Consider the following 72,089-nt stretch of genomic DNA (forward strand, 5'->3'; position numbering starts at 1 on the left):
CAGAAACTAGTTAGTAATCAATGCATGATCCTAGTTCATGTTAAGATGGCTAATGTAACATATACAAAATGCAACTAGAAATAGGCTCGGCTATTCTAAGATGTCATGTGAGATGCAACTTGATACATGTATTCAAACAGGAATTGAAATACAATGCAGTTAGTATGATGCGCCGAGCCCGGTGCATGCAAGACAGATGAATGAATGCAAATATGCGAGCATAAGGATGCTAATTGAAACATGCCCTAAAACTAACCATTGTAAGCTGATAAATAAAAGGGAGAAAGAAATGGGGGTTGGAAGACATGCATCACACACACGCACACTTATTTACAACAGTTGGCCCTCTCGACGGAGGGTCCAAATAAATAATACAGAACCGACTAATTAACTAACTATTCTAGCTAATTAATTATTACACAACCAAAATTGAAACAAATATACATTCTAAGCTAACAAAAGTACTGAAATGGCCTCATGACGAGGGATGCATGCCCGGTCGCCTTGTGCGAAAATCCATCGCGATGCCCCAATTTGCCTCTGTTTGCAACTGGTTTCAGAATACTGCACAAAGCTCTAGAAGGCTGAAACTCCACCATGGGAGCCTGTGGGAGGGCTGCAGACCAGTTGTTAGCATTGGAGACCACCTGCCGACCACTTTCTGTGCTAAAAAACCAGAAAAAGTGGTCGGCCAGCCACTTTATCTGGTCGGCCGACCAGTTTCTGCTGCCAGACTTCAATTTGCTGCAATAGAGAGCAAGAAAGGGCATGGCAATGTATTTGCAAGATATGTGTGCACAACCGCCCTCCCTATCATTTCATAAGCTCAAGGGAGTGTGGTTCTCGACCCTCGGGCTACTAATCACGCATTTCAATGCATGATGGCCGAGAAGCGAAGTTGCACAATTTAATATGGAAATGAATGCACAAGTAAACACATAAAGCCTAAAACTCTGTCATGTATAATCAAGAGCGTCGGCGACCGGGAATTAAGGCACGTTTCATCACTTTAAATATGAAATGTCCCTCGTTTCCCGTGTTTGGACTAACACCTATTCTAAATACAATGCAATACAACATGGCATGCACAATGCGACTCAAGCATACAATCTTGATGCAATACAACTTAGACAAGCAAACCTGCGAGGGACAAGCATGAAAACATGCGATTAACATACTAGCATACACAATGCTATGAACTACATGGCCTACACAACGCTCATGACAACTAGCATACACAATGCACATGGTAACTAGCATACGCAATGCAATGAACATGGCATGCACAAATGCAATGATCAATCATGCAACAACATGGCATACTCAATGCTATGAACTACATGGCATACTCAATGCACAATGGACTTAAACCAAAATGGATAGGCCTCTGCCATGTCCAAATCAGTGGCCATAACACCAAAACAAAGGCACAAAATGCAAGGCATGCATGCACATGCATTGGCCTATCAAGTAGGCCCAAGAGCACAACTCTCAAGAGTGCTCAAGAAGCTATAAACATGGGAGTGTAACAACACTCTAAGCTCTGAAATAAGGTAAAGAATGATGCCAAATCATTTAAATAGCTCAAAGATAGCATGCATGAGTCATCAAAACACAAAGCTAACAAGGCCAATTGCACTACAGCTATACAAAGCATGAAGGATATGGCAAAGGCAACCCAAAACAGTCCTAGAACATGTCAAAATGAGTCTAAAACATGTATGGAAGGAAGCCAAAATGTGCTAGCACAAGGGCATAAGGCACAATGCATACAAGGCAAATAAGGTGGATTACACTGCACCTATTAGGACCAAGCATGGAATGACCTAAGCAACAAAATCAGATTTATATCATGGCATAATAACCCCAAATAAACACTAAAATGATAGCTCACAAGCTTAGGCATGAAGGCATATGCAATGGTTTATGTTAAGGCATAAAGGGGGCCAACCCTCCAACGCATTGAATGAGTGATGAATGCAAGTGTATAGTAACATTATATGGACTGAAATAACATTTCAAATGATGCCAAGTCATGAAAATAATCCAAGCAATGCATACTAATGGACTCAATACACAAAGCTAGTGAGCTAGATTGAACCATGGCTATACAAAACAATGCATGCATGACCAAAACAACATAAATCAAAGCTCAAGCATGGTAAAACATGAACAAAATCTTCTTTGAGTAGAGCCAAAAGCATGCTAGAATGATGGTCCAAAGCATGATACATGTTAGGCTAGTTTAGTGGAATTGTACTACAAGTGCAAGGAGCATGCATGAGGCTATCAAACCAACCCAAAACAGAGTTATGACATGTAAAACCATCACCAAAAACCTACTGAGACAGCCCCAAAACAAGTTAGAAAGACATGCTCAAACATGAGGCACACGAAACTAGTTTGTAAGATTTACACTACAAGTGTATAAGGCATGCATGGAATGACCAAACCAAGTCAAAACATATCTGAGGCATGCTAAAATAACCCCAAATACATGCTAAGAACAAGCCAACATAAGCTTAACAAACATGCTCAAACATGAGGCAAATAAAGCAAGCATTCAAAATACAAGGAGAGGGGATGACCCTCTCCTATTTAGGAATCCAAAACCACCTTTCCACCACTGAAAATCCCCTAGATTTCAGTGATAGAAAGGTCATGCAAAGGCTAGAACAAGAGCCAAAAGGGATGGCTCAAAACAAGGCCTAAGAGGGGGTGGACCACCCCCGATGCAAAAATGACCTTAAACAAACATCACAAGGACTAAAAAAAAGAACTTTTTCTAGTAGAAAGTTAAGCTCAAATTAGCATGCAAATATGGCTAGGAGAGTAACCAAAAACAAAGCTTAAAGAGGAGAAAAGGGGTTACCCTTGAAGCACTGCAACAACAGCAATTCCTCCAGCCCAAAACCAACTCTTATGACCCAAAAAACCACCTCCAAGGATCTCAGCTCAAATATGGTGGTGTGTGGCTAGGAGCTGTAGTGCAAAAGTGAAGGAATAACATTCTTTAAAGCACAAAATATAAAGGGAGAGAAGAATATAAAGAGGGAGATGTATCTATCACTCTCAGCCAATTTCAGAACCTGGAGAAGGGAGGGGGAGGCTCTCTCTTATAGAAAAACCAAAGCCAAAGCTAGAAGCTTATACAGTCTGTGCCCTCCAGCTGGCACAGCTGGCATCCACAACACCTGTAGAATATGCAGGAAGGCCGCCGACCAGTTAAAGTGGTCGGCCGGCTACTTTAACAGGTCGGCCTGCTACTTCTCTGGTCGGCCGACCACTTTTTCAGGAGAAAGTGGTCGGCCAGCCACTTTTCTGGTCGGCCAGCTAGTGTTTCTGGTCGGCAGGAAAATCCTGCCTTCCAGGTCCAACTTCAAATGGTCATAACTCCTTCATCTGGACTCCTTTTTAGGTCATTCTTGTGTCCAAATTGAAGCCCCGGAAGTAAGCTTTCCAATGGTGGAAGCTTGCATCAAAATCCCAACTGTAAAAGAAGTTATTCCTGTTTTGGTGAAGCCGCGCAGTTTTGGTCCTACCCGGATTCATGCCGAACTTCTCCCAAACTAGTTTTCTTCTCTCCTTTCCTCTTTTCTTCAACTGCAAACCCCTAAAAAAAATATTTTGAAAGATTTTTCAAAGATTTCATCTCTCTTTCATTCATTTCCACTTTGTCCTTGCTCGGTTTACCGAAAAGCGCAACATTTAACGAAATGCGAGCGTCGGAACATCGTAAGAACTTTATTTTCAAAACATTTTAAAGAGAGGGTTTCAAGGTCTAAAATATTTTGATCAAGATTGTTTTGGTCCAAAAGGGGTATGAAGTTGGGATTTGACTCTCTCCTTACCGAAGAAATTGAACATTTGCCCTACACACCTTTCAACACCAAGTAAACCATCAGTAGTGCCCAAGTCTTAAGGGCGGTCAAAAATGGGGTGTCTACAGGGTCAGTCCTTTGTAGGACCAAGAAGAAATGACCAAAGATATGTGGCACGGACACCATACACCAGGCTATCGCAACAGCCACAACAACAAAGCTAGAAATGGAGTTTACAAACCAAGCCTGTTACACAAATCCAATGCTTTCACTGTCATCAGATAGGGCACAAGAATTTGGAATGTCCCCAACTTACTGGGATAGGAAATCAAGCAGGGGGTTCTGACGCGAATGCTCAAGCTACTGGTGAACGAAGGCCATGAACGAACAAGTCAAGAGGGGCAACAGGAGGAAATCAAAAGGTCGGACCAACCAACAATGAAAAAGCCACAGCCAGAATTTTTGCTCTCCAAGAGGAAGATGATGAAGACCCGTCAGTAATCAGAGGTAACATTGTACTCTATAGTTCTTGGGTTCACGTTCTCTTCAATTTTGGCACATCACATTCTTTTATAGCAACATCATGTGTTAAATCATTAGGTCTTGAATGTGAACCTTTAGAAACTACTTTACGTGTTGCATCACCTTTGAGAGGAAGTATTAGGGTAGGATTAATCTGTCAAGGATGTGAATTAGAAGTGTGAGGGTTACACTTGAGTTGCGACCTTCGGGTCATGAACATGTCCGATTTTGACATAATCTTGGGTATGGATTGGTTATCCGCCCACCAAGCAGTGATTGATTGCTACTAGAAAAGAGTGACGGCTTACACACCTAGTTGGATGTGCTTCCAATTTAAAAGGGATATAAAGGATCCCTTAAGCATGACAAATTGTAAAATGCGGTGGCATAATCAATTTGCTGGGTGGTTAGCAAGTTTGATCATTAATGAAGAAACCCGATCGGAATTAAATCTTTTGCGTGTAGTTTGTGAATACATTGATGTTTTTCCTGAGGAATTGCTAGGATTATTGCGACATCGTGATGTAGATTTTAGTTTTAAGTTACAAGCAGGTACTACACCCATATCCACGACACCCGACCATATGGCTCCTGTCGAACTTCGAGAATTGAAGGCGCAACTACAAGAATTGCTAGAAAAAGGATTTATCCAACCAAGTACCTCATCGTGGGGAGCACCAGTTCTCTTTGCGAAGAAAAATGACAGAACACTGAGATTGTGCATAGATTATTGGCAACTCAATCGGGTGACGATTAAGAACCGATATCCACTTCTACAGATTGATGACCTATTTGACCAGCTTCGAGGTTCAAAGTGTTATTCAAAGATTGATCTTAGATCTGGCTATCACCAATTACGAGTTGCGGATGATGATATACTAAAGACTGCTTTCCGAACCTGATATGGCCACTACGAATTTGTGGTAATACCCTTTGGATTAACCAATGCACCGGTCGTGTCCATGAGCTTGATGAATAAGATTTTTACTCCATACTTAGACTAGTTTGTGGTGGTGTTTGTCGATGACATTCTAGTCTATTCACCATCTGAAGAAGACCACGAGCAACACTTGAGAGCGGTTCTCCAAGTTTTAAAAGACAACCAGTTGTATGCGAAAGGAAGTAAATGCGAGTTCTGGTTGAAGGAAGTCAAATTTTTGGGACACGTTGTGTCGGAACACGAGGATCGCAGTAGACCCAGCTAAGGTAGAAGCAGTATTAGATTGGAAGTGAACAACCTTAGTATTCGAAGTTCGCAGTTTCTTAGGGTTGGCCAGCTATTACCGACGGTTTATTCAAGACTTTTCCAAACTGGCCAAGCCGATGACTCGTCTAACACAAAAAGGGGTAAAATACGATTGGGATGAAGCATGTAAATGATCCTTTCAAGAACTCAAGAGGAGATTGACTAGTGCCCCAATACTCATCATTTCAGAACGAGATGTAGGATATACAATGTATTGTAACACGTCTAAGGATGAGCTAGGTTGTGTGTTAATGCAAAATGGGAAGGTGGTGGCTTACGACTCCAGGCAACTAAAACCGCATGAAATGAATTATTTAACACACGATCTAGAGTTGGCAGCGATGGTTTTTGCGCTAAAACAATGGCGTTATTATCTGTATGGTGAACAATTTGAGATTTTCACGGACCATAAGAGCTTAAAGTATTTGTTCACACAGAAATACTTGAACATGAGACAAAGACGGTGACTAGAATATCTCGAAGATTATCGTTTTACTCTATCTTATCATCCTAGCAAAGCCAATGTGGTGGCAAATGCCCTGAGTCGCAAGAACCAGGGAATTATTACTAGTCTAGCACTCAAGGAATGGAACATGGTCAGAACATTTAATAAGTTCGGAGTACAGATGAAAGCTCAAAATGAGAAGGTATACCTTGGTGCTCAAATCATTACGCCCAAATTACTGAACGAGGTAATAGAGTCACAGAAGTATGATCAAAAGGTGGCATTTATAAAAGTGCAAATAGCATTCAGCGATCCTATTCCTGATTGGACGATTCACTTAGATAGAAGTTTGAGACATTAGGGTAGAGTGTTTGTACCACAAGATGAGTCACTTAGAGAAAAAGTTCTAAAAGAGTTCCATCATTCGGTGTTCGCAGTACACCCAGGAGGAATGAAAATGTGCCAAGACTTAAAACGCCAATACTGGTGAAACGGAATAAAGAAAGATGTAGCTCAATTCGTAGCCAAATGCCTTACGTGTTAGCAAGTAAAAGCAGAACACCAGCGACTTGGAGGAACGCTTCAGCCTTTGCCTATATCAAAATGGAAATAGGAACATGTAACAATGGACTTCGTCACTGGATTACCCGGGTCACCTAGTGGACACGATGCTACATGGGTCATAGTTGATCGTTTGACGAAAACTGCGCACTTTTTTCCATATAAAATCTCAGACACTTTGACATCAATGAGTCATCTCTAAATTAAAGAAATTGTCTAACTACATGGAATTCCTGTATCAATTGTGTCAGACCGAGACCCGCGTTTCACCTCCCGATTCTAAGAAAGCTTACAAGAAGCGTTAGGGACCGAATTATGTTTTAGTACCACCTTTCATCCTTAAACTGACGAACATTTGGAATGCACCATTCAGACTTTGGTGGACATATTGAGAGCTTATGTGATAGATTTCAAAGGGAGTTGGGAGCGACACCTACCCTTGGTGAAGTTCTCGTATAACAACAGTTTCCAGGCTAGCATTGGCAGGGCTCCATTCAAAGCACTATACGGTCGGCTTGTAGATCACCAGTTTGTTGGACTAAAGTTGGAGAAACGAGCCTATTGGGCCCAGAGATCGTGTAAGAAACTATAGAAAATGTGAAACTTATTTGACAAAGATTAGTGGCAGCTCAAGATCGTCAGAAGAGTTATACAAATAAAATGAGAAGACCTCTAACTTTCGTTGTTGGTGATAATGTTTTCTTAAAAATTCAACCCCACCGAGGGATCATTCGTTTTGGAAAGAAAGGAAAATTATCACCTCGATATATCGGACCCTTCGAGATACTTCAGAAATTGGAGAGGTTGCGTAAAAATTGGCTCTATCCCCGCAATTGGCTGGAGTACGTGATGTTTTCTACGTATCTATGTTGCGGAAGTACATAATGCACCCTTCTTACATCATTAACTAGAAAGAAATCCAACTCAATGAAGACGCTACATTTGAGGAGGGACCAGTAGCAATTATGGATAGACAAGAAAATAACTTGAAAGGAAAGACAATTCAACTTCTTAAGATACTCTAGCGTCACCATGGTATTGAAGAATTCACTTGGGAACATGAAGACGCGATACGGGCAAATTAACTACAACTATTTGAGACGTGAGGTATGATTTAATTTCGAGGACGAAATTTATTTAAAGGGGATAGGTTGTAGAGACCCTAAGTTTTGGTAATAACACGTGAAACCCTAAGCCTTAGATTAATAGCATTTCAGCCCCTAGTTTCATAAAAGTCTGCAAAATGGTCTAATAAAGAATAATTTTCCCGTATATTATCATAATTAAATCCTAGAACATCACTTTATAATTACAAATACCCTAAAACTTGATTTTTATTTATTTTACCTCCTAGTTTCTAAATTAATTCATATATTTTTATTTTTTTTGTTCTTTCATTTATTATTTATTTGAACATGAATATTTACATAGGTATTATAAATATTATTTTGGAGAAAATTGGTTGAGAAAAATATCTAGATATTTACTACTTTCCTTAGTCATTAAGCTAAAGGGTAAAATGGTCTTTTCAACCCAAACTCATTGCCTATAAATTGAGATCATTGCCTCAATTCCTTACTCACGTTTCAGCAGCCAAGGAAAGGATGAGAGAAGGAGAGTGTGACTAGGGGAAAGTAGAGAAAAAGGCCCGGGGGGAGGGAGGAAGAAAATGTGCTTTCTTGAATCAAGGTAAGAACACATCTCTCCCTTGTCTTCTCCAATTCTTTCACCCATCTCATCCTATTGTCTAGTGCACCCTCTTGTGTTGCATATTAATGGTAAATAGGGTTCTTGGTATGTATGAAAGTGTGGGTATGATCTATTGACTTTGTCTTGTTATTTTGTCAAACTATGCATTGCTGCAACTTATCTAATTTAAAAGAAATATCAAATTTATTTATTTCTCAAATCTGAATTTAGTATAGGATATTTGGTGTGTTTAGAGCTTTATGATAATTTTATTAGCCCCTCATTGTGTGTTTTTAGGGCTTGGATATTTTTGTTTTAAAAATCTGGTCTTGAGTCTCTGAAAGCAGTCCACTTCTTGCAATTTTATAAAGTTCCAAAAAAATCATCTCATGTTGGTTCTTCTATCAACATTTAGAATTCTGAGTCCTCTTTCCAACGGAATTTATTTGGGTGAAAATCATCGGGTAGAGTGAGAGGAAAACTAGTTTTTTCAAAAGGTGACAAATCTGAATTAGTTTTCAAACATAGCTTGTAGATGAATTTCTGGATGTGTTGTTCAAATTCTGAAAATTGGAATTGAAAATAGACAGGTTGTTTATTGTTTTTGTGCAATTTCAGCCCCTAATATGACCTGGAAGTATTTTTACCAAAGCATTCTTTTTAACCCTGCAGTTCTGAACAGTGTTGGAAATTGTGTCTTATAGTGTTATTTGTCTTTATGTATTTCAAAGGATGCCCAATGTTGTTTTCTTGCCTTACCATACTTATGTATGATTATCATGGACTATATTTCATTTCTTATGTTTGTCTCATGCTCTTTCATATTATTGAATTTGACTAACTTGCTTATGAAAACATCTAATAAAAGGGAAATAAACAGAAACAATAAACAACCTGCCTATTTTTAATTCCAATTTTTAGAATTTGTACAGCACATCCAGAAATTCATCTACAAGCTTTGTTTGAAAATCTGTCCAGATTTATCACCTTTTGGGAAAACTAGCTTTCCTCTCACTCTACTTGATGATTTTCACCCAAATAAATTTCGTTGGAAAGAGAACTCAGAATTCTAAATGTTGACAAAAGAACTAACATGAGATGATTTTTCTGAAATTTTATAAAATTGCAAGAAGTTGACTGCTTTCAAAGACTCGGGACTAGATTTTTAAAACAAAATATCCAAGCCCTGAAAACACACAATGAGGGGCTAATAAAATTATCATAAGCTCTAAATACACCAAATATTTTATACTAAAAATAAATAAATTTGATATTTCTTTTAAATTAAAGAAGTTGCAGCAATGCATAATTTGACAAAATTGCAAGACAAAGTCACTAGATCGTACCCACGCTTTCATACATACCAAGAACCCTATTTACCATTAATATGCAACATAAGAGAGCATACTAGACAATAGGATGAAATGGGTGAAAGAATTGGAAAAGACAAGGAAGAGATGTGTTCTTACATTGACTCAAGAAAGCACATTTTCTTTCTTTCCCCTCCCCCGCTTTTTCTCTACTTCCCCCTAGTCACACTCTCCTTCTCTCGCCCTCTCATTGGTTGCTGAAACGTAAGTAAGGAATTGAGGCAATCCTCTCAATTTATAGGCAATGAGTTTAGATTGAAAAAACCATTTTACCCTCTAGCTTAATGATTACCGAAAGTAATAAATATTTAGATATTTTCTCAACTAATTTTCTTCAAAATAAGTGACCAAACGAGAATATTAAAAAGTAAAGGCCAAAGGAGAATCATTTCAATAATTTCTTTTCCTTATCTGATGGATGACATACATGTTATGGGTCGAAGTGCTCAAGTGCTCGTATAGGTAATCAACTTGTACATAATTGGTTGGTTAATGTCAATTAGTACAACTTCTATAACTTTCTACACCTTCTTTTTTTTTTTTTTTTTTTTTTTTTTTTTTTTGGTGAATAAGACATAACTTTCTACATTCTGCTAACTTAACCATGAAGATATGATTATCTATACATTTACAATAATAATAAATTAATATTTATTTTTAATAATATTTCAACTAAATTTTTATTAATTTATTTTATATTTATATTTGGTGTTTAGAAATTAAACTTGGGTTTCGAGTGTCTTAAATGTGAATTAACAATATTTACGTGAGGTTTGGAGCGTCTCTCATACCTAACCAAATCCTACATTAAATTTAAATCTAATAAAAAAAATTGATTGAAATGAAATTTAATTCATTTACTAAACTTATATCAAATTAAATTTATCAAATGATGGATAAATTAAATCTTTCTACTAAATTTTCAACAATTATTATTTTATTTAAATTTCACGGAAATGTTAAAAAAAAAATAAAGGATTAGCATCTCCAACCCTTTGCTAATTTTTTTCATCTAATTTGATTATTTATTTGAGTAAATTGTTTGATTTAATATGAATCACTCAAATTTTTAAATTAAAAATTTTCATCAAAATCTTTTTAAAAATTTCTCTTTTATCTCAATTTTTTATTTTCATCAAAGTTGATGAAAGAAAAATCATCTCTAATATCTTTTTAAATTTCTATCAAATTCAAATTTGATAAAAATTTAATGAGTTGTCAGTTTGATAAAAGTAAAATAATTTTTTCGATTTGATAAATATTTGATGAAAGGATTAGAGATACTCTTATATTGTGTTTGGTTGAGGATTTAGGGAGGGATTTGGAAAGAGAAAGTGAAAGGGAAAGGAAAAAGGTGCGTGAAACTAAGTAAAATGTAGGTATATTTTATTCATATTTCACCTACCTTTTTCTATTTCACTTTTCAAATCCTTCAACCAAACACAATATTAGGCTATATTTAGGATATGGATTTAGGTAGAGATTTAAAAAGGAAAAATGTACATGAAATATGGGTAAAATATAATTATATTTCAACCACATTTCACTAATATTTTCTTTTTTTACTTTTTCTTTCTAAATTTTTATCTAAATCTATGCTCCAAATATAGTATTAGATATCAATCTTTCTCACCTGAATTGATTGATGGAGGATTTTGGAATAGATTGTGTATTTTATTTTATTTTTAAATTAATATCAAATCAAACATTTAAGGTAAATTATTAGACAAATTTGATGGGGAAAAATTGCAACCCCGGTACAGAGCCCGAATATAGGAGCTCGAATTTGGCTCGAAATTAAGGGGAAGAAGAAGCAGAAGGGGGAGGAGAAGAAGCAGAAGAAGAACTGGACTGGAGGGGCCAACAAAATAGGGCGGAGGTGGAGGTGGAGGCGGAGGCGGAGGCGGCGGCGGGCGGAGGCAAAGGAAGAGACGGAGGTGGGGCTGCGATGCCGACGAGCGACGAGCTGCGACGATCGGCCGACGAGCTGCAACGATCGGCCGACGAGCTGCGACGACGACGACGACGACTCTGTTTCTCTCTCTCGTCTCTGCTCTTCGCCTGTGTTCAACGAAGAAGAAGAAAAGAAAGAAAGAAAAGGAAGAGAAAGAAAATGAAGAAAAAAAAAAAAGTGAAACACAAAACGACGTCGTTTTGGGTTTCGAGCCAAATTCAAGTCCCTAATTTCGGACCCTCAAACATTATTCGGAAAAATTGTCCTAAAATATGAGGTGAAATGTTAGGCTTCTCTTGTGTTTGGCTCAAAGTGTCAGGTGGATAAAGATCGTCTGTGGTGAAATTACCTCAAATCGTATGGAGATTTGCCAAGTGATCATTGAGAATGCCTACGCTTGACAGAATGGGCTAATGCCATTTTGGTTAAACGGCCCCTATACATATTTTTAATTATTATAATGATATTTGCATATAGACGTATAAAATTGGAAAATTTTATGAAAGATTATAATTTTGAACAAGACTAGAAATTCAAATAAATTACTAAATATTTTATACAATACTCATATCAGTTGGATTAACACCCATGTGAGTATTGATAGAATATTTTGTAATTCATTTGAAATCATTAACATTTATATATATTTTTTTTTGGTGTTACGTCATTTTATAATAAAATCTAAAAATGTCAAATTTATATCATATACTCTAAAATGAAAATTACAAATTAGTGTGATTTATGTATAAATGTAATTATGTTATGAATGATATAAGGTAAATGATATGAATCATTTGTTGTGCAAAAGTTAGGAATGATTTTGATGTAAAAAGTTATGACATGTGATTATAGGGGTGATTTGGGAAATTGATAAAAAAAATTAATTTTTTAACTTTTATTTTTTACTTTTTTGCCCTTTTGTGTATAAAAAATGTAAAAAATGATGTAATCTAAAATGAATTAAAAACTAAAAGTTAACTTTTTACTATCTTTCCAAATTACCACTATGTATATTTTGATATAGTACATATAATATTTAAGTGCACACTGTAATAATTCTCTATAAAATTATTTTTAAGAATATGTTTGATAGACGGAACATAACTACTAAGTTCATAATAAATATCACTAACAAATAATAATTTTTTCATTAAAATGATTTATAACATTTATGACCACAAATGATTTTTTTTCATTTATTTATAAGATAATCATAATGTTCATAGGCTTCGTTTTGAAAGTGGGTTGGATTTTTAACTTTTTGATTATATTTGGGTTAGGCTTTTTGGCCTTTTTAATTTTTGTAAAAGAAAAAGTGAAATGATTATAATTTAGATGCAATATTTTATTTTATTAATTTTTTAACCTATTTTGTCTTTTTGTGCCTATTTTTACTTTTAACCTCTAAAATCAACATGCACGTAATATAAACCACAAATTTTAGTTTCGAGTACATACCATAAATTTGTCATTTGTAATTTTTATGGTAAAGTGACATAAAACATACTAGAAATATTCAAGAAAAATACTTAAGATAACTAATTTATCATTTGACAAATATCAAAATTTTAATTTGTCAAATATTTTATCATGCGAATCTAACATCAATGTCACATCAATAGGGATCCTTTAGAGGTAATAAATGAGAGGGAGGTAGAATTGTTAAATTTTTATAGTTAAAAATTATAAATTTTTTTACAATATGTTTATTCTTAATAATTTTATATGTATATATGCATAATATTAAGAGAAAATTAGTCTAAGATCCCTTTCCTATTTTTAGTAATGGAAGAAATTCACAATATTATATTTTGATGTCTAAGGTCCTAAACCCATACCGATACCCACACCTGTATATTAGATCAGAGAAATTTGACTCTCTCTCTTTCCGATCTTCATTCTATCCAAATCAAACCCTCTTTCTTTGTGCACATTCCTCTCTCTCTCTGCTCCTTTCTCCTCTCTCGGTCTTCATCTCCGACGCCGCTGGCTTCACCTTTGCTTTTGTCTCTACCATGCCGTTGCCGAAATGCCGCGATCTAAAGATTGAACTCAAGAATGTATCTTCTTCAAATCCGAATATTGAAATTTTAAATGTCACTGAGGACTTGGCCTAACAAGTTTTTATGGTTCTGAAGCTTATGGATCTCTTTGCTCTACATATGACATATGCGTCCGGCTGGGGTTCTGGGACTGCAAATCATGTAGAAAAAAAAAAAGCAACTTTCTCAATATATACATAGCATGCAGGTACAAAGCTTTCTCATGCCAACAGCTTTCTGTTTCTTTATTTACTTTGATGATTGTCATATTATCTACAAAAAATGAGACATCCAATATCCCAAATTTATATTGTAGATTTTTTAATTGAAAGGTGAACAGACATAAAAGTAATATCAATTATGTTGTTCAAATCATGTCGAGTATGTGAGGAAATCAAATTGAATTTTTTCTAGACTATGTGATTTTTCTCTAGATTGTGTGAATTTTCTCTGGGCTTGTGAATTTTCTGTGGATGTGTGAATTTTCTCTGGATCATTACTCTTTTTTTCTTAAAATCTACAAATGACATATGTATCCAGCTAGGGTTTTGGGACTACAAATTATGCAAAAATAAAAAGTAACTTTCTCAATATATACATAGCATGTAGGTACAAAGTTTTCTCATGCCAATAGCTTTCTGCTTCTTTATTTACTTTGATGAATGTCATATTATCTACAAAAAATGAGACATCCAAGATCTCAAATTTATATTGCACATTTTTTAATTGAAAGGTGAACAGATATGAAAGTAATATCAATTATGTTATTCAAATCATGTCGAGTATGTGAGGAAATCAGATTGAATTTTCTCTAGGCTGTGTAATTTTTCTTTGGACTACGTAAATTTTCTCTGGATGTATGAATTTTCTCTAGATTGTGAATTTTCTCTAGACTTGTGAATTTTCTCTAGATCATTACTCTTTTTTTTTCCCCCAAAATCTAGAACGCTGCACAATACTTTTGATTCTACAATCAGTAAGACAATCAGAAGTATTTTAATCGCCATATAACTGCAGTCTGAACAAAATTCTATGACACAATAAATTTGTGTATTTAAAAAAACAAAACAAACTAAAAATAATTTGTTTTATTGCTTGTAGTGCTTAAAGAAATTCTTGCTCAAGCTCACCCAATGACTTCGTTTCTTTCTTGTTTGTCAACCACCTCATCTTGTTGGACTTGACCTGCAAGGAACACTGGGATTAGCAAACAAAATTTGATGGCAACCCTCCATGAAAAGATATTTATAAGAGAACATATAAAATGTACGATGATATAGAGTTTCCTGTATTGTGTGAATTTTTTCTGAACTACCTGAATTTTCTCTTAATATCTAAATTTTCTCTAGATGATGTGAAGTATCTTCTATACTATTATAAAGTGAACACCTCTTATGGTGTCCTGAAGCTTTACTCTCCTCATGCCATGTGACAGTATTTTTTATTTTTTAAAAAAAAGTTAAACAAAGAGATGGGCAAGGCTTGAACCCATGACCATGGGTTTAAGTACGAGGACTCATACCACTTAAGCTAAGTACACATTATAATATTAATTTCATTATTTTTTTTTATTCCTACTTATTTAAATTGCACACACATCGTGTGTGCCACCCACTAGTACTATTATAAAGTGAACACAAACTCTTATGGTGTCATGAAGCTTTACTCTCCTCATGCCATGTGGCGGTATTTTTTATTTTTTTAAAAAAAACACTAGTACTATTATAAAGTGAACACAAACTCTTATGGTGTCATGAAGCTTTACTCTCCTCATGCCATGTGGCCGTATTTTTTTCCTCATGCCATGTGGCGGTATTTTTTATTTTTTTAAAAAAAACACTAGTACTATTATAAAGTGAACACAAACTCTTATGGTGTCATGAAGCTTTACTCTCCTCATGCCATGTGGCCGTATTTTTTATTCTTTAAAAAAAAAGTTAAACAAAGAGATGATGAAGCTTTACTCTCCTCATGCCATGTGGCCGTATTTTTTATTCTTTAAAAAAAAAGTTAAACAAAGAGATGGGCAAGGCTTGAACCCATGACCATGGATTTAAGTACGAAGACTAATACCACTTAAACTAAGTACACATTATAATATTAATTTCATTATAATTTTTTTTTATTCCTACTTATTTAAATTGCACACACATCCACCCACTAATTTATCTAAAAGGCGTGGGTCCCACTAAAATTTTCATCCGCGCGCACAAACAAAGCGAGATAGTTCATCTCTCAGCCACGATACTATCTATCAGTTGAATAGTGAGGTAGTTAGAGATAGAGATAGAGATAGTGGTGGTGTTCGTTCGTTAGGTTCTGAAACGAAACGAATGGCTTGTACTCTTCTCTCTCCTCTCAACCTCCCAACATCTTCTTCTTCTTCTTCATCAATCAACCACTGTGCCATCAAGACCAAGACGACCACCACCACCATCACCGCCACCGCCACCGCCACCGCCGCCGCAGCCAATAGTAGATGTTGGAGGAGGACGAGTAGGAGAACGGCCACCACCGTCATTGCCAAAGCTTCTGAAAAAGACGGAGGCGAGGGCGACGATTCTCTGGCATTCAACCCTTTCGGCTTCGTCACGAACAATCCTTCGAGTAAAAGCGCAATTCAGCTTCCCGAGAGTCCCGCCGAGGACGGCAATGTCGGCCAAATGCTCTATGTCAGGCCTTTTCCAACCCCTACTTGTAGTTTTTCCTCAAAATTCAGTAAAAGAAGTGATGTTGATGTGAAACACTCCAATAAGAAAAATTAGATTTGAGTAAAATTGTGGAAGAGTCAAGTTTGAGTTGAAGTTATGGGTTGAATAAATGAGAATAATGAAAAGTTTAGGTGAAAGTCACTAATCGTGTGTTTGAATCATGGATTTGGAAAGGAAATGAACAAGTTTCGAGTGGATATGAATTCACAAGTAAAGGAATTGGGTCTCAAAATCTGAGTAAAACTCAATTTGGTGTAAGTTTGAGACTGTTTGGATCATGGATTTGGCTGCGAATATGGAAAGGGAAAGGGCGATTCTCCATTTCAAATCCCCTCACCTTTTCCTTTCCTTTTCTGAATCTCTATCCAAATCCATGATTTAAACACAGCTTGAGTGGAGTGGAGGAGATTTGAATGACTTTTTAATCAAGTTTAAGACAATATAGATTTGAGTAAGGGTTGAAGATGCCCTAAGCTAAGACAGTTCCACATAATTTACTGAACTTGTATTGTTCCTATTCCAACATCATTTTTTGTTTTCCTGGAATTGCAGATTGTTTGCTTGACATTTTAAAGTTCTTTCCTTTACGTTTTCAGGACCTTTTAGATTTTTAAGTTGAAAAATAAAAAAATTGTGCACTTAGTCCTTGTTTTACTAGCAGGATTAATAGTGAGGGGATTAACAATCCATGGGATTTGTCCACGTTGTTTTGCAATGGATATAAAAATAAATAATCTCAATTATATGTTTACTTTGCATTATTAGTTGTAGGACCTACCAATTTTGTTAGATAAAATATCCAGCGAAATCTAATCCGGATAACAAAAATTACAACCAATCAATGGAATATGACTCCTATGATTAATATCCCAATCCTATGCTATAATATGCCTAATCAAACAGGACTCTATGCTTTGTAATGGTATTAACATTATGTTGTTTTTGTACTTTTACGTCATGTTTGATTCACAATACTAATAGTGAGGTATTAATAATCCTATCAAATTAGTGTGGTATTAACTATCCTACCCCTACCCCATTACTAATAATCCTATAAATTTGTTGGATTAATTATCCATTGGATTAATAGTCCTAAACCAAAATGTCAAAACAAACATAGGATGATTGGGCCCACGGATTAATAATCCTAATCCCATGCTTTAATCCTTCCAATCAAACATGCCCTTAATGTTATAAATTTACTTGTTTATGATTGAAAATTGACATTGTGGTATTGAGATTTAATACCCAATTACTTCTTAGGTCATTAAATATGGCCAATGAAATGCATTAACAATTTTCAAATTTATAACAATTTTGGTTTTTTTTTATTGTACTATTGTGAAGTTTATTGAGTTGAACTTGTATCATAGAATCAAAGTAGATTTACCAAGGAATCACGAAATGCTATGGTTCTTGTGTATAATTTTTTGATTTATTCAAAAGTACTCTTGGACATTACAACTTCTGAGCTTCATATGAACAAAATCAGAAGTATAATATCTATCATTAGTTGTAGGACAATCAGAAGTATTTTAATCACCATATAACCGCAGTCTGAACAAAATTCTAAGACACAATAAATTTGTGTATTTAAAAAAACAAAACAAACTAAAAATAATTTTTTTTATTGCTTGTAGTGCTTAAAGAAATTCTTGTTCAAGGTCACCCAATGACTTCTTTTCTTTCTTGTCTGTCAACCACCTCATCTTGTTGGACTTGACCTGCAAGGAGCACTGGGATTAGCAAACAAAATTTGATGGCAACCCTCCATGAAAAGATATTTGTAAGAGAACATATAAAATGCACAATGATACAGAGTTTCCTGTATTGTGTGAATTTTTTCTGAACTATCTGAATTTTCTCTGGATATCTAAATTTTCTCTAGTTAATGTGAAGTATTTATCTAAAAAGGCGTGGGTCCCACAAAAATTTTCATCCGCGCGCACAAACAAAGCGAGATAGTTGATCTCTCAGCCACGATAATATCTATCAGTTGAATAGTGAGGTAGTTAGAGATAGTGGTGGTGTTCGTTCGTTAGGTTCTGAAACGAAAAGAATGGCTTGTACTCTTCTCTCTCCTCTCAATATGCAGATATAGCTCATTCCTTGTTAATATAAGTCACATGTCCATAGGCTGCATTTTGTAACGCATCAATCCACACTTGTTCTTAGTTTTTTTTTTTTTTTTTAAATTTATTTTGAAAATAAGTAAATAAAACAAACCTTCAGTGAATAAGGTTTTTATGTGAACATTTGATTAAAATGTAGTCACTATAAAGGTAAAATAATAATTTTTTTCTAGTTTGAGGAGTGCGAATACTTCAAGTTAACTCAAGCCATTCAAGGTTGTAGGCTTGTAGCAGTGAACTTTATCTACAGTTAAGCATCGTAACTGATAGTGGAGAAATAAATTTGAAAGCTTGAAATTTTGTCGATAACATCATCTAAATTATATTAACATTGGAGGTAGATTATTTTTGGTGTAAATATACTTTCCTCGTTAAAGATGTCAATCTAATGGTACTCTGAACTGAGATAATTTAGTGGTACTGACTTCAAAAGGTGTTTACTATCTGTGGCACTGGCTGCATATATATTTAGTTTAGTGTGAAATTAGAGAATGGCTTGATACTCCTGTTATCAAATTGTTGTACCATTTTGACATGCAAACTTTTAAATTCTAGAGGATAGAAGACAAAGGAAAGGAGTTTGGCTCTACCATCAAATCTGGGCAGTATAGATGGTTTGTGAGAGAAACAGGTAAACTTTTCACTGCTGGAACATTTATCTATTTCCTTCTCAGTTTTTTGACATTCAGATTCTGGGCCTGCAGGAGCACCTGAGAGCCGCCGTGGAACCATTGTTTTCCTTCATGGGGCTCCAACACAATCTTTTAGCTATCGAGTTGTCATGTCTCAGGTTTGTTGCTGATTTTGGTTATATAGATTCATGTTGAGATATATTGAGAATTACAGAAATCACACTACCATGGTGCTCCAGGTCCAGGAACACTGACATTTTTCCATTTGTTTTTTAATTTTACCTTCCTGTTTTGATAACAAGCTATTTGGCCTTGTACTTATTGGCTACATATAAGGTAGAGATAACAAATCCACTCAAATCATGAGAGAAAATAATGTTGGCAGCTGTTTGAGTTGGCGGTAATGGATCCAATAGTGTGAATGGGCCAAGAATATGAACTAAATGTTTATTAAAGATTCCTAGGCATTGTTTATTTTTGCATATGGTGATTTGAGCACATTAATCTGCTCTTTACTAATTATTCTGTCGTTGCACATTGGCTTCGTTTGGGAAGTTGCTATTTTAGTAGGCTATTTTAGTTTTTGGCTATTTTAGTAGGCTAAAATTTGTGTATTTGGGAAGATGATTAGATTTTTTTGTGGTTGGATGTGATGTTTGTGAGAGAAAAAGTGAAATGATTATAGGTTTGATGTGATATTTTGTCTTATTAGCTATTTTAGCCTATTTTGTCTTTTTGTGAATTTTAGCCTAAACTAGGCTATTTTTTTTCTTGCCAAACACCCCCATTGAATTCAATTTTTGTTCTTTGCCTAGATGGCAGATTCTGGATTCCACTGCCTTGCACCTGATTGGATAGGGTTTGGTTTCAGTGACAAGCCACAGGCAGGATACGGTTTTGACTACACTGGTCAGCCTCAATCTCAATATTAAATTGTATCTCAATGTTTTTGTGGTTCTGTTGAGCGTGATTTCTAATATTTTAACAATTTTTGGTGACAGAAAAGGAGTTCCATGATGAATTTGAAAAATTACTAGATGTCCTGGGGGTCAAATCTCCATTTTACCTAGTAGTTCAGGTTTGATCAAATTTGATAAAACTGAAAATTTATCAGTGATTTTTATCATGTTACATTTATGAGGCATTGCATTTGGTTATTATAGTTGCAAAGATTCATAAAAGTTCAATGAAGCTGTAACTGAATCATTTTTTGCCAGTCATAGTTATAAGTAAATCATTTGTATGGTCAACTATCATTCTAAATCTACAAATCTAATTTGTAACTTAACATAGTCTTTATGCAGGGATTTCTTGTAGGTTCTTATGGATTAACTTGGGCCTTGAAAAATCCTAGCAGAATATTGAAGCTAGCAATTTTGAACAGTCCAATAACAGATTCATCTCCAGTTCCTGGATTGTTTCAAAAGCTCAGGTTCATTTTTTGTGACAGCCATCAATAGGCCAACTACTTTTGGCAATGCTTTATCTTATCTTCCACCTGTTGTATATATTAGGTTCAAATGAACCATTAGGAATGAGTTTACCCTTGATTGAGTGGATGAATCTGTGTTTGGCATCTTGTAGTGCTTCCATGATGCACAATGTCCTCAAGATCCAATTTTTGAAGTTTAGAACGGTTTATCTGAAATTTAACAATTTTCCTACACATTTCGCTTATCAAGCGATGAATTATTTAGTGTTTTTAGGTAGTGTACTTGGCATTAGCAAAATGCTACCTTATGCGTATCTTATTGGAGTGTCTTATAAAAGAGTTTATGGACATTTATTTATATGTGATTTGTTTGTCTAATTGGTTTTATTTATCAACTGAGAATTGTATGCCTCCCTTCTTGTTTCTCCCAATTTATCATTACCTTAGCCATTTCAAACCCTTTCTTCCATACGTTAAATGAGGTCATTACTATATTATTTAAATATTCATTCGATGTGTCCATATGAAAAAAGTAGAAATTATTTGGCATAGTACCATTTGAATACTTGCTTTGAAGGATCAAGGGTGCATCTTTTATGCTTTATTTTCCTCCAAAGTAAGTAATTTTCTTGATAGCATTTGATTTCAAGACGTGTGGACTGATGGACCTTCCTTATTGGCTACAAAATTTCTTGTTTTTTTTTTAGTTTTATTGGTTAAGAAATGATTTGTTACGGCTCTTTAATATTGACTTGTTGAGTTAAATGGTGCGCATGGCATTACACTATTTCATTACTCCTCTAAATTTTTCATGAATATTATATCTATATTTGATTGAATTTGTCTTTTCTTTCAGATTTCCTCTCTTGGGTGAATTTACTTGCCAGAATGCAATAGAGGCTGAGCGCTTTATTGAAGCAGGTAGCCCGTATGTATCGAAAAGTGTATTTCGTACTTTGAGAAATCACAAGTTGTTAATTCCGTTTCTGATTAATGTGCATTGTGCAACAACATCTGCCCCCTTTGTCACTTTTATTGTTCTGCCAATCTTTTCTTGTCTTTAATCCCAACTAACAATAAAAGAAGAAAATATCCTCTGTAATTTGGTGTTAACTCAAGCCAGGTTTTGGTATCAAGAATATTATCCTACTACCAGTAAGATTCACTAGCATTTGGCATCCTAAAATGCTAAATATCATGATAAATTTCAAGTGTATGTTACTGGATTCATTGAATTGCTGTGCTCAAATTAAGTGCATTTGTTGTTCTCCTAATTATGTCACGCCTTTAGTATTATTTCTTAGGTTTTGCGTTATATAAAGAGAAATCACACTAAAACCCTTCAGGAGAAATATTTAAGAAATGCAGGAGGCATGGAGACATAATATGTGTCACAAACATTATAATGCAAAAAGAATTTGGTATACATTTGCAAACTATGCTAAATTGCTTATTATGTAAGAAAGCTTAAGTATGAAATCAACAACAATGCCCCTTGACAGCTTTGAAGAACTTTACTAAGTTATTTATTTTGCATCAATCTAGATGCATGTGTTTGTTTGTTTATTTATTTTTTTATCTAAGGACATGATTACTCTCCTGTGACAGTTACGTCCTGAAGCTGGAAAAGGCTGATGTGTATCGGTTACCGTATTTGTCAAGCAGTGGACCAGGATTTGGTTTGTACTCTACCTGCTTTTAACACTTTCATGATACATGACATGTGGTTTTCTCCATAAATATCTATAAATACAGTCATTTAGCACATATAATAGGAAAAAACAGATACTGAAGAATTTTTCTTTTGATTAGTTCATCTTCGAGTTCAAACTCTATCCACCCAATTATATGCCATGTTGAGCAGGGAATTTATTTGTATACAACTTCTGTTTTCACATATACCATTCAGCAAAATCTAATTATGATTTTTATTTGACGAAGATTGTATAAACAATGTTGCGTGTTACAGAATTATCTACTATTTTGCATCATGTGGGCAATGATGTTCAAAAATTTGTTCCATATATAGATAAAAGATTCCTTAATGAGATAACTACCTTCCTCCAGTTAATACTCTAGTTGCTCATGCATATAGAATGAAGACAAACCACTTAAAAATTTTATTTTGCATACTTTGGTGTTTCAGCTTTGCTTGAAGCTGCAAAAAGAGCCAACTTCAAAGGAATCTCAAGCCAAATAGCAGCTGGTTTTGCATCTGGAAGGTATACCATTATGATTAATCAAGATATGGGCACCGGTGGTTCTGAATAGTCTTACATATGCCTATGCATAAATAAATAAATATATTTATTTGTATCTGCACACACATGTAGCACACAACTATTATGTTTGCTTATATTTTCACTGTGTTAGGTTGAAGCAAGATAGGTGCAATATGGGAATTTTAGCCTGATAGAAAATCATTAATAACAATATATTATACGCTAAAATTTTAGAATTTATATAAAAAAACCACTTGCCCAAAGAAAAGTTTCGTAGTTGTGGTAGCTTTAGTAGTGCTCAAGTTGGATGAAACTGAAGAGAAAGTAGGATTGGTTGCTCACATATTTTTGTTCTTGTCTTCTAATTACTACTTTTGGTCAATGTTGCGTTGGAATTTGGAAACTCAAATTCACATCTCCATTTTGATAGTGCATTATAGAGCCAAGTCAGGCTCGTGATGTAGATGAACTAGGTGTAAAATGCAGGTCAACAATGTGCTGATACTAAGGTTGATAGTGTAATTGCATTACCAGTTAATACGTTCAAATTGATGACAAAAATGCTCATGTCCATCCCTTGCATGATCTGCTTCCCGTTGTTGGTTGAGGATGCGTTTCTTAATTGTTCTTTTATGATTTAATGGGTGTGAAAAGAACTCAGATGGTTTGGCAACGTTCAACTTGAAGTCATAACACGTACGTTAGTAGTGCTATATACACAATTTATACAGAATTTTTGGTCCAGAATGATGTGGCAGGTTTGCATTCTATCACTTCAAAAACGAAAGCCTATTATTGTGACTTATATTTTCAAGATTGTCATTGCCACACCATTCTACTATACCATTTTGTATAGATTTTCTGTTTGTGAGTCACTTTCCATGTTATTATATGGGAAATTATACAAATGTTATACCATTGTTTGGGGGCCTACTAGAGTTGCATCTTTGGGAAGTAAGCAATGGTTTGTTACTTTTTTATGATTATTCTCAGGGTGTAGCCTTTTGAAATATTAATGGCATCTGCTAACCCTACATTTCTTCTTCTGCTTCTGCTCTTGGATCCTGAAAAAATGGCTTCTTCTATTAGCTGGGATAAGCCAATATTAGTTGCCTGGGGAACAGAAGACAAGTATCTGCCTTCTTCAGTGGCAGAAGAGTTTCAGAAAGGAAACCCTCCTAATGTCAAGCTTAAGCTGATAGAAGGTGCTGGCCATATGCCGCAGGAAGACTGGTAAGTAACTTACTCTGATATGGGCATTGGAATGAATTTCATTTTTAATTTCTGACCAGTACACTGTTATTAACAGGCCCGAGAAAGTTGTGGATGCTTTGAGAGCATTTCTCTTGTAAATCACTATTGTCGTACATGTAAAGTTGTTGAGCATGTGCAAGCATTGTTCTTTTAGTTGAAGAGCTGTTTGTGTGAAGGTAAAGAATGCTAACTTCATAGAAATGCAAAGCTTTTTGATAAATATGATCATTCTTTTGTGAGTTCCATTGACAACCAAATGGCTAACCGAAACAAGCACATGTGTGAAACCAAGAACCTTCATTTGTTGATAGCTAATTTTCTCCTGGCGTAGAACAAGAGGCTTGCACCGTGTGTAAAGGTCTCTGAGGTATGCCCACTGTAGGGCTTTTAAGCACATGGTTATTCCAAGCTTAAAGGTGGAAGCTTGAGGGAATTCAAGTCAATGCAATCATCAAGGATGAAGATATATGAATTCAAATAATTCGAGAGGATTCGTACTCATCCATTTGAGCTAGGTGATATCTGAGTTCGAGGTCTAGCTATGGTGGGAAGGGGAAGCTCTGAAATTAGTTGAAACAAGAGTGGTGTGGTTTGGTCTTCGTTGTGCAATCAATACAGATACAAAAATCAAACACAAAATGGGTCACATAATACACGTGAATGGACTAGATTTTATAAAATTTGTCAATAAGATTGACTTTTGGGAAATCTTACCATCCATTTACAGACTTTGACAGCAGTGATACACGTCTCCTCTGATGGAAATGCATGTTTTCTCAGTTGAGCTGAGAGTGGGGTTCAATATTGAGCCAACTTGGTATAACATTTGTCATGCAATTCACAATGCCAAGAAATTGTTGAACTTGTTTGGTTGTGAAATTGGCATCAAGAAAATGATCAAACCTATGTGAGGCTGAATACTGTATTGGCCATTTGATAGGTGCATTCCTAAAAAACCAATATTAGATATACCAATTTTCATCTTTTTCTCAGAGAGCATGATGCCATATGTTTGCACAAGAGAGTGGAATTTGTGCGAAAGGGAAATATGAGAGAAATGATTTTGTGCCAGTTTTGTGACCAATTTCTTCTCACTAGAGTTATTCTTGGGCAATTCATCGCGAGTCATGTGGATGTACAGGATTGAATTTAGAATATACTTCATTTGATCTGCTAGAGAGTAACTTGAGAGATTTTTGTTTAGCACATGCTCTTACATATTCAGTTGTACCTTAATAGGCCACTTGTCTATGTAATAGAACCCATATACCTTTCTAAATATGTCATTTTCTACCAACAAATTCACTGAACAAAAGTAGCAAATTTAGGTTAAGATCAAATTTTGTAACTATGAAGGCTCAGAAACATTGGGAAAAATAAGCAGCATGCAAATACAAAAACACCTAAATTAAGTTAATTTATCAAAAATGGAAAACAAGCAACTTCAAAGTGAAAGCCATGGAGTTCAAGCCAATGAAAAATATGCCATTTTGGTGTTGTAAGTTGAAAATTGATAATCAAATAACAGAAACTAAAAGCTCCCATTCACCTACTTCCCAATAATCATCTATTTTTTTAAAAGCTTTGAGTTATTTTAGTCTCACACGTTATACGCAGAAATTATACCAAACACAATAACACAAAATTTCATGATTAAAAAAATAATAATAAACATGGCTGATATCATGCAAGTTCAGCATACAATGAAAAAAAGTCATCTGCACTGTGGCAAAGGTTCTGAAAGTAGGGTTAAGGTACTACTGCCCCAAAAAAACCTGAAACTATAACCAAGATTAGCAAATACTCTCCCTTCCATTCTACCAAAATATAGAAAAGAAGTAGACTATTTCACTTTCTTCTCTAGTTGCTTGCCATTTTGACTTCTAGTTTCAACTTCTATTCTTAGAAGTCTCTACCTTAGTTTGCGCTCCCATCATTACCCCTTATATCCCATTTCCTCCTCCTGTCGTCCAACTATGTCATCATCATTAACCATCCGTATCACACCATCGCATCACTTTCTTCGAACTTTCTACCACAGGAGGCTTCTTCTTCCTTCCTCTCATTTTTTTCTTCTGGTCACCTTAACCGTCGCTTTCTTGGACTTTGTTTTAGCAGGAGGCTTCTTAGCTGTTTTAGTTTTCTTCTTCTGATCTGTGTCATCGTCGTCATCGTCATCATCATCATCATCATCATCATTATTGCTGTCGTCGTCATCATCTTCATCGCTTCCATTTAGCTTTCTTTTTGCAGGCGGTTTCTTACGTCCACTCATGGTCCTCCCTCCCTTTGATTTTGCACTTTTAGCATTTTCCTCATCCTCACTTCCTGGTGCACTAAGATCACCATCCATGTCCACATCTTTGCTTCCCTTCTTAACAGTTTGCTTTCTCGGTTTAGTTTGTGCTTTTGCAACTTGAGATCCACTCAGCTTTTGTAACTCTGGTACATATGCCGTTGTCTAGACAGAAGAAACAAAACCCTTGAAATTAACGAGTGTTGAAAAAAGAATTACATACAAAGGAAAGTTTTAGAAAAGCAAGCTGGAGAAAGAGAGAGAGTTTGGACAATATACCCTGCCACCAGCAGCAATAAACTCAATTGTCTTCCCTGCCATAAACCAGAAGCTCATTAATGTCTTTGCGGAAGGCAATTGAACAGATTGTTAACTTTGAGATGGTAAAATTGTGCACAAGAGAAAAATAAAATTTGAATTAAAACACAAATTTGATGAATTATTTCATTGCTAAGGTCTTCTGTAATTTGTTTATCAAAATACTTTATTGCTACTTAATTACTGTTTAGTAAAAGTGAGATTCTAACACTCTGTTTGGTTTGTTTTCAGAGTTTTTTTCCTCCTAAAAATAGAAACTAGTTCGATGATAATAAACATAAAATTCCAAAATTATTTTCAGAAAATCATATGAAAATGATGTTACCACGATCCCCAAAAATCAAGTCTTATGCTATGGACATCGAGTATGTACGCCACAAAAGATTGTTATGGAGGTCAGAGGCCAAACCATCAACAAAAGCCTTGCCAGGTTTCTTTTCGCGGGAATGGAAAATCCAACTACTAGGAAATTGACTACTATCTGCCCCAACTTCAACGGCTTTTGCAATGACCTGTGAAATCAATTGATACTGTCAAAACTATCACATATATCAGAACATCTTACCGTTAACTTCTCCAGGCTTTTTCCCCCACCGAAAATGAAACAACCATTCGAGTGGGAAGCGGCTGCAGTCGGCATCAACTTCAACCGCATATTGAATAACCTACAAGTATTGCTTCTATACTAGCTGTAAAGAAAGTGAACCGTCCAGCACAAAAAATAAAATAAAATTAAAAAAGATCACTGACCTCTTTAATGCACTTGTGCAATGCTACGCAGCTTTCTTTGGAAAGGCTGGAGGCAATTTGTAGCGGATGAATTTTTGCCTGAGAGTAATAATTGAAAGATAGTAAAGTAAATAAAATTCAACCATTTCGCTAGAACTAGAGTTGCAGAAATAGCGAACGCAGCTAATAATCACATAAAGATGCATTGAAATAATAGGAATTTTACAAACTCAATACATTTAAAATCAACACTCTTGGGCTGCCATCAAAGAAAAAGAAACTAAAATCTACCACAATAAAATATAATGCTATAATAATCACATTTTTATGCCACATTTGGTTTACCATGTGAGTTGTCACCACTGCATTGGAAATAGGCACAAGTGATGGGATCCATTCAACTAATGTAGTGGTGACAGCTCACATGGTAAATCAAACGTGGTATTAAAATGTGATCATTGTAGCATTGTTGGGGAAAAAAAATCTGTATTTCTAGAAACAAGCTAGAGAACTAACCATCAAAGGCGTCTTCAATTAATTTTTTAATTTCATGATGAAGGCAAATTTTATTTTTAAAAGGCATCAAAAGGGGGGATGGCACCCATTTTACAAAAAGGTTGCACCATGATAACCTATGCCAAAAAGAAACACCTATTAGCAAGGTTGTTAAGATCGGGATCCTACACAGGATCGTTTTGGGAGTCTGCCGGATCGGATCTTAGGATCAGATCAAGGATCGTATGATCCTACTAAAATGATAAAAAAAAGCTATAATTTTTATATGAATAAGTAATACTATCAAAATGTATATAGAATGATCCCTCAAAAAAAGAAATATAGCAATTCAAAGTAGCATTCAAACATTTTTTCAGCAAAGAATTGGTATAGAGTTGTGCTGAACAAAATTTGTGGTTCAAGTTAAAATGTTTTTTTTCCAACAAAGTTCAGGGAAAAAGAAACAAAGAAGAACAACAGCAGCAGCAAAGAAGAACCAAGAAAAATGAAGAAGAAAAAGGCAAGAAAAATGAAGAAACATGAAAAAAAAAAAAAAGTAATACAAAGTTCTTGTCAAATGTTTCACTCAAAGTTCTGGTTTTCAATCTCTCATGTGTTCGCTTTGGTCAGGAACAGAAACACAACAAAAAAATAAAATAAAAAATATATAGAGAAGAACAGTCGAACTACAGAACAGAGATGAGAGAAGAGGAGGAACAAAGAAGTTGGGAGAAGAAAAATGGTCATTCAAACTACAGAGAAGAAGAAGAAGAAGAAGAAGAAGAGCAACAAAGAAGAAGAAAAGCAACGAAGAAAAGTAAGACCAGCAGTGAAGAAGAATAAGAAACGAAGAAGAGACAGAAAAAAGCAAAAAAAAAAAAATACAAAGAAGGAAGATTTGAAGAAGAAGGATACCTGGTTCCACAAAATCTGAAACTTTGATGTCCAATTTCTCTTTCCCCAATTTGTATTGCCCTAATCACAACTTAGAGGGTCAATTTTTCTTCTTCTTTTATCTCGATAAAGGGTTGTTTGTTTTAAAGTTGGCAAAAAAAACCCTATAAATCAGGATCGCATGGAATCGCGATCTTGATATGATCCCACCGATCCTGATATGATCCTACCACGATCTTGACATGGGCCCGATCCAAAATACGAGTTGGATCGAATGCTATATATTGGATCGTACGATCCTACAATCCGGATCGCGATCTTAACAACCTTGCCTATTAGTTTAAATAAGAAAAAAGGCCATGCGCTTCTATGGGTGAAAGTGAAGAGAACAAAAAAAATCCATAATTTGATCAAGGTTATGCATAACCTTCCTGAAAACCAACAATACAAAACGGCCAAAAAAATAATCCAAAATCCTATACAAAGACTACTCTTCTCCGTGAAAAGGCCTATTTAGCCAACATGCGAACCCGCCTATGTCCCTATGAAAAACCCAATCGATACAAAACCAATCTCCGAAGATCCCTCATGACAACGTGGTGGATAAGCAGGTGTAAAATTGACTCCACATACACTTTGCATAGGCAACACCAATTAATAAAAATCTTTCACCTCTTGATAAGATTATCAATCATAAGGATCTCTTCATGAGATGCATGCCACACAAAGAAGGCACACAAAAAGATGTTGCCACCTCCTTAATGAAATTCCTTTCAAAGCCCATACACTAAAACTAAGAAGGCTATATGAAATGCATTCCGAAGGAAACTCTACCCTCCTTAACAAAATGCCTTTTGAAGCCCCTACACTAAGCTAAGAAGGCTAGGCCCAAATGCCTTTCTAAGGAAACTCTACCCTCAGCCTCCCCAGCAACACTTCATAAAAATACTTCACCTCAAATCACCTTTTTTTTTTGCTACAGCCCACCACGAGTCTCGCCCTTTCCCCACACCCCTACAGCCATACACTAAGTTGAGAAGGCTAGACAACTGATCCAACTCCCAGTCTTGCACATTCATCCTCAATCCAACATTCCGAAATACCTCACTAACCGCACCTGTAGCTTGGTCCGCCACAGAAGCTTCTCTGGAGAAAAACAGAAGGAAAGGTTCTCTCCAACATCTCCGAGTGCTAATTTCAAAATATAATCTCTTTAAGGTATATCAAGAAACTTTCATTAAATTCTCTCCCAACCGAGTGCCAATTTCAGATCTTGTTAAGGAAATGAAGTTTGGTCCTTACACAGAATAATCTCGAGATACATGGAACCAAACAAAAATAAAAAATAGCTTAAATATTTGATACACCAATAATTTTCGATCACATAGATCCACTACTATTCCTGTGAATTTCCTCTTTGTGGGTACTGTGAAGCGAAGTTCCACGTCACCTGAGTACTAAAGTAATATTTAAGCATATAAGCGTGAGGGCACCCTCACCTTAATGGCTAGCTTTTGGGACGAGTTCTATCCAAAACCATGTAACATAGTATTAGAGCTAGAGTACTGAAAGATGGGTAGGGTGCGTGTCCCTGACCCACACACCGTAGGTGCTGTTGAGTGAGCATGCTGGGCGTGAGGGAGGGTGTGAAGTGAAGTCCCACATCACTTGAGTACTAAAGTAATATTAAGCATACAAATATGAAGGCACCCTCATTTTAATAGCTAGCTTTTAGGGCGAGTTCTACCCAAGACCGTGTAACAGGTACATCTTGGTTTCACTTCTAAAGTTTTCAAGTTCTCCGAAAACTCGGCACTTCATTCAATAATCAACCAGACAAACTTCCCTAGAACAAGTCATCTCAACTACCGAATAGCTCATCTCCTGCTCATAAATTTCCTGGTGGTCAAGCATCAACCAATTAAATCTCACATGCCGGAGACCACATTCTTAATGATTTAGTGGATTCAAAATCACTCGATCTCTCACCACTTTCAACAACTCAAGCAGCAGGTTTCTTCACCTTCACTTTTCCAGGTCTCTCCTTACTGCCATAACTTGTGGTTCTGTCATCACCATCCCAGGGCCCTAATTAGGATAAGCTCTTTTGCATGGGCAGACGGGTACAATGCAAGACCATACAACTCTCATCATTGCTGTTTGATGAATAATATAAAAGGCTTCCACAGCCAATTCCTAATCCTTTGGAGTCCATTAAAGAACCAGAACAAGCATACCCGGCCCAACGCCAACAAGAGCCATAGCATCTTCTTCTTTCTGAGATTTTTCTAGTTATAGACTACAGTTGGGAGCACCAAGCACCAAAAACATTTCAACCAAATCTGCTTTTCCGTTACACTCACCCACAAGCTAATAACAAGAAAGCAGGGGATCATTTAATTTCATTTATGACCCACATAGTTGGAGAAAAAATTGTAGAAAGTAGTTGAAAGTTGAAGTCATGGATTAAAAAAAATGATGGCAAACTCTACAGCTATGATATTAACCAAATTTGAAGTTTCTGTGATGAACATATTGATTTTAGAGAATGCAGGGTACACTGACTTGGTATAGCACTTCATCTGCAATCCAATTGCCAATACCTGAGATAAAACTCTGCAAAGATGAAAAAAGAAAATTAATATGTATCCTGATAAGAAAAAATAAAACAACTGTTGATAACTTCTGTTAGATAAATAGAAGTTTTTGTACACAGTACAATTTGCAAGAAAATCTTTTTTGTTTGATTAGTAGTCCAAGGTAAACTAGAGATCATTTCTTCTGCAGTTTGAAACATTTTCTAGCACATTAAGACATGTCTAGTGATTATCTGTATTTATTCTCTGTAAGCAGGATCTGTTTGAAAGATAAAAATTAAATTACCATCCAAACATTCCATAAGAATGCTTGTTAGCTGAAATGACTGGTATTTTTTTTGGTTAAATCTGAAAGAGAAATGACTGGTATTGAACAACCATTTCATTACAGTAAGTCCTTCAAGTAAACAACCATGCATAAGATTTTAGATAATTTTATTGTTACTCAAGTTTGGGAAGCTTTGTTCCCTAATGCCAACTATCAGTTAATATAGTTAGAAAGTCTCCTAAAGTTTAGTCAGATAGCAAATGGCCTTTCTCAGTTGAAGCATCAAATGTAAACAGCCTAATTAGCAAAACGCAATTCCAAATCTGGGATTGGCTACACAAATCTTGCAATACAATTTCAATTAGCTGAAACCAATTTCAAGCCTCCGTAGTCCTTGGGGAGTCTTCATCTTGAGCCACATCACACCTTCAGTCAATGTTCCCTGTTGTATAAGAACAAAATAAAGAGGCTTCCAGGAACATTGGCAAAAATCTGTTTGGTGTCAAACCCAAGTCTATTATATTGACATAAATGATACAGTTAGGTACCACTGATTTTCCAAGTCCATAGTTCACAATAGACATTATTTGTCATTTCTTAAATTACTTAAGATAAATGGGCTTGCACACGAGTCAACACTATATTGACCACATGGTAAGGATACATGCTCAGAAATTTGATTTGTTGCAAGCACATTGACAAAAATCTGTTTGGTGTCAAACCCAAGTCTATTATATTGACATAAATGATACAGTTAGGTACTACTGATTTTCCAAGTCCATAGTTCACAATTGACATTATTTGTCATTTCTTAAATTACTTAAGATAAATGGGCTAGCACACGAGTCAACACAATATTAACCGCATGGTGAAGACACATGCTCAGAAATTTGATTTGTTGCAAGCATCTAATCATGATGGAGAAAGAAAACGATTAAATGAAGCTTTTAACATTGTTCACTACTACACATAAAAAATAGGTTTCCAAATTCCAAGCATAAGAATGCTATTGCAGTATAAAAGCATCCTACTTTGTGCAAACAATGTGAAGGTTAGGAAATGGTACAGTCCACATGATGCTGAACGGCTACTAAGAAATCTATCCAATTAGTCAATTGATCCAAAACTAGAAGACATGGAGAATTGATTAAAAGGGAAGATCAAAAGTTTCAAGAAGAATAAGAATTGAGGAAGAAACACAAGGACCACAACAATAATACAAAAGGCCACTGCCTACTCAGCTCCATTAATCAACTCTAAATAAACATGTTACATAATGGTTTATTTAAAAGCATTCAAGCAACCCTAACTAAGAAGTTAGGGAAAATAAAACAAAATCAAAAGTATAATATTATCAAAATTTATTATTAAATTCTATTTCTTCAACCAATTCCTTTTTGTTCCCCATTACCACCTCTCCCAGTTTCCATATTGGATGGATGAACATTGGGTAATAGTAGGCATGGACAAACGTCTGGCCGGGTTCGCTTCGGGCTAACACTACATAATAAGGACCTTTGTGTTTGTTCAAGCTCGGCCCTACCCTAACATTGGACATCTATATTTGCCCAAGTCCAATCCAAAAAATAATTATAAGTCCTAGCCCGCCCATCAGGTTATATATTAAAAATAAAATAAAATATTCTATAATTAAATTCAATCACACATTATATTTATTAAATAAATATATTGACATCATTATAAATTGAAAGATTTTGTGTATAAATTAAAGGATTTCTTAAATAAATTCAATCACACATCACCCCAAATGTAAGTTTCAATAAAATCAACAAAGATAAAAATATATATTTTAATGTATTATAAATAATTAATTAATTAATTTAATAACGGACAGAGCTGAGTTAAAAGTATAAATCTCAAATCCAGGCCATTAATATTTAGGGTTGAAAATGTTGGCCCAACCAAGTCATATGGGCTAAAACAACATTCTCAAGCCCTAGAAAAATAGGGCTGGGCCGGGCCGGGCCGGGCCAACAGACCAATATCCATCCTTAGGTAATAGAGACTAATAGTCTTTTCTTTACCAATAACTTATTGCTAAGGCCATCTTAGAAAGGAATTTTTATAGGTGGGGTGCAGAGAAGATTCGTTGCTTACTATTGACCAGGTATCAACAAAAAAAAGGGGAAAGTTTCTGTAAACTTGAAGTTCCGTGGATTACTTTTCATGCAAAGTTTAAAATATGGAGGTACAACCATACAAGGAAAGCAGCCTCAACCTGATCAAGTAAAAGAGCCTTGATTCCAATCTTCTTCTTGCTCAAGGAGTTGATAAGTTCATCAATGGTCATAGGCTCCAACAATGCATCTGGACCAAGCTCAGAAATTGGGGGCACAGAAGCTGGCTGTGATAATAAAAACATTAAATCAGACTTGTGAAGATAACTGCCAAGGAAAAACACGAGGAAAACACAATCTAGTTGGATAAGTGATATCATGATACATTCTCAAGCAAGCGAACTTTTGCAAATCTCCTTTTATCAGTGAATGACAGCTCCAACCCATCATCTAGCTGCATAAACAGTAAGGATTATTGAGAATCAAATCAAGTGGCTCTAAATGCACTATTAAAGTGATTGTTCTGTATTTGATAAATCTTGCTTAAAAAACGTGGCAAATAATTAGCATTAGTGTTGTTATATCTCTAGGCAATGGTGTTATGCTACTGTACCATTTGTAAAACTGATTATGCAATTTTTTTTTTTTTTTTTTTTGGAACTAGAGCAGATATATAAATATAATTGAGATGACTTTTGACTTTCACCCTAAGAAGCACCAACACTCCAAGGTGGGTGTCATGTCCGTATCCAACACAGTGGGGACACGCGTATCCATGTGTCCAACACGCCACAAGGCGAGTCAATTTTTATTATTATTATTTTGATGGACACATTGGGACACTTCATGGAACTTTTGTGTTTGAACATGCCTCCGGACATCTTTGTATATTGTTTTTAAAAATACTTTTTGAAAACTTATTTGGAGTCAAAAGTAAAATATATGAGAATAAAGAGGGAGAAAGTAAGAAAAATAAAAATAATAAAAATACACCCACTCATACATCGATGTCTCTCATATATATAATGTGTCCTAAATTTATATTTATATTTATATTCATATACATAGTAAATAAAAATATATAATTTTTTTTTGTTGTGTTCTCGCAATGTCCGTGTCCTCCATTTTTGAGAACTGTCGTGTCCTATGTTTGTGCTTCTTAGCTTTCTCCTTCAGTTTAACTTTTGACAAGAATAATTTTTGTCCCGGACAGTTTTCTAATGAGAACACTAACAAATGTTGAAAAAACTAGTATGTAAATGACAATTGAATTGACCATATAACATGAAGTGCAATAAATTTCATTAATATTATTATTTGTAACTAGTATTAATAAATAAATAGGAAGGCACTTAAATTCTCTTTAATTGATGGACATAGTAGGAATTCTTACTTCGATAAATAACTTGGAATACTTGGAAGGCCACTCATCAGTGTCATTTACAGCAGACCTGAAATCATCAATACATTAATTTACTTGAACCAATGACTCCAAACTGCTTTCCAAATAAATAAAAATAAGACTTTAAAGGAATTAAAAGAGTATAGCCACCTGAGGAATCTCTTTTCAGTAATAAAATCTTTATATTCATAAAAATAAAAAAGGGATATCAAAGTATACAACCTATACAAATGAGCCCAATACTTGAATAATAAATCCACCACATGTAAAATAATTTAAAAGAAACAATTATTGTCACGCGAACATCCCCAAGGTTGCTCTTTTCAATCATCCAAATAGTACCCAAAAAAGCTGCATTCATAAGCAAGCCCTCTGGCCTCCAAAACCAACTGTCTTCCTACTTTTAAACGAGTCTCACATAGAAAATAGGCACTGCCAAGAGATACCTCTCATCTCAACTCATCTGAGCATAACCTAGTCCGTTATAATGTAATCCAGTGACTCTAATTCCCAATATGTAACATCTACAAGACGTAAGTGGCCAAAATGCATAAACTTGGCGACCTGGCACAGAATTTTCCATCAATAACATTTGTATCCCCTGCTATTGTAATTTGTAAGGAAGTTCAGAAAGTCCACCTAGCCATTTGACATGACCAAGTCAGTGAAACTTATATTTCTGCATTAAACACTAACACTATCATTTCAAATTGAGAAATTCTAATATAATTATTCAGAATGACAAATCCTCATCCGGACCTTCACAATAAATCCATAATACAGAGCAAACTCCTTGTATAAAACCTTCATTAATCAAAATAGAAGAGTCACCTGATAGCATCAGGTATCCAAGGTTGTTAAAATCGGGATCCTACGTTGGATCGTTGGAGGTGTTTATAGGATCGGATCGTAGAATCGGATCGAGGATCGTAAGATCCTAGCGAAAAAGACAAATTACATAATAATTTAATTTAAATAAATATTTCTTATAAAGTACACACAAAATGAACCTATATTTTATTAAAAAGAAGTGAAGATATTGTGAAAAATACAATACTCCATGTAAAATGTACATATAATACTATGCAATAGAAAACTCGATGGTAAAAGTTCTGTATTTTATCAAAAAAGAAGGTGAAAAAGAAGAAGAATTCTATAACAAAATACTTTACAATGTACAATAATGCATAAAAAGTGAAGAAAAAATATTTAACAAAATTGGATATGAAAATAGATTAAGAACTCAAAAGAGTAGCTTAGTCGAATGATAAGGTTTGTCGTTAGCATCCCTGGTGGAGCGGATTCGAGTCACAAAAATAATTTCTCCAGAAATTGGGAAAAAGTTACAATCATCTTATCCTTCTTAGACTCCGCTAAAGCTAAGTTTGTTTTTCCGACTATTTAATTTTCTTAAATTACCGCAATATTTGAATGTTTGTTTCCTAATTTTTTTTTCTTAGTCTATTTGATTCAATATTACTTAATTTTTATTATTTATTTTGACAACATAAATTGATATTTAGACAACAAATATAAAATTTACAACAAAATATGTCATACAATACAAAACAAGGCTTGTAAATTGGATCGGATAGGATCGGATTCGGATCGGGATTCCACGATCCTATAAGATCCCACTACCAGGATCGAAAGATCCTACCTATAAGGAGTTTTTTACACGATCCGGATCGATTGCACTCAAATGGATCGTAAGATCGTAGGATCGTAAGATCCGGATCGGGATTCTGATAACCATGCAGGTATCCAATATTCCTCAAGTTTCATTTAAATGGAACATAATAAACTTTACCTCTTATATTTTGTAACTGCAACTCCCTTAATATATATAGCCCCAGCCATTCCTGAAAGACAGAAAATCAAGAGGGGAATAATGGTGAAAGAGGTATTTGGCTTTATTTAAAATGCAGATTTAAACCATACTAGGGCTGTGTTTGGTTTATCTTGGGAATCATGATTCCAAAGGCAAAATTTTCAAATCATTTTTTAAAATTCATAACCAAACACACAACTCAAAATTACTCATAACTTAATTCAAAAATTAATTTCAAAACTCAATTCAAAACTCTTTTGATGATGTAGTGTTAAAGATGGTTAGTGATGGAATTGTTAAATTATTTTTATAAAAAATCTAAAAAAAATAATTTTTATATTTAAAAAATATCTAAAACAAATATATTTAGACCCAATCTGCTCTTTTCAAAATTTAAAATTCAAAAATTCCTTTCAAAACTCATAACTAACAAATTTTCTCTTTTCAAAATTTAACTCACAATTTCACACTCAAATCATAAATCCAAAAGAGAATCACAATTCCAAAACTAAACCAAACGCTAGGTTTTTGTCTTTTTTTTCTCATACACAAAGTTCAAATCCATAATTCTTATTATCCGATGCACAAACACTATAAAAAGGGAACATGCATTAAACAGAAGAATGTCTGACTTGAGATGATCTTTTTCACCTTTCCATTTAAAACAACATAATGACACAAATTTCCAAACTTCATCATCTTTTCTTGTTCATGATATTTTGCTAGATACATCATAAGTCAGGAAAAGAAAAGCTTTTGTATATGTACACCAAGCCAATTAGACCCTACTAAAAATAATAATAAAAACAAAACAGAACAGAACTTTAGCCCATATTCCCCTTCAAAATTACCTCAGTAACCAATCAGAGTCACTAGCATCAAACCCTCAAAATCTGTTTGGTTATCCAGATTTCAATTTCAATTTTTTTTTTTTTTAATATTTTGGTCCAACTTTCTTATTTTTTTAGATGCATCTACAACTCAAAAAAGTAAAATATTTGTAACAAATCTTTAAAAAAAATCAATAAATACTACAAAATACAAAAATTCAGTGTTCTGATTATAAACTTAACGAAAAAAAGTATTTTAAACATTTTATGTAATGTTAAAATAGATTTTTTTTCCCACTGGTTTTACTTAATAGCTGATAATTTAGATTGAAAACAAATAAAATTAGTGTTTAAATTTACAAATAAAAAATTCAGGTTTATTTCGGTGTGAAGTTTTTTTTTTTTTTTGTAATTTCCCCAAAAAAAATTACTAATCATTTGAGCCCAAAACAGTTACTTACCTCTTATTTTTTCCTTTCCATTTTTGTTGAGAAAACTACAATACCACAAAAGCATAAAAAAAATAGTCTTATAGGGTTTAGAGTAATGAAAACCCTAAAATCAAGGCATAACTGTTGGTTTCTTTTGGTGCATTTTCTCAGCAACCCAAGAGAGACATAATATTAAAACCCAAAGAAAAGTTGTAGGGTTTATCAGAGCATGAAACGAATCGTACCGAACTGGAAAGAAGGAAAAGGAGGGGAATCGAGTTGGAGCCACATGTTCTTGCCCTTGCGATGAGCGGCGACGATAGTCTTGCCGAGGAGAGAGGATTCGAAATCAGAACGCGAGACTCCATCGATGACCTTGGAATCGTCAGCGATCAAGGATCGCTTGATCTTCTTGCCGATACAGTGGTCTTCGATGGCTCTTCGAGCTGCTTCTACCTCTGGAAGTTCTGGCATTGTCGTCAAGTTTGAGCTCTGAGACTGAAGAGAGAACAGGTTTTGTTTTGTTTTTGCATAGGGAGAATTAGGAGGGGAGAGAAAAAAATTACAAAAATATACCTGCTGCAAAAATTATAAAAATATGAGTGATTCCATGGTTGGGTGTGTGCAAGTCGCACCTTTCTTTGCTTTGTGTTTTAAAATATGTATTTAGAAGATAATTTTTAAAAATATGTTTCGTTATAAATTCTTTTTAAAAAATTTAAAATTACTTTTCTCTTTTTTACACCTTAATTAAAATTACTTTTCTCTTTTTTACACCTTAATTAAGTATTTTTTTTTTTCTCTCATCTCTCATTCTTAATTACTTTAGACTGATAGGTGTTGTTGGGCCTGTGAGAACCTACCACGAGTCTCGTTTCGATAATCCAAACTGTTCAATATGTAGAGTTCGTCGAGTACTATATGCTTGTAAAAAATCATATTGATTGGAAATTGATAGCTATCTCATCGGATCAATTTTCTGTCAACCGTTTATTTTTTTACTGTTCATTCTTTTATACAAAACTGATTTGATCACGTAGCTATCGATATCCGATCGACGTGATTTTTTACAAACATATAGTATTTAACTAGTTCTACATATTAAGCGGTTCGAATTATCGAAATGAGACCCATGATAAGCCCTCACGGACCCAATAGCACCCTCCAATCCGATTTGAGACTAGAAGAAAGCCAGTGTCTTTCTCTCACACACATTTACTCAATTATAACAAAATATCAAATCATCTCAAACTACAAAACTATTTTCAAAATATATAACCAAACAAATCAAAAAAAATTCTAAACTCTCCCCTCAAAAAAAAATTTGAAAATTTATCTCAAAACACAAACAAAATACTCCCATTTAATGTTTGCATAAATTTTCTTCTTTCTGTGCAACTATTATTGTGTTTGGTTAAGGAATTTTAAAAAAGATTTGGAAAGAAAAATAAAAAAAATATAAATCAAATCAAATCAAATTTTACCTAATTTTTCACATTTTTTTTTTTTCATTTTCTAAATCACTTCACAAATCCCTCAATCAAATACAATATTAAATAATTTTTCTTTTGCAAACGTTGGGAAAATGGGGGGATGATTATTTTTTTAATTAAAATATGAGGTGAAAAAGAAAATTAAAATAAAAAAATAAATTATTTTGATTTTCTTGACAAAATAAATTTTGAGATATTAATTTTTTTAAATTTTTTTAATCTAAATTATTTGTTTAGTTTCATTAAATAAAATTAATGAAAAAAATATATTTTAGTCAATTTTCTATTTTTACATATTATTTTCACTTTGCACACATCTTCATCAATTTATACACTTAAAAAAATAATCAATATGCTCCACATACTTCCATTAAAGAAGATTGAACCATCATTTTCAAATGTAGAAATTGGTTGATATTGTACTACTTGCGCACTAGATTTTTTTTTTTTTTTAATTGCTACTTGTATACTGTAATTTTTTTTTTTTCAATCTAATATACAAGTAGCAGATCAAAAAAAAATCTAATATGCAAGTAATACAGTATCTACCGAATCAAAAATAAAAAATAAAAAAATTACAATATCTAAGTATATTGGCCATGAGTATGATATTTTACTTCGCCAAATTGTGAAGGTCAATATGTGGTGGTGAAAAAGTTTTAATCAAAATCTTTTTATTAAATTGCTCCCTTACCTAAAAATAAAAAATAAAAATTGCCAAATCTATGTACACACATCTAAACTTAGGTTTGTTTTGGGAGTAGGAAAAAAACTAACTTACTGATTTATTGGTTTATTTAAATCACATACCTCTCTACTTTTTTGCATTTTTTTAAAAAAAAAAGTCTCGATTCAGACCTCTAATTTAGAGGCTCTAAAAGAAGCTCTAAACATGTGGCACCCAACCAGGGATGATAAAGGATAGCTGCACATACAGTGCGTGTGTTTCACGCACTGTGTTAAAAAAAATAAAAAATAAAATATTGAAATCCCGCGCGAATGTAAAACAACAGTAAAACAGAGGTATTGCAACTCTATTCTAGATCTATCTCTCATCCGTCGTCTCTCGCCTCCACCGTCCAGCATTCAATGTCTCCATTTCCGTCTCTGTCTTTTTCTCCCTCTAAGGCATCCCTCTCTCGCTCTGAAAGCATTTGCAGATCTGTCCGCTACCTCTCCTCCACCATTCAACGTCTTCTTCGTCGTCCATCGTCCGGCGTCTTCTCCGTCTCCAATCTTCGTCCCTCTGTCGCTCTGAAAGCATTACCAGGTCAATGATGGTCTACTCTAAACATGTAATCGATTAGTGATGCTATCCTCTATATACATTTATATATGTCATTTTTTTAATCAGTGATACTGGATTGATATGTATATATATATATATATATATTTGGCTCTGATTTGAGTATAAGCTGGAATTTTAACTCTGGTTTGGCTCTCAAAATATATATATATATACACATAAACCAGAATTGGAGCATAAACCGAAAATTTGAGCATAAATTGGAACTTGGCTCTCAAAATATATATATACATAAACTGGAATGATGAATTGATAAATTTATAAATGTGGAAGTGCTTGTTCCTACTTTGTATATATATTTGGCAGTGCTTGGCTCCAGGTCAATGATGAACTTATAAACATTTATATATATATATATATATTGAGAATGATGAATCGATAAATTTATAGTTAATCATTTTTAATCGATGATGAATTGATTTTGATGAATTGATAAATTTATAGTTAATCATATTAATGAATATTTTGATATATTTGACTGTAATTGAATTTAAGTCTTTTGATTTCAGTTTAAAATTTGAATGAGCAGAAATGGAGATTGAATCAAATAGTGGTGAGAATCATTTATTAAATGATAGTGAAGAAATTGAGGAACCTAAAAAGGGTATGTATTTTAGCTCAAAGCAAGAAGTGTACACATTTTATGCCAAATATGCTAAACATGTTGGATTTTCTATAACTTATAAAACACAAGTTTTTGGCGATGATGGGGAATTAAGATACTTTGGGATTGAATGTTCTAGATCGAGGAAGAGAATCAAAAAATTAGAAGTAAACCCTCTAAAGCCATCTCTTTCCACAAAAATTGATTGTAAAGCAAGGGTATGTGAGCGAGCCTACAAAAGGATGAGAGATTTATGTTAACCACAGTTAACCTTTACCATATTCATGACTTGATTCCCACCGACTCACGTTATTTTGCAATGAATAAGAAAATTCTTACTCCTGCGAAGAGAATATTAGAAATTAATGATCAAACAGGGATTGGGGTGTCTAGGAATTATCACTCAATGGTTGTTGAAGCTGGGGGTTATGAGTCATTAACATTTGATGAGCGAGATGCGCAAAATTACATTGACAGAGCTAGAAAATTGAAGCTTGGAGAAGGAGATTCCGATGCACTTCAAAAATATTTTTTGAGGATGCATGCTCAAAATTCGAGTTTCTATTATATGATTGATGTTAATACTGACTTTCGCATAAGAAACTTGTTTTAGGAGGATGCAATGAGTCGGACGGCTTATAAAGAATTTGGAGATGTGGTTTCATTTGACACAACTTACCTTACTAACAAATATGATATGCCATTTGCTCCGTTTGTAGGAGCTAACCACCATGGACAGTCGATTTTGTTTGATTGTGGGTTGTTATCTAGTGAAGACACTGATACATTTGTTTGGCTATTCAAATCATGGTTAAATTGCATGTCAGATCATCTCCCAAAAGGTATAATAACTGATCAGTGCAAAGTTATGCAAAATGCTATAGAAATTGTCTTCCCAAATACTCAACATCGATGGTGTTTATGGCATATAATGAAGAAAATTCTACAGAAATTAAAAGGGTATTCCCAATATGAATCCATGAAGATGGATTTGCAAAATGTAGTGTATGACACTTTCACAAAAGATAAATTTGAGATGAAATGGAAAGAGATGATTGCAAAATTCAATCTTTATAAGAATTAGTGGTTGGGGGTGTTATATGATGAGCGACATCGATAGGTTCCTGTCTATGTCAAAGATATTTTTTGGGCTGTCATGTCAACGACACAACGAAGTGAGAGCATGAATGCCTTTTTTGATGGATATGTCAACCCAAAGACTACATTAAAACAATTTGTTGAACAATATGACAATGCCTTGAGAAGTAAGGTAGAGAAAGAGGAGAAAGTTGACTTCAAGTCTCGACATAAAGTGTTTGGTTGCCTAACTGTGTATGGTTTTGAGAAGCAATTTCAGGATGCTTACAACAATGCAAAATTTAAAGAAGTTCAAGCAGAGATGAAGAGACTAGTTTGTTATCAGCCGTTTCTTGTGAAAGAAAAGGGTTTAATTTGTACATATTTTGTGAAAGAAGCCGTGATAAAGCATGTGGACTTTGTTGTCTATTATAATTCGACAGAATTTGATATGCAATGTATGTGTTGGTTGTTTGAATTTAGAGGTATCATGTGTGCTCACTCGCTCGTTGTGCTCATTGCAAGATGTATAAATGAGGTTCCAAATAAATACATTCTACCACGATAGAGAAAATATTTTGATAGAGGGTACACGTGCATAAAAACCACATACACTGGCTTTGGGAATGATTTTAATGCAAAGGTCTATGATAAGATGAACATAAAATTGATTGGCATTGTACAATTTACTGGGAACTCTGAAGGGAAAATAAAAATTATTGACCATGGGTTAGACAAAATCAAGGCAAGAGTGATGGAAGATGATGAAGGTGGTAGGAGTAATGTAGCACCTTCGACTAGTAATGCATCACCTATTACTAGTAATGTACCATCTTTTCCGATTGGCAACATTAATAGAAAGGCAATCAGTCATACCAAGTTGCTTAATCCTTTGGTTGCTCGCCGAAAAGATCATCCAGTTACTAAAAGAAAGGTCTCCAAAGTAGATCAAATAATCAATTGGTTGAAGGCACGCAACAGAAAACATAACAAATCAAAGGTAAATTGATTGGTATTCATACATATCCATCCGTTTTGTATCATTACTCTCTATTCAACTCATATTTTATTGTAATCATGTCATACATTTGAGGCATTCATTAACCTTGATCAATATAGGGTACTAAGGTACTTGGAGGTGAAGGTGAAGGTCAATGTCAATCTCAACCTGAACGTAGTGCACGTAGAGAGCTTTATCCTTATATGGTTGACATGGAAAATAATATGTGTGTGCCGGTACGTGTACATCATAGGAATTTACATCGAGCAATTTATGTTATTTTTCAATAATGTTTAGTAAACTGTTTTTAACATTTCATTTTAATTGAATAGGGACACATGGTCAATGCTATTGGAGGCACATCTCTCACCCCAGCAAGTGTGGACATTATGAGAAGACAAAGTTTCATGAATGCCCCAACTCAGATTTATGGACTCAGCACATCTCTTACTTCATCGGACTGTATTGGAGGCACACCGAAAATTATGGGAACTCAACAATCCATGACTTCTACGCATCAAATTTATGGAGCTGTATCGTCTTCATTTGTTACCTAATACAAATGGACCGCAATGATCGTGGTAGTTTTCATTAGTTGGAAACTTGTAATTGTAATGCATTTTGTGTGACTGAACTTGGAGTTTATTTTGTTTTGGATAATTTATTTTATGATTTTTTGGATTATTTACTTTTTGGTTGTTTTCATAATTTGGTTTATTTAAGTCAATGTACCATCTCTCTTAATGGTGTTTACTAGGATATGAAAAAACATTGTTTCAGAATTTTGTTTTACTATGTGCAGGCCCTGGCTGGTTATTATTCCTTGCATCGTTCAATTTCTTTATTCATGGTACCATGGTTGTGAACAAAGGGACATTGTTCCTTGCTTTGTAGTTTTGGATATCATTTACAAAATATGTGTTTCAAAACCAGTGTGCAAAAATCTGTGTTCAAAAATCTGTCTTCAAAATATCTATTCACAAATCTGTCTTGAAAAATCTGTGTTCAAAACCTGTGTCCAGAAATCTATCTTCAGAAACTGTCTTGAAAATCTGTGTGTCCAAAAATATGTCTTAAAAAACTGTATTGAAAAACCCGTGTCAAAAAATCTGTCTTCAAAAAGCTATGTTCAAAATATCTGTTCACAAATCTATCTTGAAAAATCTGTGTTCAAAATCTGTGTCCAGAAATCTGTCTTGAGAAACTGTCTTGAACAATCTGTGTCCGAAAATCTATCTTCAAAAACTGTGATGAAAAAATCTATGTCCAAAAATATGTCTTAAAAAACTGTGTTGAAAATTCTGTGCTGAAAATTCTGTGCTCAAAATAAAGTGTTAACAACCCGTGTTCAATCATTTTTCAAACAGACAAACAAATAACAACCTGTGTTCAATCATTCTTCAAACAGACAAACATAGAAACAGATAACAATCTATATTCGATCATTCTTCAAACAAACAAACAGATAACAACCTGTGTTCAACCATTCTTCAAACAGACAAACAGATAACAGATTACATCTTCATACTTTTCAAAAATAACTGTTATATATCATAAATCTTCATACATATCATCTATTTCAACTTCTAACTGTCATATAAATTATTACATCTTCATAACTAATACAACACAAATTACAAGGAAGAAAAAGATCCCATAAATACAACACCAACTTCGATTTATGTTTGTCTGCAATTTTTGCATCTGCGCGCTCTGAAATTGAAGTTGTTCGGCTTGAAATCGAAGGTGTTCGCCCATACTTCAAAGTTGTTCGATGACAGTTGTTATATTCCCCATTTGCACTTCTTCTCTATGTCTACATTGTGCATTTGTAGGCAAGTACCATTCAAGAAAAGCACCGCAATCATGACAACAATAAAATAACTTGTTTTTGTTTCGCTTCGCTTCAGAAATTCTACTAGTTGCTTTTTTCCAACATTTATGACAATTTTTATTCAAATATGTCAAATGATCGGAGGTACTACCGCTAACACTTGAAGTTGACATCTATAAAAATATGAAGCCAAATCAATCGGTTAGAAATTGTCTCAATATGCAAAACAGAAAGAGAAACATGGAGTACGATGCGCTTATAAACATGGTATAACTAGGTAGACTTGTATCAAATACAATCTTGGAATGTATTAAAGCACTTACAATCATATAAATGGAAAGTGGAAGATAAGTGCACACAGCACCCATAGATTACAGTATGCTAACATACACTCACTCTACATACAAATTTCCACCAGAATCCTAAGATTATTAATAACTTGAAATCAAAATACATATAGCCCAACACTAGCCAATTATTGATGGGCAATCAAGGATGTTCACAAGGACAGAACTGAACATCGGTGGCAGTTTTATAAAATCCAACTTGCCTCATAAACATGTCTATACGATTATGTTTGTGCTTAAGCACAAGGTTTTATTGGCAACATCTATCGAGATCAACACATGCCTCCAAACTCCCTACCAAAATAGATGAGCTCATTGTTCTACAAAGTATCAAGTTCTCCAAGCGCAGAAATGGCAAACCAATTCAAGAACACTGAATCAAGAAAATTGTTTTACTTATTGAGATTAGGAGCTCTTTGAATAAAGGTGTCGAGGCTTTAGTAGGTGGTTGTTGAAACTAACTGAACTACCCTTTGATTTTGTCCAGGATATTTTACAAGGAACCAAATGGTTTTTCTCTTTCTTTAGAACATTTTGTTTGTCTCCACCTATTTTTGCCAAATGTGATTTCATGCTATGAAAAAATTGAACTCAATCATTGAGTTTCACAAAATTTGTTTATTTGTATATATTTGTAGCCCACGTAGAAACCTTGAAGTAAATAGTATAAAATGGACATAGACAGTCAAGATTATGGTTAAGTTTGATAGCCTCTTCTCCATTATTGATATCCTACCCTCCTCGACTCTTTCCTTCAGTTTCAATGGGATTGCCTACACAAGAACATAATTGATATTTTTCTATGCATGAGTCATCTTGATTTGTGATTCAGTTTGAGTCTGTTCACTTGCACTGAGCTCTAGCTTTGGATTGGAATTGCAATAACATCTTCATGGGTCATTGTTTGCAAATGCTTGGTGTTGCTTTTCATATTATCTGCAAACTAGGAAAAAAAAATTCGTACCACTAAAATTGGAATGAGTTGAGTATGATATTCTTCTAATTGAGGAATCCTTAAATCTAGCTCCTTATCAATATCCCCAAATTTCATGCATTTACCAAATGTGATGTTTGAATTGAATTCCAAATCAATATCCCCAAATTTCATACATTTACAAAAAAAAATTATATACATTTATCCTCAATTACCTAATAATTCATAGGGCATTATCTATCACAACCTAATAGTTAACATTAAAACAGATTTTTCAGCACAAATTTTAGCTAATACAACAGCTACAGATTTTTCAGTACAGAATTTGAACCTAAATTTCAGCACCCTCATAAATCCTAGTATCATCAGTCACAGCGCCCACCACTACAGCTAATCCAATGTAAAATTTGGGCAAATCAAAATCAAAATCAAAATCAAAATGATAAGCTAGTTCAAGACAGAGCAAATGGCAGATCATCAAAATGATCAACTCAAATCATCAATCTCAAATCATCAAAACGATAAGCTAGGAGTTTCTTGGCTAGTTCAAATCATTAGTCTGAAGATAGATCTATATATATACATATAGAGAGCGAAAAGAGAGAGGGAGAGAGAATTGACTTGTAGAGAAGACAGATCTATCCACAAAAGACAGAGAGTTGAGAGAAGAAAAGCGAGTCCAGCGGCAAGACGTGAGTGATTCAATGGTCGTCATTAGTGACTCAGTCTGACGATCGTCGTGACCGAGAGAGGCTCCATCGGCGACAGACTCAATCGTCGCCGGGGTTAGAGAGCTGCGATCGTCGGGAAGCTCAACGAAGAGAGAGAAAGAGAGAGAGAACTCGAATGAAGGAGCGAGAGAGAGAGAGAGAGAGTATGAAAATAAACGTCTTAAATGAAAATTAATTTGAAATTTGAAATAAGTGAGAAAGAGAGAGAAAAGGGGGGCGAGTTAGCAACGTCTTTCCACGTGGGCACCACGTCCCTAGTTATTTGTTTAGTGATCTAAAATTAGTAGGGCTGCAAATGAACCGAGCTATTCATGAACAAGCTCGGCTCGGCTCGGCTAATGAGCCGAGCTCGAGCTCGAATATTAGGCTCGTTTAATAAACGAGTTGAGCTCGAGCTCGCATGAGCTCGGCTCGTTTATCTTTATTTAAATTATATAATAAATATATTATTTATATATTAAATATATATATAAATAATAATATAAATACATTTTTTATATATTAAATAATATAAATAATATTTTTTATTTAAATATTTATATTTAAATAATATAAATAATATTAAAAAAAATTATCGAGGCGAGCCGAGCTCGAGTTTCATTAAAATTAACGAGCCGAGTCGAGCCGAGCTCGAGCCCAGCTTCTTATCGAGCCGAGCTCGAGCTTAATAAACGAGCTCGATAAGTAAATGAGCCGAGCTCGAGCTCAGCAAAGCTCGGCTCGGTTCGATTCGGTTCGGTTCGTTTACAGCCCTAAAAGTTAGTAGTACGAAGCATTTTTGTTAAAAAAAATCAATAAACTAACTTTTTTCGTACTTTTCAAAATAAGCCATAAATATCCATTGAAGAAAGTTGAACTATCATTTTCAATAGATAAGATTTAAACAATAAAAAAACTAACAATAGAAATAAAAAAAAGAAATTATATATTTTAAAACAGACTGATAATGCCCAAAATAACAAGGTGTTTATTTTCAATTTTCTGAAAATTTAGTTTTTTATTTTTCATATTTTTTTGTTTTTAGTGAATATTTTTAAAAGTTTAAGCAATTTTTTTAATGTTTTAGATGCACCTTAATTAGATGTATTTAAAAAGTAAAATATTTGTAAAAAAATATTTTAAAAATTAATAAATACACAAGAATACGAAAAATGTACTGAATTCTCTTCTTTTATATATATATATATATATTTGGTATTTAGTGAATTTTCTAAAAAAAAAATCACAAATATTATATTTTTTAAGTGTATTTATCTTAGGTGTATCTAAAAAATTAAAAAAAAATTCTTAGAATATTAAAAAAATTTAGTAAAAATAAAAAAAACATGAAAAATAAAAAATTTCAATTTTCTGAAAAATAAATCCTGAAAATCCAAACTAAACAATGTCATTGAGGTAGGTTCGGAAATTCACAATTAAAATGATAGGAAGAGTTTGGAACTATAGTAAATTTGTTGATAATTTTAGAATCATGATTTTAGTGGAGTTGCGTTTTGAACTCCGTTTAGTTTAATTTTAGAATTATGATTTGCATGTAAAGTAGTGTTTTGAAAGACAAGTTTTTAAAATGAGTTTTGAAAAAAGAAAACTTGTTTGGTTATGAATTTTGAAAAAAGTTTTAAATTTTGAGTTGTATTTTAAAATTATTTTTGTTTTTTTTAATATTTAAATTTTTTTCTAATTTTTATTTTTCTTGGGTAAATATTTTTTATTGTAAATATTTAATTTTTTTTAATGTGCGTTATATTTACTACATTTGTTTGCCATATTTTTTAAAATATTTTTATTTTACATATATAATTTTTGTTTTAATTATTTTATTTTATTTTTTAAATATTTTAATTTTTTGAAATGTTTTAAATATTTTTTAATCTCTTTCTGAATATTTAATTTTTTTAAAATTTTAAAATTTTTTGAATCGTCCACATATATCTAAATTATAACAAACTATTTGGCCGATACTTAAAAAAATAACAAAATATTTTCTTAAAAAAATAAAAAATATTTTTCTTCAAACATAAAAATAAAAAATATTTTTTGAAAAAAATATTTTTTCAAAAAAAATAAAAAATAAAAAATTATTTTTAAAGAACAAAATAAAAAAATGATTTTTTTTATTTAAAAGATAGAATGTTGAAAACATTTTGAATTTTGAATTTTGAAAAGAGTTTTAAATTGAGTGTTTGGTTATAAGTTTTGAAAATAGTTTTGAATTTTTTTTTATTGGAATCATGATTCCAAAATTAAACCAAACGCTACCAAGTTTTTTAAATGAATTTTGAAAAAAGAAAACGTGTTTAGTTATGATTTTTGAAATGAGTTTTAAGTTTTGAGTTGTATTTTGAAATTGTTTTGAGTTGATTTTTTTTAAATATTTAACAAAGTTCTTAATTTTATTTTTTGAGGGTAAATATTTTTTATTGTAAATATTTATTTTTTTAATGTGCGCTGTATTGTTGTATTTACTACATTTGTGCGCTGTTTTTTAAAAATATTTTAAATATTTAAAAAATTAAAAAAATATTTTTTATTTTCAATATATAATTTTATTTTAAATATTTTCTTTTTTTATTTTAAATATTTTTTTTAATATTTAATTTTTAAATTTAAAAAAAAAAATTGAATCGCCCATATATATATACATATATATATCTCTGAATCATTACAAATTATTTGGCCAATACTTTAAAAAATAACAAAATGTTTTTTTCAAAAAAATAATAAATATTTTCTTCAAAAATAAAAATAAAAAAATTAGTTTCTGAAAAAAAATTCAAAAATTTAAAAATTCAAAAAAATTATTTTAAAGAACAAAATAAAAAATATTTTTGTTTTTGTTTTAAAAATAGAGTCATAAGTTTTGTAAAGAGTTTGGAATTGAGTATGTGGTTACGAATTATGAAAAGAGTTTTAAATTTTTTTTTTTGGAATCGTGATTCTAAAATTAAACCAAACATATATGTTCTTGCTCAAAAATTGGTAGCCAAAAAAAAATTTGTTCCTAACTTGGATGTTTCAGAACTTGGTTTCAAAAAGAAAATTAGCTCAGAACTTGGTTCCCAAAAGTTTTTAATTTTTGACTATGGTTTACCAAATGATGCTTTAAAAAAAAAAAAGGAGAGACGATTTTAATATTCAAATTAACATTTTCGTTAATATACTATCTTTGTCATAAACAACAATATCCTTATTAAAATTAGAGCTTTCATCATGCAAATCTTCCATAACAACTAAATAGCGATGGTGCGATTTGAATGAGGAGGAAGAACTCAATTTAAAATAATAAGAGGGTTTGATAATGGATTGGAAAAGATTAGGACCTTTGGAAGATATTAATGTAAACTAAAATAGAGTGATAATGAATTGGGAAATATGAGAACATTTGAAAGATGATAATGGAAGGTGACAATAGAAGTAGGGTTTAGTATTTTTTTCATAATAAATATGTTTTGAGAATTTTTGTTTTTAGAAGATGTGTGCTGAACTCAAGTGGAGTGTGTATATTAATGTCTATATTAGTAATTTTGTTTAATATTAAAATTGAATATCAATGTCTATATTACGGAAAATTCTATTTTCACACACCTAATTAGCTCAGGGTACACACTTAGTGAAACATTAATTTAATGATAATTATATCCTAAGTAAAAATAACCATAATAGACATCTAACAATACCCATAATATTATATAGAAAAATTGTTTATACACATCTTTTAAGAATAAAAAAAAAATCTCAATATACACCTTTTGAGTTAAAAAAATTAAACCCTAGCTTTTTTATTGTTGTCACTTTACTTGTTACACACTTTATACTCCTTTATTGCTTGCAAACCAATACTCTCAAAACATCTCTCATATTGCTTTAATCTGTAGGTTTATACTTTATTATTTACATCGTTTTATTATTAGTTCCACAATTTTTACTTGATTTTGATATAGAAGAGTTGCAAACTTATGGAAGTTTAAACTCAAGCAAAAATATGTCTGGTGACAACAAAATCAATTATGAAAATGTTAGTTTTTTCGTGTAGTATTTTATTATTATTATTTTTTTTTTGCCGTTTTTATTCGAATATTCAGGGCTGAATTTCATCACTTTTTTTGGAAATCAACTTCAGAAATATTATTTTTCTTTCGGCACTTGAAGTTCGAAAATTATATATTAATTCAATATTAAAATTCTGAATTTTTTTACTATTTTCGATACTTGAAAATCCATTTTATTTAGAAAAAAATTCGGAACTAAAGTGTCGAATTTTATAATTAATTTTGGCTCTATACAATCGAATGAAAGATTTTTTTTTCCCCCTTCTTAGATGGCATGCACTGAAGAAACTGAGGCTCGATCAGATATTATGGTGGATTGTACTAGTCATTTTACTGCTAAACAGGTAACATTTAACATGAAATTTGTAAGGTTATAATTTTTATTAGTTAATTTGTTTAGTTTGTTCTTATGAAAGTTGTGTGACATTATATACAGGTTTTCGACAACAAACATGAATTGCTCACTTGGGTACGTGATATTGGAATGACAAATGGCTTTATTATCATCATAAGGACGTCAAACTATGGTGGTGGTCGCAAAAGACCAAGTATTTATCTTGCTTGTGAGCGGAGTGGGAAATATAGATTGCGTAAGAAGTTGAAAGATGGCTCAGAAGATTTATTAAGACAAACTAGTACGAAGAAATGTGGATATCCATTTGATTTGAGGGCATACAAATTGAAAGCAAACAACGAATGGACATTGGATGTAGTTTGCGGACTGCATAATCATCCAGCTGCGGAGTATCTCCAAGGACATTCATATGCGGGGAGATTGTCAGCTAACGAAAAATCACTGTTAGTAGATAATATGAGCATTATGAAGACAATTTACAATGTACGACATCGATGTAGGGTTCTACAGAAAGCTGGTAGATCCCAGATGCAATAACTGCTGGGTGAATTAGCGAAACATAATTACATTAAGCGTCATCGATGTGAGAAAGGCTCTATGACTGTCACAGACTTGTTTTGGGCACATCCAGTGAGTTTGGATTGTTTCGTACATTCCCTCGTGTGTTGATTATGGATTGTACATATAAGACGAATAGATATCGGCTTCCCCTTCTTCAAATTGTGGGAGTGACATCTACTCATATGACATTCTCCGTGCCTTTCGCATACTTGCAAACTAAGCAAGTTGATAATAATGCATGGGCGTTATAAACATTGCTTGATCTTATGGACAACAGTGTTTTACCTGAAGTCATTATCACAGACAGAGAGCTTGCTTTGATGAATGCCATTGACAACACCTTTTCGAATACTCGACATTTGTTATGTTGTTGGCATATTAATAAGAATGCATTGGCAAAATGTAAGAAAATGTTTGAGACAAAAGAAAAATGGGAAAAGTTTAACACTGCATGGAACAATTGGTATTGTCATCGACTGAAGAGGAATACAATGATCACCTTGCAATACTGCATAAGGATTTTAGTAACTATTCAGAGACAATCAAGTGTGTTACTGTGAGTTGGTTGAATCCGTATAAAGAAAAATTCATTGCGATACATATAGTCATATGTATGCATTTTGGCAATGTTACAACCAATCGATAATATTTGTTTTTTTCTTTAAATTTCTTAAAAATCATATTGTTATTTTTAATTATTATGCTTGACTATTTTTTGTTTACACTCACATGAACAAGGTTAAGAGTGCTTATGCTGGATTAAAGAGGCAATTGGGTTCAAGTCAAACAACATTTGAGATTTCATTTGAAAAAATACATTGTCTACTTGAGTTGCAGCACATTCAAGTAAAAGCATCATTCGAGAAGAATTTGACTATTGTGCAACATCAATTCAAACCTTCTCAATTCAGAGAGCTTTGGGGTAATGTGTCTATTTGTGCATTGGAGTATGTGTTGGCAGAGAGTAAAAGACCAAATTCAGTTGGAATTGATGTTGCAGCATGTGGGTGTGTTCTTAGAGCATGTATGCTTTACCTTGTGCTCATGAGATTGCAGATTACATGAGACAAGGTTGTCCTATTCCACTCAATAGCATACATGTACATTGGACACAACTTACTATATGTGTGCATAATCTGAAGGTTGAGAAATTAGAATTGACTTGTATCTCAGAACTTGAGATGATTTTAAAGCGGTTCAATGAGTCTGATATTGCCACGCAATTGGATATGTTGAAAAAGTTTAGGGAAATTGCAAATTCAGCAAACACTTTTCTTATTGAACCTGATGTGAAGCCTAATCCACATCGATGACATAAGAAAATTGATATATCTTGTCGTCCTGACCCATGTGCATTTGAGTTGGTTGACAATGGCTATGATAACTAAAGCACATTAGCTTCCAATCAGTCAAAGAAAAAGATAGCTTCGAAAGTGCATAAGAAGAAACGAAATGTGAAGATAAAGACATCGTACAAGAACAACTTTACCGAGTGCATATGCTGGTGACTTCCTGCCTATGTTAAAACCATTCATAAAGTTGATGAAGGATGTAGATGGTGATAGGAATTTTGGTTTTAGAGCTATTGCGGGTTTACTTGGTCTCGGAGAGAATGACTAAGTGCAAGTTAAAAGTGATCTACTACATGAATTGAATAATTATAGAGATGAATACGTCGTACTATAGGGTCGCATGAGAGGGTTAAGGAGCTGACATACATCCTTTCATATTTTGAAGATAGCCCAGGCTTGGATCGTTGGATGACTATGCCTGACATGGGACATCTTATTGCATCATTTTATAATGTAGTCTCATACCACTTGTCATTGCGACAGTGTCACACTGTCTTACGTTTACTATCACCGCTAGTAACCCTAATTGATCATCGCGAGATTGCTATTGGATTTGTCAATAGAAATTATTTTGTGCAAGTATAACTTACGAAAATAACCTAACATTGTTGTTTAATATTTGTGTAATTGCAAATTTGATGAATTTGGTAAAAATATGTAATTTTTTGGATGTACGTGCAGGTATTTTTGGAGGCGGTTTATCCAGTTCCTTCCATTATTGTGCTGTGGCGAGTTCACCATCACCCTTCTGTTTCAGAATGGGAGAATGCATATGTTAGCTGCATTCAAAAATTCAAAGACAACATAGGACCTAATGTAGCTACTCGAGAGATATTTGATGTAGTTGACATAGACTGATGTATTAGAGAGCAGTCATGAGAGGTTTAAGACATTAGTTTTTTTGATTTACTAGCATGGAGTAACGAAATAGATATTATTTTTCCATTGGACTTTTTAATGGTCATTTTTTTAATAGAATATCATATGAGTTATAGTTCTCTAAGAAATGGATGTCATATTATTTTTACTTTGTTGGAATACAAAACATAATGAAAATAATATTAACCAAGTGCAACTACTGTTAAAGAGTAATAATATTAATCAACAAGTATCTAAAAAGAAATTAATGCTATTAATTAGTAGTTCAATCCATCCACATCATCACAAAATACATGTCTCCTTATACATAATCCAAAAAGTACATAATCCAAAGATAATAATAATATTTGTCTCCTTATACATCCACTAACACCATCACAAACTACTTGTGCTAACATTATGAACTATTATCAACTACGTAACCGGTGAGTGTAATGTGCTAAAAAACAATGTGCAGTGGAAGAACTGGGTGCAGACCGACCCTGAGCGGATGTGCTGGGCAAAGCTTCACTAATGTGTTGATCTTGAAGAAGCTGTTCAATTGCATCAATTGTGTAGTAAATCCTATCAAGATGTTGAGCACTGTCCTCATAGCCAGCCTTAACAAAAGGATGAGTAATCTAATATATATGTGACATAAGCTACATTACGAGAACAAATACAACATTATATACAAACCTATAACAGTTTACATAAATAATTTGTAATATGAATGAAAAAAAAGATACTTGTGTGTTTTGGCTAGGATACTGATAATGATGAATATTCGAGTCCATGTGAGAATGACGCGCTGGGTTTTGAACATATATATGGGTAATGGTTTGGTACTAATCCACGTAACCTGGAACACAATCCCAAGGTTGTCGTACCGGTGTACTCCTCCTCCGATCAGATAACACATGATTTTCCCATGCCTCCCAAATGATGTCCAAGTATGCATACATAACATTGTAGCGTGGAGCTGTGGCTCCTCGAGAAGCATGCATAGAGCCGAGTGGTGGATTAGGAATTGTCTGCACTCTACCAACCTGTTGTAGACACCCCATTTTTGACCGACCTTGAGACTCAGACGTCACCAGCTGAGCGCTCGGTGATATTGCATATTGTGCTCGTTCAGAAGTTTCAGAGTCTCGGCTGCGAGCCTTGCCTCCGGACTTCCGGACTCTTTTGTGTTTTGCCTCGGTTTGCGAACCAGGCTCTATTTCTCTTTTTTCTCTTCCCGAAGGGAGGGAGAGGTCTCTTAGATCATCTCTCAGTGGCCGTAGGCTACGTTTCGTGGTCGTAGGCCGTTTTGCCCGTTTGGAGTCCGGTTTCCAGTTTTTCGGAACCGTTGGCCGTGTGCCTCGGTTCAGGACCGCTTAACTACCTCCGTTTGCTCCAATTTTTGGGATGCATCTTATTTACTCCCTTTTGAGGGACACTGCGGTCCGAGATACCAACTTCGTGGTCGGACACCACTTCCGGTGCCTAACAGCCCACTTTCGGGGCCCCGAACTGCGTGTTTTGGCTCCCGAACCTTCATTCTGCATTTTTGGGCTCCGACCCAAACTTGAGTTAGTCATATTTTGAGGTCCTTTTCATGTTTGATTAAGGACCTTTTGCTGTTTGAGATCTCCTACTGCCACTTTCTTCTTTACCCCTCTTTTAGGCCTTTTCTTGCATGATAGTTTAGGCCTACTTGTATTTATTTTCGTGGCTTGTCATAAACTATAAAGTGTCTTATTTTGAGCCCCTCTTCAACTTTGTTGAAGGGCTCTCTTCGATTTGAGATCTCCTACTATCACTTGCCCCTTTATCTCCCTTTTAGGCCAATTTTGGGGGGAAATTTGAATTTCATTTCGCCCCCATTTTCCCCCCTTTTTTCTCCACTTCTCCCTCTATAAAACCAGACCCTCCAGCTCTGTTTTGAAGATCACAAAAAATTGTTTGAAGCATTATACACACAACATCCCTCTCCCTCTTTTCCAAGCTCTAAAACCCTTTGTTCTTGGACCATTTTTACACTACAACCCCTAGCCTATCACCTTGATTACTCATTTCAGTACCTTGGAGGACATTTGAAGAGGTTGAAAGCTCAGATTTTTGGACTAAAATCTGCTGGAAAGTTGTTCTTCAAGGGTGAGTCCCTATTTCCCTTAAACTTGTACTTTTTTGCATGATTGTTTATCTTTACTTGAAAGTATTTTTGGACTTCGATCCAAACTGAAAAAGATCATATGTTGAGGTAATCTTCATGTTTGATTAAGAACTTTTTGTGGTTTGAAGTCTTCTTCTCCCCCTTTGTTCTTTACCTCTCTTTTAGGGCCTATTCTTGCATGATATGTTAGCCCTATTTTTAAGCATTTATGGGCTCCAAGATAAACTGTGAAGAAGCTTATTTTGAGCCCTTCTTCAATGTTGTTGAAGGGCTCATCACTGTTGGAGGCTTCCATTTGCCACTTGCCTTTATATCTCTCTTTTGGCTCCATTTTTGCATGATTTGTTCGCCTCTTGTGCTTCTGTTTTTGGGCTATGGTCCGAACTACAAATGACTTTATTTTGACCCTCTCTTCATGTTTCATTAAGGGTCTTTTATTTTTTGAGGCATCCTTTTTATACTTTGTGTTATAGCTCTCTTTTTGGCCTTGTTTTGCATAGTATTTTGAGAATGCTTGTGCACTGTTTTGGGTCTGGTTATAAACTGTAAAAGAGCCCTCTCTTTTTTGGGGTCAGCAGCTGTGACTTGCTTCTTTATCTCACATTTAGGGCCATTTTTGCATATTGGTTTAGCCCTATTTGTGTTCACTGTTTGGCCTTGCTTAAAACTGTAAATATGCTTTTTTTGGGGCTGCCTTGAATCTATCTTCACATTTCATGTTCAAATAATGCATGTTTAGTATAGCTATAGGCCAATGCATATGCCTAGTTTCGTGTTTCAGGTCTCATTCCGTGCATCGGGTGCCATATTGCCATGTTTCGGGGCTGTTTTATGTCATATTTTAGCGCTGAAATTTGCATGCTAGTATGCCATATTCCATGCCTTGCCATGTCTTGTTAGAGTGGCATTCGTGTCTTAGGTTCGGTCCTAGGTTTGCGTGCATGTGTGCACGCATTTCGAGTTGTCTCATTTTCATCTTATGGCCTCTTATGTGAGTATGTCTGAGGTCCACTCATATTGGTGTAAGTCCATCATGCATTGTGTATGCCATTTCATTTCATAGCATTGTGTATGCTAGGTTGCATGTTAGCGCATTGTGTATGCCATGTTATCTCGTGCATCGTGTATGCCATTTCATAGCATGTTGCATGTTAGGTTGTATCTTAGTTGCATTTCATGCATGTCATGCATATCGTATTGTGTTTAGGATAGGAGTTAGCCCGAGCACGAGAAACGAGGTACGTTTCGTACTCCGAGTGACGGAACGTGTCTCAATTCCCCAGTCACCGACACTCCGGATTATCCATGATGGAGTTGGGTTTTAGTTGAGTTTTCATGTGCATTCATTCTATATTGTGTCGTGCAATTCGATTCCTCGGCCATCATGCATCGATATGCGTGATTGGTGGCACGAGGATCGAGGACTACACTCCCTGAAGAGTAGTCAAGCATACATATGTGACAATACTTTGCCATGCCCCTTTGTTGCTCTCTGTTACAGCAAATCAGAAATCAGCAACCTTCCGAAGCCTGGCACGCATTCCAAGAACAATTGCAGACAGAGGCTAATTGGGGCATCGCGAGGGATTCTCCGCACAAGGCAACCCGAGCATGCATCATTCATCATCCGGAGCGCAGTCGAGGCAGTCCCTAGCTTGCGTGCTAGTTTGCAGCTTTCTTAGATTAATTTGTTAATTAATTAGAATTTTGTACATATTTGGACTGTAATTATTCGGGACTGTATATTATTTATTCGGACCCTCTGCGCGAGGGAAATGTTGTAATAAGTGTGCGTGTGTGTGATGTATGTCTTCCAACCCCACGTCTTTCTCCCTTTTATTTACCCACTTATGATGGTTAGATTAGGGCATGTTTCAATTAGCATACAGTATGATAGCATGTTTGCATTCATTTATCTGTTTTGCATGCACCGGGCTCGGTGCATCATACTAACTGTATCGTATTTTCAATTCCAAGTTGAATACGTGTTAGCTGTAGCATTTCATATGCCATGTTTAGAATAGCCGAGCCTGCTATAGTTGCATTCTTGCATGTGTTGCATTAGGCATTTCAGCATATTTAGGATCATGCATGGATTTCTAATTAGCTTCTGTTTTGGCTTGGAGTACTCGGTGAGTTTTATGCTTTAGCATCCTTGCATGTGTGTGAGTGACTGCCATGAACAGCATGCTTACCATGAGGCTATATGCTTATGTGATATAACTGCATGAATGCCTGTGGGTGAAGGTTGGGTTATTTGAATTGGAACAATTCATCAAGTGTGTGTTTTAAGCCCACTAGATAGTGGTAAAATCATGTTTTCTAAGCCCACCTGAGGGTGGCAAATCCACGTCTTAGCCTACTTGCGAGTAGCACCATCAAACCATTTTCAAACAAACAAACATTAAATGTTTTGTTTCAATTCAGGCGATCCAGTCTATACTTGTATGCTGTGCGCATCACATAGTAAATCTAGGCTAATAACCGGAGTAAGAACACATAATGTTTTCAAAAATAGATATCATAGTTAGTAGAGGCCGATCTTTGATCGGGCGAGCGAGGGTGCTCACGAAGTGACCTTCCCCAATCGTACCCAAGTTCCCGAGCTAAGGCAACTTTGGTGATGACGGACACGTGGCCTTAGGCAAACGAGTCAGGGTTTCCTAAATTTTTCCAAAATAAAATATTTAGGTGGCGACTCTGTATCTGGCGAAGCAGTCCATGTTTGGCACTTCTTTCAAAAATCTGTGTTCTCAAAACGATTTGCCGGATTTGGACTCTTTGGTTCAGACTTAGAACCGTGACAAATTTTAGAGTCCTGAACTGTAGTGAGCCCAATATCGAATGGAACGAGGGACTCGTTCCCTCCCCGGGGCGTTCGGGGGACGTCTACACCTGTCTTAAAACTCTAGATGATATGGTCCAACTACTTCCAAACACTTTAGGTAACCATGGTAGAACATAACTGGGTGACACGGATGGACATGTCTGCAACTTTGGTACGGGTTCCAAATAACTTACAAACAATAACAACTGTAAGATATGACAACTGTTATTTTTTTATAATATAGAGTTTCAAATTTTGAAGGACTTTTTAACTTACACCATGTACACCCAACCTATCAAGCTACTCTCGACAAGCTTGCAACTGTGTCTCTTCACCAGACTCTCTTCGTGAAGTCCAGCGGTAAACATGTGGCATGTCTCGAGTGTAATTCATATTCAAGTATGGTCGGAATCCACAAAAGTGCTCATAAATCCATCCCTCAAGGAGTGTCATGTAACGGGCTATTTGTTTCATGTCGGACCTGTTAGCGTACCTTATCTGTCTATATAAATATGCCAATGCAGCAGCACCCCAAGCATATGAAAATACGGTCATCAAATCGGACAACAAACTCAAATAAACAACGAGGACCCTAGTACCAGTCTTGTCACTGAAAAGTGTATAACCCAACAAAAATAGCAAGCATGCTCTACCTACATATGCAATTCTTTCCATTGAATCATTGTCTATGACATTATGAAAGTGTACCCTCAACCACTCAAGCCTTATTGAATTGCCTCCAGCACTAAATATCTCATGTTTGACCTCTTGCTAATAAATGTCCAAGGTATTAATTACTAGTGCAATGGTCCGTCTTTCTGACAACTTATGCACACTAATAGATTTGCCTACAATGGGAAGCCCTAGGATAGTGGCAACATTATCCAATGTGATAGTCATCTCTCCAACAGTCAAATAGAAGGTGTTTGTGTCCAGTTGCCAGCTCTCAACAAAACTAGACACTACAATTTTGTTGACGAAACGGTACACGCAACGAGCTAAGTGTGCAAGTCCTGATATCTCCACAATGTTTACAAATGTAGCGTTGATTCCTTGTTCCCACCACATCCACGAACGAATCTTAGACGAGTGATTATGACACTTCAAGGGCACCCTTTCATTAGCACCATTCCAAATAGCTGTGGCAACATGACTTTTAAAACTTTTAAGGGTTGATGGATCAGTTGGCCCTCTCGGAAATAGCTGAGTAAGGATATCTTCATCAACAATGTTAGCAACATCACCAGTAGGGTCATTATCCATAGCAATATCATCCATAATTGGTGCATCATGTATAGGATCATCATCCATGGAAATATGTGTGTCATCATCATGCACTCAAGCACGTCCACATCCATGTTCAGCATTCTCTAATTCCCGGAGTCTATTTGAAGCTGTTAGTGACCGATGTTGACTGAGACCGGCATCCATCTGCATAAGGAAAGTTGTTCTCATCAATCCAATATAGCATTTATAGTGAAAACACTAACAAATATAAAATCAAATAGTCAAATTATAGTCATCAACCATTATAGCAATAACAACTACTTAAGCTAACAATATAATGTAAAAATATCAATACTGCACAGATTTTTGTTTCTATTGTTATGTATTGAAGTTCGCAAAAAAATAAAAATAAAAAAATACATAAACATGCCCATAAAATAAAATTGTTGGAAAAGAACCTAATTTAAAACCAATCTTGGTGGTCTATGTAACTTGGTGTAAATTTATATATAATTAAAAAAAAAATCATTCGAAACTTTAGTGCCGAAAAAATACAAAAATTTTGAAAATCAAATGCCGAAAGTATTGCATTAGTTCGGAACTACAAAACCGAAATAACTTATCAGATTCAGCAAACAAACTTCAAAAGTTTATATTGTTTTTGGATCTAATTGGTCGAAATAATACAACTTATTCGGTGATTAAGTTTCGAATTAAACAAACAAATTCAGACAACCAGTGCTGAGAGCTCCAAACCGAAAAACACAAGGGAAAAATCAATGGTTTTATGCCAATGGAGCACAAAGATATCCGAAAATGGTAAATGCAATAACAAAATGATAAATGTAATAATAAAATCGAAAGATTTCTTACCTTCAACAAGGGTTTTCAATGGTTTTTAGTAGAGGTTCAATGGAGGTCTTCAGTGGAGGTGAGGAAAGTTCATAGACTTTTTTTTTTTTTCTTCCTATTTGAACGAAACTGACTTTGGTCTTCACTTTTGTGGGTGGAACTAGAAATGTGCAGTAGGGTCAATAAAAGTGTATGGATTTGAGGGTAAAGTGGTGTGTGTATGGTTATGAGTAAAGGATGTAATTGTAATTTTAAGGGTGTGGATTGAGAAAATTAGTTAATAATCAAATTAATAGGTGTGTGTATTGAGAAAAAATGTGCTTTAAGTTAATCAGGTGCGCGGAAATAGAATTTTCCCTATATTACACTCAACTTTCTTTACTTTTTTAATTACAATTTTATCCTTATATCAAATTACCAAAATAGACATAGACCCTAAAATTTTCTAACCCTAATTTCTCTAACTTATTTCTTCTGCCACCTGCCGACGCCGACGCCGACGCCGACGCCTCTTACCTCACCACCACAAAAACACCGCATGCCACAATCTCCTCCATTTCCGACCACCTCTCTTACCTCGCAACCATTTCCCACAGCCCTTTTTTCTACTGTGACCCCACCAATCAACTTGTCACCCTCGCAACCCCGTCGCAACCACCACTCTCATCGCTGCGACTCCTACTATCATAGTCTGACGACCCACCTCAATACCTTTTGTCTTGCCTTCCACTTACCTCTCCCGCGATTGCCTCAAAACATTTCCCAAAACTAGGTCATTGATGGGAGAGGGGCTGGCGGTTGGAGGTTAGAGGTGGCGACAGTGTGTACCAGAGATGGTGGTAGTTCCCGCCGGAAGTGATAGGCTAGAGTTAGGGTTTGGAAGGTTGAGGGTAAGGGATGAGAGTGTTTTGGTATTATGATAAGTATAAAGAGAGAAAATCAAAATTTTAAATTTTTGTGTGTGGTGTAATAAGAAATTTGTTGTAATGAGTTAACTTTATTGTATAAATAGAATTACTAATGGTGTGTGAAAATAGAAGCTCCCTGCATATAATATAATAGCTAAATATATATATATATATATTTTTTTTTTTGTCAGTTTTACTTAACGAAAATAAATAAATGGTTTAGATTGAAAACAAATCAAAATATTATGGCTTAAATTAATAAAATTAAAAATTCATGATTTATTTTGTTACAAGAGTCAAACTCTGAGATTTTTCTTTTTATTATTTTTCCAAAAATATGTTTGGAAAAAAATGTATAGAAAGTATAATGAATGAGATAGAATTTTTATTTTTTGTATAAATTATTTTTTTATTTTTTAACTAAAATAGCCACAAATGAAGCCTTAGTACTTTTAGTATAACTTTAAAATTGATAATTAACAATTAAAATCATTTTCTTCGATTTTATAAATTTTTTATCCACCTATTTAAATTATTTCTGTTTCATATGACTATTCATTCTGACATAAATTTTATAATTAAAAAAAAAAATCATAAACAACTCCATATGAGATATCAAATTAGATTATAAGCTTCAAAAAGGATGTATCATAATGACCCACGGATAGTGTGAAATTGTCACTTTGCCCTTCTCAATCCTTATGAAATTACATTGGGTAAATTACACTAAACTACCATTAAGGTTCATACAAATTATAAGTAGTCCAATAATTTTAATATAATTATACCAATTTCCTTTAATTTATAAATTTGCATAATTTTGTGGTTCATATAATTAAAGATCTGTTAATATTATGAAAAATAGATAATTAACAAAAATGCCTAAGACCCCAGTGGGGGTCACTGGGGGTCATGTACGGAGGCTTCCCATTGGTCAAAAAAAAAAAAAAAACTATTTTTTTTTTTTTTTTTTGTGATTTGAACGAATGACACGCTGCCAACTCACTAGGGGTGGACCCCTAGTGGGGGTCTGTAGGAAAGTCCGATAATTAAATAAGCATGACAACTTATCCATACTCTTTACTATGTAACACTGTCAAACCCTATTGTATTTTCCCTCTTGAATAACACGCCTCACAACCCTTTCGCTCTTCAACACTTCACTGAACAATTTATCCCCTTTTCTCTTCTCTTCCCCTTTTCATTACCGCCTCTCTTCTCCAAATTTATTATGCGAATTAAATTTTTTAAAAAATTAATATAATTATGCAAAAATTATGAGGTTAATTGTAATTCCTTTAAACCTCAAATGAGATTAGCATAATTTTTAACAAAACTTTAATTTTGTTTTTAAATAAAAAAGGGATGATAATCGTTGTTTACTTAAATATTTTACATGACATTAGCAAATATTAATATATATTTAACAATATGGACCAATTTATTATATAGTTTATAATTTACGAGAGATCAGTATAGTTTATAATTTTGTTAATGAATATGGATCAAATTTTTCCTTTTCATCAAATTTGACGGAAATATATATATATATATATATATATTTAATGCTTCATCTTTTTAAATATTCATCAAATTCAAATTTGATGAATAATTGATGCAAGGATTGAAAATAATTTTTAAGTACTTTTTTTTATTTAATTTGAATTTGATAAAAGAAGAGCTAATTGATTAGAGATACACACTCTTAATATATGATGAATCACATTGTTAAAGTTCTTCATATATCAAAATTAGTATTTCAAGATAATCACATCTATGCAAAATCTATATGATGGTAGCTCATTTTTTTTTAAATATATTTTTTCATTTAAATTTTTAAAAAAAGGCATGAAGCCAAAATACCAGTATATATCTGCAAATTTGCTGACAGAGCAAAACTCAAGATTTATGTTCCGTCGACAAAAAATGCTTCATAAAAATATTTACTATATTTTATGATCCTTAATAGGATAAAACGTGAACACCGTGTGATCAAAAAAAAAATGAATTGATTTGGGTGAGAAGCGTTCTCGGATTGGAGTCTTACAAACACCACCACCACCACCCTACAAACACCGCTGCCGCAACCACCCCCTACCACCACATAACCACCATCACCACCCTACTACACCACCACTACCACTATTACTACCACCACCGAAACACCACTACCATAAACAATCCAGTGACACATCATTTTCAAAGTTGCAACCAAAACGTTTTTGGAGAAAAAAATATTTTCTGTCAAAATAAACGGATCATTAATAGAAAAAAGAACATTTTTTTAACAGCAGAGGAAGCAAGAAGAAGAATATGTTTATATCCGATTGCAATGGTGGCAACAATAGCCTAAGATCAACATTTATTCTGAAAAAAGAAAAAGAAAAAGAAAAGAAAAGGCAATTACAGGGATAGATCAGCCAAGTCAAAAGTTCTTGAAACAGCTTTGCACCAAGAGTCCACCTTCTTCTTCCTCAGTTCTTCATGCAACATTGGACCGAAAATGGTAGCTTTCTCTTTCTTCTCCCCAGAAGAAAAGATGTCCTTTTCTGTCCAAACCCCAATAGCTAACCCGGCAGCATAGGCTGCTCCAAGAGCTGTTGTCTCTATATCAGCTGGTCTTATCACTGGGCTACCCAACAAGTCTGCCTGCAAAATCACAACGAAGAAGAAGAAGAAGAAGAAGAAGAAGAAGAAGAAGAAGAAGAAGAAGAAGAAGAAGAAAGCTAGTATTCAATTACATGGCTGATGTAGAGAAAACAAAAGTCAGCAATAAGTTATCGACATATAATATGATCAGAAGAGATTCCCAAAATGGAGACAATTTATTGTACTTCGGGATTTAGTTACCAATGGAAAATGTTGTGAGGAATGACTCAAGATCAATGATGCAAAAGTAGGTAGGGAAATAGAGAATAGTGGCTAAAATTGTAGTAATGGGGAGAGATGGTTTACTATATGATTGTTCTTAATTATCAAATTACCTAACATATTCGAGCGATAATGATGATTAGTTGATGAGTCCTCTTTTTTTGAAGGAGATTTCAACAGTGTTGTTGATGAGAAAACTTACATTGATTTGGTTGGTTCGGTTCACTTTCTATGCATAATTGATAAGAGTCTAGAAATAAATAGCTTTCCACTGAAATAAATAGCTTCAAAAACAAGGCAAGATAAATAGTCATCTCATCCTCATCCTCAGCTGACATAGTTTTATATTCCTCAATCAGCGATGAAATTCATCAATATTTAGTCAAGATGTAATGAAATTCATCAATATTTAGAATTTTTTTTTGAAAAAATTGAAATGAATTTGCATGCTGACCTTGTTTCAGATTCCACAAGCAGCAATGAAATTCATCAATATTTATTAGTCAAGAAACAACGAAATTCAACATTAGAAAATTCTAGGCAAAAATTGAAAAGAATTTGCATGGTGATCTAGTTTTAGATTCCACAAGCAACAATGAAATTCAACAACATATAGAAAATTCCAGGGAAAAAAATTGACCTGAATTTGCATCAAAAGGTTGTTAACAGTAGCACCACCATCCACCCTAAGCAAGAATTCCCCTTTCTCATTTTTAACCTCACCCTTTTCACCGGCATCCTTGTGCATTGAATCCAACACATCTTTTACCTGAAAACACATACTCTCAAGCACAGCACGAGCGATGTGAGACTTGTTTGTAAACCTTGTAATCCCAATACAAACTCCGCGAGCATCGTCACGCCACCATGGAGCAAACAATCCATTAAATGCCGGCACAAAATAAACTCCGCCAGTGGACTCAACTTTCAAAGCCAAGTCCTCAATCTCACTTGCACTTGAAATTATGCCAAGACTGTCTCTGAGCCACTGAACCGCAGCTCCAGCAATGGCAATCGAGCCCTCAAGAGCATAGTTTGTTGGAGCATTTGGGCCAAGCTTGAAAGCTAAAGTGCTCAATAGACCATGATTGGATTTAATTAGCTCTTCACCGGTGTTGAGAAGTATGAAAGCTCCAGTTCCATAAGTGCTTTTGGCCTCACCTTTATTGCAAGCTTGGCCCACCATAGCAGCGTGTTGATCCCCAAGACATCCGGCAATTGGGATTCCTTTAATTGGCCATCCGCTTGATATATCTCCGATAATCTCAGAATTACTAATAATTTTGGGCAAAATTTCAGAAGGAATTCCGAGTTTTTCCAATGTGGGCTTATCCCAATCAAGTGTTTTGAGATTCATCAGCATAGTTCGCGATGCATTTGAAACATCAGTGAGATGTAAACCACCATCAACACCTCCAGTCAAGTTCCAAATCAACCAGGTGTCTATGGTTCCAAACAGGGCATCTTTTTTTGCCACAGCTTCTTTAACAGCCTTGACATTGTCCAACAACCATAGCAGCTTCAGTGCACTGAAATAAGTGCTTATGGGTAAACCACATGTTTCAACAAAATGGGTTCGTCCACCTGATAATTCTTTCTCTAATTTCCTGTTTTAAAAAAATGCAGTAAAAAAAATTATATTAGATGATGGAACAAAATTACAAAGATTAAATTCAGAGTTATGCTTCCGTTTTGTAAACTAGCTGAGAAAAAAAGAAATGAAAAGATTATCACTTCTCATTGGGTTTTCTAATCATTTTGCTTGGACAAATAAGAAATAAACTAGAACACGGTTGCCTTTTCATTTTCTATGCTTTATATGAGATGGTAATTCGGGATTATGTTTTATATACAACAATTAGATGAGAAATAAAATGATTGTGGTTTTAGCACCGAATTTTTATTTTTTATTTTTTATTGTGGTTTCTGATAATTTTATTTGGACGAACCGGAAATAAGGTAAGACACAATTCTCATTTTCTATTCTTTACTTTGTATTTTAGATGGACAATTTAAGTTTTATATATAAAAATAAAATAAAATAAAGTAAAATAAAAATTTACAACAACTTTCTTTTCTCACCAAATTTTGGTGAGAAACAAAACAAGAGATTCCTTTTTCTTACCTATTCTATCCATTTCTCATCTCCACAATAATTCAAACACCTAAGGTGTGTTTAGTTCATGGATTTCTGAAGGAAAAGAGAAAAAGAAAACAAAATGGTGTTATATTACCTTTTCCTTTTTCCTTTTCCTTTCCAATTCCAAATCTCTCCCCAAATCCATAAATTAAACACACAGCCCTAACAGGAGTTCACTTTATTTATTTATTTTCTTACCAAAACCTTCAATCCAAACAGATGTTAATAAATGGGTAATGATCAAAACCCTAACCAATCATAATTTATTAAGCCCTCATGTTGCTCAATCACCCAACACACCCAACACAGTAACTCACATATCCATATTATCCATCAATCATAATACTATAGAATACTACATGTCTATATTCCGAGATTACTAAATAATTACACGTACTTTAGATGGACCATTTAAGTTTTATATAAAAAATTAAAAAATTATTTACAACAACTTTCTTTTCTCACCAAATTTCACCAATTTTGGTGAGAAACAAAACAAGAGATTCGGTTTTCTTACCTATTCCCATTTCTCATCTCCACAGTAATTCAAACACCTAAGGTGTGTTTGGTTTATGGATTTGGGAAGGAAAAGGGAAAGAAAATGGTGTTATATTACCTTTTCCTTTTCCCTTTTCTTTTTCAAATCCCTTCCCAAATAATCAAACACAGCCCCACGGGAGTTCACTTTATTTATTTATTTTCTTATCAAACCCTTCAATCCGAACAGATGTTAATAAATGGGTAATGATCAAAACCAAAAAAAAAAAAAAAAAAAAACCCAGAGAACAGAACTAGGCATCCAAAGAACAAAATATCCTCACAATCCCCAGGAAAAAAGAAAAAAAACCCAATATAAAATCAGACAATTCAAGAAATGGGTAATGATAAGAATCGACAAACACAGTTCCAGATCTTCAATTTGCACAAATAAAATGATAAAATAATAATAATTAAAAAGAAAAAAAAGAAAAGAAAAGAAAGAGGCTGAATCAATGAATGAATAGAGAAATGGACCTGCAAATAGAACTGGTACGAACATCCATCCAAACAATGGCGTTATAGAGATGGAGACCAGTAGATTTGCTCCAAACGACCGTTGTTTCTCTCTGATTGGTGAGTCCAACTGCCTTGAGTCCACCGTCAACATTGTACCCATCTACAGTGGCTTTGTCAATTGCCTTGCTCATACAAATCCTCACACTCTCCAGAATCTCCATCGGATCGTGCTCTACCCATCTGCAGATTCACAAACAAAACAACAATATAAAAAGAAAAACAGCTCAATCACAGAGAGAGAGAGAGAGAGAGAGAGAGAGAGAGTGTGTTCATACCCTGCTTGTGGGTAGAACTGAGTGAACTCGACCTGGTGAGATCCAATTGGGCGGGCATTTTTGTCGTAGAGAATGAATCTGGTGCTGGTGGTTCCTTGATCGATTGACCCAATAAACACATTCTCTTTTGACATTTCTCTTCTCTTCCTCCTTCGAAGAGTGTTGTGTTTTATCTCAAATTGACCAAAAAAACAGAGCAAAACAGAGTTATGAAGACAGCCTGAGAAAAGAGAGAGCTATATATGACTATTTTGAAGGGGGAGATGGACCACATATTATTGTTTAGTTTATTTTCTTTCTTGGGAATGCAGACAGATTTATCCAATCCAATAATTTAAACAAACTAATTTTTGTCTCATCTAATTGATTTTGTGCCTTACAAGGGGATGGTAAACTTCTCGGGTGTATGTGGATTTGTGGGTGAGTCCTATGTTTGGCAAAAAATTTAATAAATTATTTAAAATTTATTATATTTTTTAAATAAAATTAATTACATATTTGTAATCTTATGATTAAATTATAATTGTTTTAAAAAAGGTATCAAAATTATGTTAATTATTTATTTTTTTAAAATATAAATATGGTATTATTATATGCTACGGATGTTTAATTGAGTTAATTTTTTTATATAAATGATGTACTTAATAAATTTTATAATATGAACGATTTAAATCATTGAAGTAGATTTGAAAAACAACCCCCCACGGCCTCTAAAGTATAGCATCTTTCAGGTTTCATTTGGGACTTGTTACGGAGTGACTAAAATATAGTAAAAAAAAAAAATCATTATAAATTTTCATATATCTATATTTTTATGTATGTTTTTTTTTTTATAAAAAAATTAAAAAATTAATCAAAATAATTAATTCTCAAACAAATCATATTCACAGTTTGAAAAATTTTATCATACACATATTTTTTGGGGATTGGATCCTCTCCTTTGGACAATCTACTCCAACAAATTGTGGATTCATTTTATACTCATCTTAATTATTTTATTCTTTCCTTTTATAGAGTTTTTTGAAAAAATTATGCACACAAAAAAATAGGTCAATCGAATGTGGAGAACCACTCAATTGGTCTGTATTTGTCTAAAAAATAATAACAAGCTATTTTTAAATTTATGTTGTTCGTTATTTATTTTTTAAATAAATGTGTTTCAATTAATTGGTTTTTAATATTCGATTAATTTGATTTTTGGTATATATATATATATATATTTTTAAAATATCTTACAAAATGAATAATTTGAATTATCTAAACCAATTTAAAATGAATGCACAATGGAGGGAATTGGATCATCTAGTTGGATTCAATTGAGAGAATGAGTGTCTTATTTATTTTTAAGATATACCTATTGATTATGAGTTGATTAATATATATGGTTATGACACATTATTATGATTGTAGATTTTTTTTTTTAATGATTTATTGTGGTATTTATTATGGGATTTAGTGTCCTTGTTGTGTGTGATACATAATGTGGTGATATTATATGCACCAATTAGTATATTAACCAGTGTACTAATACTAGTTATGACATTATTATTGATCCCGCTCATTAATCATATTACAAATACTAATATCCTCTTAAGTTATGGCACATCATCAATTGGTACACTAGCTAGTACACTAATTGGTGCATATAGCATTATTCTACATAATGGCGATTGTTGTGTGACCCGTGAGACTTATTTTGAGTCTTATCTTGATGGTTCGAATTGTTCAGATTTTATAAAATATCGAGAAGAATATATTTTTAAAAAATTAAGTTAATCGGATGTCGATAGCCCCTTCATCAAATCACTTTTGTATTCAGTTTGATACATATATATTCATTGTTTTATATATAGATGTGCTTTGACGAATGAGTTATCAATATTCGATAAAATTGATTTTTTTTTTATAGGTATGTTCTTATCAATATTCCCTAAAATTTGAATAGCTTAAATTATCAAACTAAGATATGAAATTAGTTTCACAACCTATGTGAGAGTTATCGATGTGCATCACGCACAACAGTGACACCACGTCCGTCATTATGAGCTTGTTAAAATTTATTCACTTTGCTTGTTTTTTATTTTTCAAAAAGACTTTTCAGAAAATTCTATTTTCTTGTTTTTCATTTTTTTTGCTTTTACTGAATTTTTTTAATATTTTAAGCAATTTTTAAAATTTTTTAGACACACCTAAAATAAACACACATAAAAAGTATAATTTTTGTGAATTTTTTTTTTTAAAATTCACTAAATACCAAAAATACAAATAAATAAATAAATATGAGAATTCAGTATATTTTTCATATTTTTATGTATTTATTAATTTTTTAAAATATTTTTCACAATTTTTTTGCTTTTTAAATACATCTAAGTACGGTGCATCTAAAAAAGTAAAAAAATGCTTAATATTTTAAAAATATTCACTAAAAACAAAAAAATAAAAAATAAAAAACAAAAAACTCAATTTTTAAAAAACTTAATTCAAAATACTCCAACCAAACATATTATTATTATTTTAAGGTTAATCCTACCGTGTATTCAGGACGCTTGTTAAGGTGTATTCAAAAATGTTTTAGGCCACTAATTAGTGGTGACTCTAATGATGTGGCAGTGAGTCCCACCCACTATCACATGTGTTTTGTGCCTTGTTTTTTTTTTTTTTTTTTTTTTTTTTTTCCAATTGCCACCTCACTAGTGGTAGTATTAGTGATGGTAAATTAGTGATCTATAGCATTACTCAAGGTGTGTTTATATGATTTCAATAACTTTCTATTTTTAACTTAAACTCAAACCAAACTCAATATTTAATTATATGCATTTATTGTTTAACTATTTTAGCTCCTTTTGAATTTATAATTAATATTTTATATTTTTTTATGCATAAAACCAAGAATGAAACATCAATAAATCTCAAAGAGTGATCTTATGAATTGTTTGATCTTTCCTTTTTTCATATGGACTCAAAGGTCCCGTTTTAGTGTGAAATACATAAAGGACCAAGTATAAACATGCATGTGCTATGTGTTAAAGGACAAATATGAATTTTCTTATAATGTTAAAATTATTATACGTA

At 33.9% G+C, this 72,089-nt stretch overlaps 4 protein-coding genes across 6 annotated transcripts; 2 read left to right on the plus strand and 2 right to left on the minus strand.

The window, feature by feature from the left end:
* Positions 1–15,855: 15,855 nt before the first annotated feature.
* LOC114261530 (alpha/beta-Hydrolases superfamily protein) lies at positions 15,856–24,253 on the plus strand. 2 transcript variants are annotated; one of them, XM_028201801.2, is made up of 11 exons: positions 15,856–16,322; positions 19,049–19,124; positions 19,198–19,283; positions 19,941–20,034; positions 20,127–20,203; positions 20,430–20,557; positions 21,414–21,485; positions 22,166–22,236; positions 22,704–22,779; positions 23,869–24,012; positions 24,089–24,253. In XM_028201801.2, exons 1-11 carry the CDS (start codon positions 15,984–15,986, stop codon positions 24,129–24,131), a joined length of 1,206 nt encoding a protein of 401 aa, XP_028057602.2. In that variant the 5' UTR covers positions 15,856–15,983; the 3' UTR covers positions 24,132–24,253. The 2 variants fall into 2 exon arrangements, 1 of the variants encoding a protein (XP_028057602.2); XR_003628978.2 differs by having other exon boundaries at positions 15,865–16,322; positions 23,773–24,012.
* Positions 24,254–25,668: 1,415 nt separating this feature from the next.
* On the minus strand, positions 25,669–38,857 carry MMH-1 (MUTM homolog-1). 2 transcript variants are annotated; one of them, XM_028201802.2, is made up of 10 exons: positions 38,448–38,857; positions 36,921–36,972; positions 35,102–35,159; positions 34,094–34,162; positions 33,870–33,995; positions 31,331–31,381; positions 27,398–27,475; positions 27,057–27,159; positions 26,609–26,643; positions 25,669–26,494 (listed from the first exon to the last, which is right to left on the minus strand). In XM_028201802.2, exons 1-10 carry the CDS (start codon positions 38,674–38,676, stop codon positions 26,096–26,098), a joined length of 1,200 nt encoding a protein of 399 aa, XP_028057603.2. In that variant the 5' UTR covers positions 38,677–38,857; the 3' UTR covers positions 25,669–26,095. The 2 variants fall into 2 exon arrangements, with proteins under 2 accessions (XP_028057603.2, XP_028057604.2); XM_028201803.2 differs by lacking the exon at positions 27,057–27,159 and adding an exon at positions 27,213–27,312 and having other exon boundaries at positions 38,448–38,848.
* Positions 38,858–51,846: 12,989 nt separating this feature from the next.
* On the plus strand, positions 51,847–52,469 carry LOC114261500 (uncharacterized). Its single transcript, XM_028201765.1, has 2 exons — positions 51,847–51,921; positions 52,014–52,469. The coding sequence occupies exons 1-2, from the start codon at positions 51,847–51,849 to the stop codon at positions 52,467–52,469; spliced, it is 531 nt and encodes a 176-aa protein (XP_028057566.1).
* Positions 52,470–64,943: 12,474 nt separating this feature from the next.
* LOC114261529 (glycerol kinase) lies at positions 64,944–69,378 on the minus strand. Its single transcript, XM_028201800.2, has 4 exons — positions 69,018–69,378; positions 68,701–68,922; positions 66,187–67,153; positions 64,944–65,324 (listed from the first exon to the last, which is right to left on the minus strand). Exons 1-4 carry the CDS (start codon positions 69,149–69,151, stop codon positions 65,079–65,081), a joined length of 1,569 nt encoding a protein of 522 aa, XP_028057601.1. The 5' UTR covers positions 69,152–69,378; the 3' UTR covers positions 64,944–65,078.
* Positions 69,379–72,089: the final 2,711 nt, after the last annotated feature.

Source organism: Camellia sinensis, chromosome 4, assembly GCF_055761805.1.
Source record: "Camellia sinensis isolate YWXY chromosome 4, ASM5576180v1, whole genome shotgun sequence".
Lineage (NCBI taxonomy): Eukaryota > Viridiplantae > Streptophyta > Magnoliopsida > Ericales > Theaceae > Camellia > Camellia sinensis.

What these genes read in the sequence shown, in the direction of transcription:
- LOC114261530 (XM_028201801.2), top strand. Translation starts at nt 15,984, where the DNA reads ATGGCTTGTACTCTTCTCTCTCCTCTCAACCTCCCAACATCTTCTTCT. An exon ending in AAGCAGTGGACCAGGATTTG is followed by an intron (nt 22,237 to 22,703) that starts GTTTGTACTCTA and finishes TTGGTGTTTCAG; the next exon opens with CTTTGCTTGAAGCTGCAAAA. An exon ending in GCTGGTTTTGCATCTGGAAG is followed by an intron (nt 22,780 to 23,868) that starts GTATACCATTAT and finishes TTCTTCTATTAG; the next exon opens with CTGGGATAAGCCAATATTAG.
- MMH-1 (XM_028201802.2), bottom strand. Translation starts at nt 38,676, where the DNA reads ATGCCAGAACTTCCAGAGGTAGAAGCAGCTCGAAGAGCCATCGAAGAC. An exon ending in TGCACAAGTGCATTAAAGAG is followed by an intron (nt 27,160 to 27,397) that starts GTCAGTGATCTT and finishes TTGATTTCACAG; the next exon opens with GTCATTGCAAAAGCCGTTGA. An exon ending in TGGCAAGGCTTTTGTTGATG is followed by an intron (nt 26,644 to 27,056) that starts GTTTGGCCTCTG and finishes GGTTTATGGCAG; the next exon opens with GGAAGACAATTGAGTTTATT.
- LOC114261500 (XM_028201765.1), top strand. Translation starts at nt 51,847, where the DNA reads ATGGCATGCACTGAAGAAACTGAGGCTCGATCAGATATTATGGTGGAT. An exon ending in GTCATTTTACTGCTAAACAG is followed by an intron (nt 51,922 to 52,013) that starts GTAACATTTAAC and finishes CATTATATACAG; the next exon opens with GTTTTCGACAACAAACATGA.
- LOC114261529 (XM_028201800.2), bottom strand. Translation starts at nt 69,151, where the DNA reads ATGTCAAAAGAGAATGTGTTTATTGGGTCAATCGATCAAGGAACCACC. An exon ending in CAGTTCTACCCACAAGCAGG is followed by an intron (nt 68,923 to 69,017) that starts GTATGAACACAC and finishes GTGAATCTGCAG; the next exon opens with ATGGGTAGAGCACGATCCGA. An exon ending in CGTACCAGTTCTATTTGCAG is followed by an intron (nt 67,154 to 68,700) that starts GTCCATTTCTCT and finishes TTTTTAAAACAG; the next exon opens with GAAATTAGAGAAAGAATTAT.